Raw genomic sequence first — 71,224 nt, 5'->3', positions numbered from 1 at the left:
GGATCATGCATGATTTCTAACTAGTTCTCTGTTTTGGCTCGGAGTACACTGTGAGTGTTTACGCTTTAGCATACTGCATGTGTGCAAGTGTTGCCATGTTAGCATGCTTGCCATGAAGCTAACTGCTTAAGTGTTTAACTGCTTGAATGCCTGTGGGTGAAGGTTGGATTGTTTGAATTGGAACAATTCATCAAAATCCTTGATTTAGCCTACTTGCGAGTAGCATCCTCTAAATCATTTTCACAAACAAACATGCAATGTTTTGTTCTAACTTAGGCAATCTAGTCTATACTTGTATGCTATGTGCATCACATAGTAATTCTAGGTTAATAATCGGAACAAGAACGCATGTGTTTTCAAAAAAACAACATATCATGTTAGTAAAGGCCGATCCTTGATCGGGCGAGCGGGGGTACTCCTTGCATGACCTTTCCCTCTCGTACCCAAGTTCCCGAGCCGAGACAACTTTGGTGATGACGGACATGTGGCCTTAGGCACGAGTCAGGGTTTCCTAAATTTCCCCAAAATAAAACATTTAGGTGGCGACCCTATATCTGGCAAAGCAGTCCATGTTTGACACTTCTTTAAAAAAATCAGTTTTCCAAAACGATTTGTCGGATTTGGACTCTTTGGTGATTTATCAGTCTAACATTGCACTTTGTGAGATTAGATTCAAAACTGTGACATTGAGTCCGAACTTGTAGTAGCTAAGAACAAACGAATTCGAGCCCTCGCGCGCGGAGCCGGGAGTTCTCGAGCGGTCTACAGTTAGGTATAGAAGATATCTACGCACCAACTTAAGAGGGAGTGTTGGCGTGAGTCAAGATCCTTACATAGCATAATATTGTTACCTTCTTTATGTATACCATACTTAGAATATATGGTGTATCATTCCTTATTGATTGATTGTATCTCTTCCTTATTGAGCACACCTCCTCCTATATAAAGGTGTGCTCTGTTCTTATAAGAAATATATAAGAATTCAATTCTTCTAGTAAATTTACCAATGAGCAAATGGATTAGAGTTCAATTATAGTATTAGCATCAACATTATAGGTTGAACTTGAAGATGAGCTTGACTCCAAAGTACTTAATTAAGAGTCAACAAGAGAAGATCAATAAAACTTACATTAAAAAATGAACAATACAAATAAAAATGAAGATAAATAATTCTCATATTACCCGAGTCATATTGCTCAAATTCCTCTGCATCATCTATCGTCTTTCGAAGAGAAATTGGAAGGTTGCTTCGAAGCCAATTTTGAGTACATACAAGAGCTTCAACCATAGAAGGCGAGAGTGAACTACGAAATGGGTCAAGAATACGCTCCCCCGATACTAAAAGCTGACTCCGACGCAATGGTAGAAATAGGCATGGCCAACACATCCCTTGCAAGTTGCGATAGCACTCTATATCTGGTTGCATTCACCTTCCAATAAGCCAAAATCTCAAATGTTTGATTCTTTGCAAAATGTTCAACCTCGGACAAATATTGTTCCAATTCCGACTTAGATCCACTAGTGCATCGCCCCTCCAAATAGGAATTAAATTGGGAGTTAACCAAAGAATAAAGATCATTATCATCATCTTCCACCATATTCACAACTTCACTCACACTTGGAAGTTTCTTATTTGAAGGATAAAGTGTGACATAATGGCTATACAAACGACTTACACAACCCTTAACCTTGTCTACCATATCTTCCACCTTCTTATTATCTCCAAGAAATAAATTTGAAAAGCAAAACTACAAGTATGCCATTTTTTTGGTAAGATCAAAAACAACCGCAACATACAATAACAAATTGATCTTACTTCCATCCCCTCAATACTTGCTAAACTTTTGTTTCATAATCTTTGCCATTGTGCTCAAAGTATCATCCTTCTCCAAAATTAATTGGTTAATTTTGCTTTCAATAACAAATATTTCTTTGTAAAAAGCATTGGAAGTAATAAAGAGAGACCCCAAAAACTTCTTAGTTGTAAGATAAAATAATTTTACAAACCTCAAAAACAATCTATATTTTTTCCAATCCAACTCATTAGGACTTCTCCTTATGCCACCATCAACACCCTTGAAATAAGGTTCAAAATTGGAATCCACAAACTTCAAGCGGTTAAAAGCCTTCTCATACTTTTCAGCAGCCTCCAACATCAAATAGGTAGAGTTCCACCTAGTTAGTACATCTAGGCATATAAGAGCTTTTGAATCAAGTTTGAGTGTGGCTGTAAACTTCTTAAACGCATCATGCCTATGAGAAGAAGACCTCACATATCTCACCGCAAGTCTAATGTTGGCAATAGAATCGTCCATTTCTTTCAACCCATCACTCACAACGAGATTAAAAATATATGCACAACAACGTATGTGAATAAAATCGTGTTGCAAAATAGTCCCATTCTAATCTTTGGTCATTGCTTTCAAATATTGAATGGTAAGATTATTAGAACTAGCATTATTAACTGTTAAGGTGAATATGCTATCAATGTTCCACTCAATCAAACACGACTCAATTTTCCTACCCAATGTTTCTCCTTTGTGATCTTCAACTTATTGAAAATTTATGATTCTGTGGACGCGTCCCGCGGGCTTCATGCTACAACAGTTCGGACTCATTAGTCACGGTTCTTAATCTGATCTTGCAATGTGCAATGCAAGACTGATAAATCATTAAAGAGTCCAAATCCGGCAAATCGTTTTGGAAAACAGATTTTTAAGAAAGAAGTGCCAAACATGGACTGCTTTGCCAGATACAGAGTCGCCACCTAAATATTTATTTTGGGGGAATTTAGGAAACCCTGACTCGTTGCCTAAGGCCACGTGTCCGTCATCACCAAAGTTGCCTCGACTCGAGAACTTGGATACGATTGGGGAAGGTCATCTATGAGCACCCCCACTCGCCCAATCCGAAGATCGGCCTCTACTAACCATGATATCGAGTTTTGAAAACATATGTGCTCTTATTCCGATTAATTAGCTGATCTTACTATGTGATGCGCACAACACATAAGTATAGACTAGGTCGCCTAATTTGGAACAAAACATCGCATATCCGTTTGTTTAGAAAATGGTTTGAGGTTTGCTACTCGCGAGTAGGCTAAAACACGGATTTCAATGAATTGTTCCAATTCAAGCAATCCAACCTTCACCCACAGGCATTCAGGCAGTTTTATCACATAAGCAATTAGTCTCATGGTAAGCATGCTTTCATGTCAACACTTATACACATGCAAGATGCTAAAGCATAAATACTCAGAGTGTACTCCGAGCCAAAACAAAAGCATGTTAGTAATCAAATGTATGATCCAAGTCTATGTTAAGATGGCTAATGCATCGCAGGCAAAATGCAACTAGAATAGGCTCGGCTAATCTAAAGTGGCATATGAGATGCGACAATTTGATACACGTATTCAAATTGGAATTGAAATACTATGCAATTAGTATGATGCGCCCAGCCCGGTGCATGCGATACAGATGAATGATGCAAACATGCATAGCATAAAGATGCTAATTGAAACGTGCCCTAGAACTAACCATCGTAAGCGGTTAAGTAAAAGGGAGAAAGACGTGGGGTTGGAAAACATTCACACACACACGCACGTTTATTACACAATTGCGCCCTCTCGAGGGAGGGACCGAATAAATAATACAAATCAACTAACTAATCAACTAACAAGCTAATTAATTAATTACACAATACTTAGCTAATTAAGTAAATTAATTAAACTAAGAAAGCAGTAAAGAGGCCTCGGGAAGAGGGATGAATGCGTGCACGCTTGGCTTCGCTCAAAAATCCATCACCATACTCTTGCTGCCTCTATTTACACTGCTTTGCACCTCTGAAAAACTTTGCAAGTATCAATGATGCTTCTCAATCACCTCTTGAGCATTGTGGGATGTCACCGGCTAAAATTCAAGGCCACCGGCCAAGAGGAACTGGTCACCGACCATTTGTGGGGACCTCGGCTAAAAATTAATGGCCGGCCGGCATTGAAGATGGTCGACCGACCATCTATTCCTACAGAATCCTGTTTTGCTGCAGCAGAGGACAGACAGAACATGGCAATGCATTTTCAAAGCAATGTTTGCACCACCCCCCTCCTTATCATGTTTGAGACTCAAAGGAGTATGGTTCTCAACCCTCGGGCCATCAATCACGCATTTCAATGCATGGTGGCCCAAAGTGCCAAGTGTGCATTTTAATGTCAAATGAAATGCACACAAAACACATAAAGGACCCTAACCTCTATCATTTTAATGCATGGTAGCCCAAGGTGCCAAGTGTGCATTTTAATGTCAAATGAAATGTACACAAAACACATAAAGGACCCTAACCTCTATCATGGTTTATCAAGAGGCAAGGGAATGCACACTCAATGCGATGCAACTTAAGCATGCAAGCAAGCACGCAAAGAAACCAAGCATGCAACAACATGTGAGGCAAGCATGCAACTAATATGCAACAGGCATACAACCTAAACATGTAAACTAGTATGACATGCAACAAAATGCAATGGGCTTAGCATGCAACAACATGTAATATACTAAGTATGCAACAAGCATGTTATGGGCCAAGTACACAACAAGGCACAATTGAACTAGCATGCTACAAAATGCGATTCATCAAGTATGCAACAAGTATGTGACAACATACAAGGCAAGCATGCAACAACATGCGGGGATGGACTTAAACCAAAATGGACAGCTCTGGAATAGGTCCAAATCAGTGGCCAAAATGCTAAGGGATAAGGGACAAAATCACATACAAACATGCATGCTAATGGCCCATCACTTTAAGCACAAAAGGGCAACCTTTAAGCACACTTAACATGAATGAAAAGTATGCAAATGTGATGACATTACATGCTCTTAAATGAAGCTAGGAGTGATGCCAAATCACATAAACAAGTCAAACATGGCATGCTCAAGATTGAAGCCTAAGACTAGTCAAGGGACTTGAACCAAAACTACACAAAACAAAGAGCATTTGGCAAGTATGACCCAAAACAGTCCTAAATCATGGCAAAGTAAGTCTAAAACATGCAATGACCAAAGCCGAAACAAGCTAAAACAAAGGGGCAAAATCATAAGGCATGCAAGGCAATCAAAGAGGTGTTACACTACACCTAATACAACCAAACATGGCACGATTTAAGTAACCCAAACCAGAGTTAGGACATGTTAAAATGAGCCCAAAAACCCACTTAGATGGCATCCCAATGACCTAAGCATGATGGCATACACAATGACACATTCATGAGGCATAAAACACAAACTCTTTAAGACATTAAAAGAGTGATAAGTGTAAGCTTATAAGCATGAAATATGGGCTGAAATAACATTCTAAGTGATGTCAAACCACTGAAATGATCCATATAGAGCATGCTAGCAACTTGGACACTCAAAGCTAACAAGCTAGATTGCATAGTAGCTATACAAAACAATGCAAGCATAACCAAAACAATGAAGAACAGAGCTTAAGCATGCTACAACAAGGCTAAAAGCTTCATGGAGTTGAGCCAAAATCATGCTAAAAACACATGTTACAACATGATGCATGTTAAGGCCAAAACATGGGATTATAAGACAAGTGTATGAAGCATACATGGCATGTCTAAACCAACTCAAAACAGAGGTGTATTATGGCAAAACAAAGCCTAATACATGCTGAAATAAAGCTAAAACAAACTAAACACACATGCTACCACATAAACCATTTATGCAAGCATTAAAGACAACAAGGAGAGGGGATGACCCACTCCTTTTTAGGACCTCAAAACCACCTCTCTACCACTGAAATCCATGCAAAGACCAAAACAATGGCCAAAATGTATGGCCTAAAACAAGGCCTAACAAGGCCTTGGAGGGGGGAAACAGCCCCAAACCTCAAAGTGACCTTAAACAAAGTTCTAAAACACACAAAATCAGAACTTTTATCAGTTATAGTCAAAGCTTAAAACAATAAGCAAGATAGGCTAAAAGCTTGTGCAAAAATGGGGAATAAAGAAGGTAGGTTCTCACCTTTGAAGAACCTCTTCAAGAACACCACTCCAGCACCTTCCTTGGATCAAAACCAGCCCAAGAACCCTAACAACAACTCCTTAGAGCCTTAATAAGCCAAGGATGGTGTAACACTAGGTGTCTTAGTGCAAAACTAAGAACAAACACCCCTTTTGGGCATAAAATAGGATCAAACAAGGGAGTATAGATACAAAACTATATCTCACTCTGTAATCCTAATTTTTCTGAACCCTAGAGGAAGGAGGAGGGGCTCCCTCTTTATAGAGGCTCAAATCCTCAAGCTTCCAAGAGAAGCTAAACAAAAGGCAAATCCCTCCACACACGTGTATGGAGGGGAATAATTATGCGTGCCAGCTGTGCACTAAATATCTGCATAAAGCAAATGAACAGGGGTCGGCCAGCAGAAATGGCCGATTGACCAACACAAATGGCTGGCCGACCAAAAACATTGCCGACCGACCAAACAAGTTGGCCGGTAATAATAAAACAGGGCCGGTGGCCTCAAGCCAAGGCCGATGAGGTGTGGGGATGGCCAACAAGCCATTCCCTGCCCTCAGAAGCAAAAACACAAGTGTTTGGTGTACAACTAAGCACAAAACAAACAAGTCAATAAGTCTTAAGGCAAGGCGCGCGACCAAACCCTCTGAGAACTCAAGACAAACACGAACATGGACACCAAGTGTTCAAACGACGACGTCCAAGTCTTGAGGACGGTCAAAAATGGGGTGTCTACAGATTCTTTTTTGAAATTTCCAGTTATCATCAATGAAATGAGCAGTCAAACACATGTAACACAAATTCTGAATAGATGTCCAAGTGTCCGTAGTAAAGCAAATTCTACAACCCTCATTGCCTTCTTTAACTTATCTCTTTCATTCTTGAATATGTTAAGCACTTCTCTAGATATGGTATGACGAGAGAGGATTGGTGTGAATTTAGATTGTATGACATTACAAAATCTTCTAAACCCAACTCCCTCCACAAATCTAAATGACAACTCATCAATGACAACCATTTTCTGTAAAAGACCTTTTACAAGCATCAAAATTAAAAGTTGTTGCTACAACCTCAACACCCTTTTCATTTTGTTTCGGTTTAAGATTTAATGTTTGTTGACCATCTCTATCCCTATTTGGATATTCTTTATAATTGGGTGTATGACTCCTCAAATTGCTAGTCCCATGAAGTCTAAAGTTAGCCAAATACTCTTTCTTGCAATATTTGCATATGGCTCTACACTTCCCATCGGTCCCTATAACCTTATCAAAATGATCCCAAACTGTGGATGGTGCTCTCCTCCCTCCACCCTCACTGTTTCTCTTTGGGGGTCTAGGAGGCTTAGGTTCAGGTTCAAATTCAGCTAAGGGGGATTCATTTGAGAATTATAGGATTCTGGATGTAAAAGATTGATTACGGGAGATTGAACACTATCATTCTTTAAACTGGATTACAAAAATTACAAATTTAATTTCAATAACATAACAGATTACAGATTCAATTTCAATAACATAATTATAGATTTAATAACAGATTCAATAACATATTCAATTTAATAACAGATTCAATTTAATAACGGATTTAATTTAATAACAGATTTAATCACAGATTCAATAACATATTCAATTTAAAATTACAGTAACATATTTAATTTCCACTTCTAACGAAGATTCAATCACAGATTTAATTCCAATAACACAGATTCAATCACAGATTGAATAACAAATTTAATTCCAAACAGAAATGAACAGATAAACTCCAATCAGAAATGAACAGATTTATTTCCAATCACCATTGAAACAAAATCTTAGTCACACAAACAGAAATGAACAAAGAAACTCAAAGATCTGTTGCTACAAAAAAAAAAAAAACAGATTTGATTGCATAAACAGATTTGATTGCCTAACAAATAACAGATATGATTGCATAAAAATAACAGATCTGTTTTCATAAACAAATAACAGATCTGATTGCATAAACAAATAACATATCTGATGCATAAAAAAAAAATTCACAGACCGAGAAAAGAGAGAGAGAGATAGACAGATCTGATTACCTAAAACAAAATTCAAAGATCGGAGAGACAAAGACAGAACCAGAGGCTTACCTATGAGGTTGATTGGTGCGATGAGAGAGTGAGGTTGATCGATCGATCTTGCGAGGTCGATCGGTGCAGATGAAAAATGAATGAGTGAAAGACTGATGAGATAGAAGGAAAGAAAGAGAGACAGAGACAGAGACATAGCTTACCTGTGAGGTCGATCAGTGCGATGAAAGAGTGAGGTCGATCGGTCGATCTTGTGATGAGAAAGAGTCGATCTTGCGAAGTCGATCGGTCAACGAGGTCGATTGGTGCAGATGAAAAACGAGAAAGTGAGAGACTGATGTGATGTAATGAGATGAGATGAGAGGAAATAAAGAGCTGCGTTGAGTTTGAGAGATTAGATTAGGATTTTTTTAGTTTTGTTTCTTATAGATAAAGTGAAGATGTACGGTCTAGATTTGAAAAAAAAAAAAAAAGGTTCATGCAGGCGGGTTTTGCTAGTGCGGTTCAAACCCGCAATCTGCCCGCAACGCAAAAATCAGCCAAAATCCAAACCGCACCCGACCCTAATGTTTTTGCGAAACCATCCATACGTGTGCAGGTCGGATCGAGTATGGTAGTTTGGGCAGGTCGGATAACCCTATGCCCAGCCCTACTTACCATCACATTTGAAACGGAAAAAGTCAAAAAAAAATTATATTTTGACCCTAAATTTCAAAATAAAGATGCAAACTCACCTGGGACCTTGAATGGAATAACGGCACTTCCTATGTCTACACCTTGGATGATTCGGACCCAGAATGTCAAGTGTTGCATGTCGAGGATGGAATCCATATACCCAACTGGATCGACGACACCGGCTACCTCGGCCAACATTATATGGATGGGTTTCTTTGCAATGTTTGAAAGAAAGTTAAGTTTGTTTGGGGAAAAGAAAGTAAGAGCTTCTCTCTCTAGATTCTAGAGAGAGAAACCTCCCCTTGGAGTAACATGGTGGATGGTTAGTTTCTCTGCACATTTGCAGTGAGATAGAGTAAAACATCTACTGTTATGCCCCAAAATTTGAACAATTAAATATTAAATTAGGACTAAACCCCAATCAATATTCCATCATCCAAATCCTAAGGGTAAAACAAAATCTAAATGTTCTTGTCTCCATAAGGTTTAAGTAAATTTCCATGCTCAAAAAATTACAAGGGATAAAAAAAAAAACTAATAAAATGCCAACCAAACCATCTATCATAATTTCATAACTACTCAATACCTCCAACATTAAAGTAGCAACAAATAGTCAAAACAACTTAAATAATGTAAAGTCACAAAATAACCCACCATACCAAATTATCAAAATATTAAGGTCATAAAAAAAATAATAAATACATAAACTAATATCAACCTTAAGCTCAAGAAAACAAAAGAAGTCCAAGAGACATGTCCAACAACTATAGTTATTTATCGTCACCATTGTAGTCCCAACTAATCCTGCAAAGAAAGCTCAACTGTGCTCAAACAGAACGCACCCGAGATGTCAAGAGACAAAACGGGTCAGTATACAAGTATACTGGTATGAGTACAAGATTTGACCACACGTGTCTACCAGATACAAACAAAAGTACGTTTAATTCTTGTTATGGGACAAGGCAAGTAGTTCCACCCGCACCGAGATGAATGGGTAGTTTCCCGAGATACGGTGACATTTAGTTTCGTACTCGTACACAACTAAATATAAATTGAGTATATAAAAAAAATGCTGGAAATAAAAATAAATATGGTGGGTCTACCCTGCATAAAAAGTTAGTAAGATCTACCATTCTGCAAAAAATAAAGTTAGTATAATTTAATCATAAGTAAACTACTGAAGGAGTATAAAAAAAATAAAAAATAAAAATAAATAAATAAATAAATAATTGTTTCATGCTTAAATCATTCGAATTGACCAAAAGTCAAAGAATAAAAGTTGTGCAGAATCAAATTTCTTAAAAGGCCACGTGAACGAATTTAGTAGAAATTGAACAGGTTGAGAGAAAAACTAGATAGAAGAACCTATACCTAATTCGACTGAAAAATCTGAAGCTGAAAATGAAAAGAAACTGTCCTAAGATAATTTTTTTCGGAAAAGTTCAAAACATGAAAAGTGTTCAAAATAATGTTTTATTTCAGTTTGCACGAAATCAATAAAAATGAGCTCGTTTCGTGGGTTAAAACAACATCCAAAACCTGCATTGCTAAAATGAATAAAAACTGTTGTAACCAAGATCATCCGATTATAAGTTCTAATCGATCTTTTTAGCAAAAATTTAAAATACAAAAAGTTGTTTAAAATTATGTAGACATGCCTCTGCCCAAATTTCATAATTTATCAAGGTAGCTACTATTTTTCAATATGTACAAATCAATACAATTCAAACTATACCAATAAGCTCATATTTAATTCTTTGTACCTTAATCCTACCACTTCGGCCCTTCACTTCCGGCTTACACATATATCCCATGTGCCTCTCGTATACCTAACATCGCTCCGAAACCAAACTTGCACGGGGATATCGTCCCGTGTTTGACCCACACTCCCCGGACAGTTAGCATATACGTACGCGCGTAAATCAAAGCACTCGTCTACTTTAGAGAACGAGACAACAATATATATATACACAACACCTCATCTACTCATAAGAACAAACATTACAATACCGAACCTAAGGCATTCAAATAAATCTCATAATCCTCACTTCTTCTTCTTTTTTTTAGCACTCAAATAAAACTACAATCCATGGAGTCATAGTGGAGTATTAGGAATTTATCTATGGATTCCAAGTTTTTTTTAATTTCATATATCCATGAGTGTGATTACAACCATAAAATAAATACATATAAATACCCTAAACCTTACATACACAACTAATCAAAATAATTAAAATCAATCCATCATCTTCATGTAAATACAATATCAAATCAACATCAAATAAATAAAAACAACGAATTAAACATAAATCAAGGAAAGTAGATTTTGCACTCATAATTATTTTTCGAAGATCAAAGAGTTGCTTGAAGAATTAATGAAGCCACCAAAATAAAACCCCAACCCTTCTGTTTTTCTCTCTACCTCACCTATCTCTCTTTGCCCCTCTCTCTCTCTCTGTCCCCCCTCTCTCGGCTTTCTCAGATTGATCACAAAGTCTCTCTCTCTTTCTCTCTCTCGGCTTGCTGCTTCTTTTTTTTTTTTGAGTGAGCCTCTAAGGCTTATAACCTAATTAACATATTATATTATATTATACAAATACAACATATATAAATATAAATATCCCATATAAGATCAATATAAATAACTTTTTTATATATACATAATCAAATTAATTATATATAATAAATAACACATTAAATTAATTAAATATCACATTAAATTCTTATGTAGCCACGTAATTAATGAAGTCCAAAAATAAAATAAGGTAATAATAATAATAATAAATAAATAATGACTTAAGGAAAATTAGGGTCGCTACATCTATGTATTTTGGTTAGTTATTGTGATTGTTTATCTGGGTGTCCTTGTTTATCTTTCTAACTAGTTGTGTGGCTCTATAGAGTGATAGAAAGCTTGGTGGTTTCTATAGATATGTTGCGTAGGTGGATACTGGATGAAAAACTCCATTGAGGGGTGGATGTTTCAATGGGTCTTCTTGAGAGAAGAAGTCATGCTTTTTAGAATGGTTCTGTTTCTTGGAGTGGGTTTCATGTGGTCTAGTCCGGTGGGTCTTTGTTACCGGCGAGGCTGTGTGGAGTTATTGTAGATTCGTTTGTGGTGCCGATGGTGCTTGGTGGACGTCCAATCGGTTGACCCAAAGGTCATCTTGCCGATTGACCGGCTCCGGTGTTTGGTGTGTTGATATTGGTTGTTGTTTACTGGTGTTTCCCATTTCTGGGGTGTGCTATACTCTCATTAGATTGTTGCATCAATAGAGAGTTAGAAGGCAACGTACTAGTCTTAAGCCTGGTCACCACCGACGCTGGTACGTTCAAGTTCAAATGTAACTCAATTCTCAATTTTCCATAACCATAGCTTATGAGTTGAAGGCATGATTTTGGGAGTTTTCATGGCAAATGAGTTGAATGTTATATGAAAATACAACCTAGTTCTCAATTTTAAAGGGCTTCTTGGTGATAGTAGTAGTGGTAGTGGTGGTGATAGGGAAGATGACCACGAAGGAGTGAGGAGGAGGGTGGCGAAAGGATTTGGGTAATTCAGGGAATGATGAGAGAGAAGAAGAGATGGTGAGGTTGCATATTATTTTGAAATTTGGGGTCAAAATGTAATTTTTTTAACTTTTTCCGTTTCAAATGTGACAGTAGAGGCAAAATTGATACGATTTCAAAAACTTTGGGGGTAAAATTGAAATTATTCAAAGTCTGGGGGTGTACTTGAAAATTGCGTAAAAGTATACGGGTAAAAATAAAATTTGCTCTTCAATTTAAGGGAGCGTTTATTCTTTTAAATAATTTTGTTAAATAAAAAATTCTAATGGAGATATTTATAATTTTCCAAACTATAGGGTCAATTCGTATTTTAAGCAAATCTTAAGGGGTGTATTTGTAATCTATCGATTGTTTAATATTTTAAGCAAACCTCCAAGTTAGTCATTCAATTTAAGGGAGCGTTTGAGGAAATATCATTTTTCTCCCCAAACTATCACGCGTTTTTCAATTTCACCCCCATACTTCGATTTATTTCAAATTAGTACTTGAACTTTCAACAAATTGATCAATTTAACCCTTGCCCTCACATTCCGTTTACAATTAGACGAAATGTGCTGACGTGACATTAAAGTTCATTTGAGTTATTTTAACCCCTAAACTATACCTTAAAAATCAATTTGTCCCCCAAATATAAAAAAATTAAATTTAAATATTTAATAATTTTTTTTAATCTCAATAATGAAAAAATTAAATTTTAAATAATATATACTTTGCAAAAAAATAATAAAAAAATATAAAAGTCCTCATTTAGAATTATCTTTAGACTATGAAGTATGGATACTTCGACAAACATATCGTACCCGTACCGGTTACTTACTGAATTTTGAAAATATTTTCCCACTCAATTTTGAAATTACTATTAGTCGATCAATTTTATTGAAATTAATTTGGATAATAAATTAGTTACAATTGCACGTGAACACACACATAGAGTAGTCAAGAAATTTTCGGCTCAATATGTTTCTCTAGGATCAACTCGAGACAATTTGAGACCTATGAATTACAAGTATGGGTATGAGTACTAGTATTGGTATGATATGAGTACATTGACATGGTAAAATCTTTAAAAAGTAGGGTACGAGTACGGATATGGTTCAATACGTTTGTAAAAAAATATTTATTTTTAATTTGAAATAATACAAAAATTGATTAAATGGTTTAATTTGTTAAATCCAACATACAATTGACATTTAATGCCAAAAGCATAGGTATAAGATAAAATTAAATATTATTATATTAAATAACTTATAAACCATAACTTAATTTTAAAACCATGCTAAGCACAAAACTAAAAATGAAAAAGAAGTTTAGTATAAAGAATTTTATCTTTGTAGTAAAAGAAAAATATTATTTTCGACTGAGGTACGGCACAGCTTGGATATATATTAGATACGTCTGGATAGGCCAAAAATTAAGAAAGAAAAATTTGAGTACATATTTTGTGTACCCAGTACATATGCAAAAATATTATACGTTGGTAATGTCACAACCCAAACTCGCCCCTATATGTTTAATGTCGTAACCGGCTAGTAATCCTTAGATTACCAAAGGCCTCTTGACAGAACAACATATAATAAGGGGATTGCGGAAGCAAAAATAGAGAATATACGATGTCCATAGAGTTGTGTTAACATATATGAGATAGAAATCTTCAAAACAAACTTGTACATATATATATATATATATATAATGTCATAATTACATTATTCATATGTCGTTCATTCATAAACATGAAACCAAATGGGGACTTAGCCCAGTACAGATATACAGAACAAAATCAACTAAAGCTTGACATGGTCCTCTCAAAAGGAACCTCCTCCGGAGGCACGGTAGTTGGCTGACGAAATAGAATCTTAGGCCATCAATTCTAGGCCTGGTCACGTACCTGCTCACCTACATACATAATATAAATAGTGAACTGGAGCCCAGTGAATAATAACGGAGTAAATGATTTAAATAAATGATGTCCATAACAGGTACCAAAATTAGAGTTCATATTAGAAACAGATATATTTATGTTCTTGTTCAACTACATACATAATTAGAGTTCATGCTTCGTTATACATGGTACATCCATTAGCATTAACTTGCTTGGTAGTTCCATTGGAAACCTCCGGTACCGGGAAACTTGTAACTTGCTTGAACCACGGTATTGTTACCCCCGGGTAAGGGCCATGAGACCACGGTATTATTACCCCCGGGCAAGGGCCTTGCTTATAAAGGCATGGTATTGTTACCCCCGGGTAAGGGCCTTGTGCTAAGGATGCCACGAATATATTTCAAAAACTTGGACAATCATTCATTGCACAGAATTTAACATTTCATAAAACAGATCTTAATTTATATCATTCAGAAAGTAATTACATTAAACATAGCTTTACTAAGTTATAACTCACAGATGGCTCCACTTGTAGAACATGCAAATCAAATAACTTGTGGCACGTGACCTACACACATATAACAGAACACATAATGAAACACACATTCGGTTGGTACTTAACTTCTTTCGTTTCATTCTTAGTGTGTTTCTAAGTCTTAATCTCTTATTGAGTCTTAATCATGGCCTAAGAGTGCCTAGGATGTAATAAGGATACTAAAATGCACTTGAACACATTTAACAAAACTTGAAAAAAAATAAGGGTCCCGCTTGAGCGCAACTTCCCTCGCTCGAGCGGACATGCAACATGTAAGGGTACGCTCAAGCGCAACTTCCCTCGCTCGAGCGGTCTGTAAACTTTGAAAAAAGTACTGGTTATGTGAAATCTCTGCTCAATGGCCGCTCGACTCTCGCTCGAGCATGAGACTCATGCCCTCGCTCGAGCGGAACTTTTGTCGCTCGAGCGGTCTGTAAAACACGCAAACTTCTGGGAGCATGCATTTTATGCTAGAGCGGACTTCAGATCACTCGAGTAGAAGTGTAAGATCACAGAGTGGTCGCTCGAGCGTAGATTTTGACGCTCGAGCGGAGAGTAAAATTCTGGGATTTCCATATTGCTCTTCTTAGCTCAAAACTCAAATTCAAAGTTGTAAAACAAGGTCTTTTGGGCCAAAAACTTAAGGAAACAATAGGAAACAATTGTAAATGGTGAAACCATGGTGAATTCAAAATCATTTCACAAGATCAAGGCCTAGAAGCTTGCCAATTGTTCAAGACAAAACCTAAATCTTTGAAAACATAACAATATATATATTATGCATGTAAAGGTGCAAGTTCCAAGCTTTCAAAACATGATCCAATGAGGTGTCTAACTCAAAAATTTGTTGAATTCTTAGACCAAGGTCATAATAAGGACATGCAAGAGGGAATTCTTTGAAAACAACTTCAAATTATGATGAAATGAGCATGCATGCATGATATGATTTATTTCTCTTTTATTCTAACTTAATTCTTGTATCAACCTACTTAATTAGTTCATGTACTACACATAATAATTGTACAATTCAAGGGTTGAATTCTTACCTAAGCTTCCCAAGATGTGTGCTAGAGGCTTAATTCTTGAGTTTCCAAGTCTAATGTCTTCAATTCTTAGCAACTCTTCCTTCCCCTAGCTTTGATTCCAAATTCCTTCATTCTCTCACTCTTTTTCACGTTTCTCTCTCTAAAGTGGGGTAATAGGAGAGTGTATAGTGAACTAAAGAGTTCACACGGGTCTTATATAGGCTTAAATAAAGAACTTAATTAAGTTTGACTTAATTAAACAAATTTGCACTATTTTGTTCTAATTATTTCGTTCTGAACCGAATTTGAATTAAACCTACCATAAAATTCTAAAATCTCAAATAACACATAAATCAAGTCAATTTCTGAATCGGATGCCGATAAGACCTTCAATTCGCAAACCGAAATGGAAACATGAACAGATCTTTCTATGTTAAACAGATATAAACACCAATAAGGTAACATATGATGCGAAATTTCGCTTAAATTACTCATTAGGCATAATTAAGCATGGATTAACGTTAATCATGGATTGAAGTTGTTACAGGTAAGTACCCAGTACGGGTACGACATGTTTGTTGAATTATCCATGCTTCATGGTCTCAAAATAATTCAAAATGAGAATTTTTATATTTTTTATTATTATTTTTGCAAAGTATATATTATTTAAAATTTAATTTTTTTATATTTGGGGGGTAAATTGATTTTTAAGATATAGTTTGGGGTAAAATGAAATTTCAAATGAATTTTGGTGCCACGTCAGCACATTCCGTCCAATTGTAGACGAAATGTAACGGTAGGGGTTAAATTGATCAATTTTTTGAAAGTTCAGGTACTAAATTGAAGTAAATCGAAGTATGAGAGTCAAATTGAAAAACGCGTGATAGTTTGGGGGATAAAATGATATTTCCTTGGAGCGTTTGGGTTTAGTGGGCCTATTTTGAGACCGATCTTGATATTATGAAACATTCATTTTTTAGAACTCGTTAAGTATAATATAAATGTAAAAAATAAGATAATCAGACATTGAATGTATGTTTAAATCACATTTATTTTAAAAAATAGATGACAAATATAATTTAAGAATACCTATCTATTTTTTGTAATATAAATGTGATTTAAATATATAGTTATCAATATCCAATCATATTGATTTTTTTCATGAATATTCTACTCAATGAATTTTGAAAATTAAATGGTTAAGATCACCGAGGTCGGTTCCAAAATAGGCCCATTAAGCTTAAACAGTCTTTCAAGTTAAGATGGCCAACTTGAGAGAATTCAAATTCAAAAAATTAGGTTTAACTTATTTTTCAAAAATTTGAATATTTTATTTTTCGTGTTTTTTTAAGGATAAATTACAAATACACCCCTCGATATTTGCTTAAAATACGAATTGCTTTCTATGATTTTAGAAATTACATCATGTCCCTTCAAGTTTCTAATTTTATAACAAATAGCCTATTTTATTAATAAATCATCAAATTAATTAACAATTTTTAATGATGTCAGAAATTTATTTCAATTAATAATTCAAATAATGTTATTATTGTATAAGGGAGCAGTTAGAAATTTTATTTTTTCAGTTAATTCTGTTAAATAAAAAATTCTCAAAGAACCTCTGAAGTTTGGATTTACTGCTTGAGTTACTTTTTCAATTGCTGAACAGTAAATGTTTCTATGTTTTGACATCATATTATAGATGATTAATCACTTCACACATTGAGATATATCTATCGGTTGAATGTTTTCATTTATTTTTTTTCTTTTTGGGTTTATACATTATTATGAGATTCTTTCTTGATTAGTTTGTTGAATTTCTTTTATTATATAGTCGATATTTTAATTTAATTAAGAGTGTTCATTTACAATCTTATAATTTAACATATATCATATAAAATCATTATATGATAGTCCAATTACAACATATTTATATTTAATTTTTTCAATAAATTTTATATAATTTATATTTCTACACGTTTTTATTCCAAATGAATATAAAATAAATAAATAAATAATTAGAATTACTTTTAATTTTATATTACTAATTTTTCTTCTAATTTAACTATGGGTAAATTACACTTTACATCCCTGCACTTTACACTAAATCTCATTTTGGCCCTTACACATAAAATCATGACAGTCAACTCCCTGCATTTCTGGTCAAATCTCACTTTAGTCCCTACACATGAAATTATGACAGTCAACCCCTGTTCTTTTGGTTAAATCTCACTTTGGTCCCTATACAAGTGTCAATATCCTTTTTATGTTACTCAATTGTTTAAATATTTAACAGAATCTAGTCATATGATAATAATGTGATTACGACATAAGGGTAAGAAAGGAAAATCATCTACATTTTCCAACAACACATACTTTATCCCAAAATTTATATCAAAATATGACTATATTAGGTTTTACAAAACATAGATTGTAAACAATTAAGAAGATGAACAAGGGTTTTGCATAAATTGGAATCATAAAACTCTGTCTTTCACGGTAATACATTCTTCTATCTATTCATTTTTTCATCTTTTTGATTTCTTTGTCGCATTTTTTTTTAATTTCAAAAGTTCTACTTTCTTACCTTTTCGTCCCAATTTTTACCCCGCCACACGCACGCGCGCACGCGCGCACACACACACACATATATATATATATTGTATTATATAGCTCTCATGAATAGATAAACGATATCCGATTAACTTGATTTTTTGCAGGCTTGTTCTAATTGATGTATTCTAAAATATAAACAATTCGGATTATCTAAATGAGCTCCGAAATAGGCCCATTTTGTTGTAAGCAGTTGCTGCTGCACAGCCCGCGCAGCAGCATCCCCAATTCCCATTTGGTATCACTTATAAATCAATTTATTACTTAAAAAAAAAAGTTGATTGGTGGTACGGTGGTACTACATGCATTAATTAATGTACACATTAGTGTACCAATTAGTATTATATCATTATTACTATCTCCATTTATTATACAAATTATAGGAGCTGTTGTAATGTGCAAGGCTTGAAACTTGCATACCATATGCAAGTTATTTCTCAGCCATTAAATTTGATTAAATTAATCTAAACCCTTCAATATTTTATACAGCCTATACCATTTTCCTGCTAAACCGGTTGAAACTTTCCCGGCCATTCTCCCTATTTTCATCAGTCACCTCTCTCTGGTTTGGCTAAACAGGACTCCTCTCTCTCTCTTCTCTGGTCGTCTTCCACGAATGGAGATCGAAGTCGCAGGCTGTGCAAGGATTGAAGAGGTAAAATTTTCTCCCCCTTGCTCCGAATCTATGGTTTCTCTCCCTCAATCTCTCTCTCTGATTTCTCTTGCTCGTTATCATCTCTCACTCTCGTCTCTTGCTTTCGGAGGCTTCTTGAGGATCTCTATCCTCTCCAGTAGCTTATTGGTTCAAAAGAGTTCTCATTGAAGAGGTATGGTTTGAAATTCCTAAAGCCCTATTTCTCGATAAATAGGTAATTTCACGAATCAAACAGTATCTCGCACAACTTGATTATAAGATATATTGGGTGAAATTTGTTGGTAGAATTTGATAGATTATTAGTTAATAATGGATTCTTTGCCTAGTTGGTTACTGTCTTACTTGTTCTTTTTTTAATTTTTGTTTTCTATATTTTATCTCGACTCTTGCCTATTCACAGTTTGAATGTAATATTTGTTTCATGGCCTCATGGGTTTCAATTGAAAAATTAGGGATTGAAAAAATTAGGTTTGGGGTTGGGATTATTCCTATATCCATTGTAGTTAACTTATTATATTTTATTTGATTAAATTGTCTGTGTAATTTGATTTTGATTTTCATTTAGTTGGTAAATAGGATAAATTATTCAATGCTCGTGGAGCAATGGTAAATAGGAAATTCAATTTAAATTTTTATGAATTTTTATTAGCCCAGATGAAAGGTAAAATTGAATTCATAAATTAAACTGTATCTAGCACAACTTGATAGTTTCTAGCATTGATTGTGCCCTATGATGAGGTTCAGGTTGTTCACTTAGTAAGATGACACTGCCTTAATGAAATTCAATTTTATTTAATTTTGTGATAAGTACATCTATTAGGATAGATAAATAGTGGCTATGTGTTTCCTTGGTAGAGGCCCGACCTGCATGTTCTTTGCTTTTCAAACTAAACCCTGGGGAAATTGAGCTGGATAGCAACTTGAGTTTAGTACTGTCCTCTATCTCCATTCTCTTCTTGCTTCATTTTTTTCTTTTTTCTTTTTTTATAAATGTTTTGATAGTATTTTCTTTTGTAAGGTAGGGAGACTCAAACTTTAGTCTGTTTATTAAGGTAATGTGACCTACGCAGCTGGGGTATCATTTTTTGCTTATTATTAGATTTTTTTTATAGTTTTTTTCTTTTTTACATTGGAAACTTAGTCCAATTGTTTGTTAACTAGATTATTATTCAACAAATCCATTCATGTGTGCATGTGGTGCAATTGATGAATGTATTGTACAACCTAGGTGTCGTAGGATATTTTCAATTCTCACATTAAGTATATATGTCAACTGATGAATGTACTATAACCTTTAAGATTTTTGTTTGTTGGTTTTTTCCCTAGTCAAAGATATTAGAAGTTTATTTTTCTTGTCTTTCTTCACAAGGAATTCTGATTGAAGCCTAATGGATTAGTTACATGTGGTTTAAGATTCATGAGAATCGTCTTAATAATTCTATTTTTCAGGAGCCATGTTAACCTTGTCGTGGTGATATATTCCCACTCTTTTTAGTTGTGCGTGTCCTTTAATTATTAAAAAGAGAAATCATTCTTATTCCAATTTGAATTATGAATTTTTTGTTTTATAAATAATTTCTAGTAGTCGCGAGATATATTGAGGGCTATGACATTCTGATTCTTTTTCTATTTAATTATGTGGTTGTTAATTGTGAGTTTTTACCTGTATCTTCCAAGTGTATACATGGTGGATGTGTTGGTGTTAATGGGTTAGATGTCTTGCTTGGGATTGATGTGAAAATGTTCTGCTCATCTTCAATTTATTCTTATGGATTAACATCATATAAAATTTTTAATTTGTTAGAAAGAAACTTGAATTTTGTTTTCATATTTATAGGTTTTCTTGTTTTGAGAAATTAGATTTGATTGAATGGTCGAATGACATAGAAGGGAGTTTTTTTCTTGGTCTTAAATGCGTGGGTTTACTCTGTTTTGAAAATTACTATATTTAAGTGAGAACAGATGATTTTGGGTTTACCCTTGTATTAAAATTTGTAAATAATATGAACAAGTATGGAAACAGTGAAACAAATTTGGAGATTGAATTGATTTGCAGTTGTATCCTATACGTTATCTTACTGAAACTAAAAAGTTTGGTCATATGTCTAAAAATTTACTTACAAAGCACTTTTTTTTTTTTTTTTTTTTTTTTGAATAGCAAGAAAACAATATTATTGAACTAAAAGGTGAAAACAAGGGGTGGACAAGATGCCCTTGTACAAAGTTGAGAGATCTACGCAAAAACCTAAGAAGCGTTAACTAAAACATAAAACAAACCACCTAAGTATAACAAACAGCAGCCCAATCCGTAGTAATCGAAATTCAGGGGTATGTCCTTGAAAAAGGGAGACACACAGGCCCAAAGTGATGTGAGATGCCTCACCTTATCCAACAGAGCATCAACTTTAAATTCCTTTTCATTAAAAATTCTATCATTTCTTTCCAACGAAATGGTCCAAAAGATAGCAAAGATAATGCAGGACTACAATGTTTCGGCCTTCTTATTGCTTCCAAATCTGCCATAGGAAACCAGCAGGAAAGCACATTTTCTTTATTTATTTATGCTGATTTCAAATTGAGGCTGCATATACTCTGGAAAGATTGACGGGTTGATATGGACTATAGGAAATCCAATAGGAATTTGCATTTGGGCTTTTAGAAAAGGTAATAGGCAATGATTTAATGAATGGTATGGGCACATTAAGCTAAACTGTCAAAAGAGTTTGTGTAGTTGGCCAACAAGTAAATTACTCTTTTGGTTGGTGCAGTGCTTGTCTAGTTGCATGTGTGTAGAAATTTATAGGACACATGTTATATAAATATGTGAGTGCATTTCGCTGTATTACAATACTGCTATTTTCATTTGATTATTTGAACTTGTCTTTTTAAACTATTAGCCTTGTTCTTCATTTTATAGTGTTTATCATGCTACTTGATTTTTATATCAAAATATAGGCATAGTTTAATTAAGACCATACCTACTGCTTCTGGGAAGAAGATAAACAAGAGTATTTTGGTTGGTCTCTATTATCAGTTGGGTTTTTTTTTTCATATGAAGAGCTTCTTTCCTTTATGACCGTTACCTATCTTTCAATTTGTTTGTTGAGTTGTGTAGAGTTGGGTTAACAAACCAACTAGGCAATGCAAGTGTGCATGTGTATGTTTTGAATTATTAAAGCACACCACATATTCTACAATTAACTTGGAAAATGAAACTATGACTACAAGGAGCAAAAATAGAATTGATTTTAGAAGTGTGAAAAAGATGGAGAAATTGATCAATCATGAAAAAAACATAAAGCCGGTGCATGCCAAAAATCGATTAAGAGAGAAACAGATTGGCTTCTCATAAATCGATTTGAGAGAGAGAGAGATGGGGGGTTATTGTTGCAGATGGAGGGATTTTGAGTTTTGGAAGTGGTAGAGGGGTTGGAATTAGAATGAATGAGGCTTTGGTAGAGGGAAATCATTGAAGTGAAGAGGGCAGAGAGAGAGAGAGAGGTCCTTATATACCTGATATCTATCTGGTTGGAGAGAACACCTTCACTTCAACAATGGAAGCCAATAGAGGCTTTAGTCCCGTTGTGGCTGGAACTCAACAGAGGATACTAGTTATTGCAGGAAATTAAGAATTACACAAAGATAGTGAGAGCAGCAGAGGAGGAAGAGAATGAGTGAGAGACGAAAAAAGAGAAAAAGAAGCATAATCCTTGTGGATGTGGGGGAGTGAGAGGAAAATAAGAGGAGAGAGAGTTAACCGGTTGCTCAAGTTTCCCATTTTCTACCATTAAACAATTCACTGGTCTTGATTAATTGTTTGTAATCTAAGGGCAGATAATTGGGTTGCACATAATGGGTTGCACACCTAAACGACTCTCATAAGAAATTTACATAAAAAAATTCTAAGATTTGACATCACCAATGTGATGACCGGGTACGTAACCCGTCTTACTTTTCTTTTGTGCGCGTGGGTTTAACACCTTTGAAATCTATTTCTCAAAATTTTCGTCTCTACTAATTTTAATTCTGAGTTCCACTTGTTTCAGGAGGCTTGAAGTTGAGTCCGGGGTTTACACTTGAGCTGGAGAATTTTCTGGGCTAAGGGCTAAGCTGCACGTGTGGGGGCCTTGGGCCACATGTGCGGGGTTGGGGCCACACGTGCAGAAGATGAGGCCGCACGTATGGAAAATAGGGGAGGTTCTGGGTTGGTCACTGCAATATATGCAGGTGCGGGAGTGGAAGTATATATGAATTTGTTGTGGGAGTTTGTAGAAAGAGGCGTCTTTTGATATTGTGATTATTGAGGAGAATTAAAATGATGACTCGAAATCCTAATTTCTCTTCCATTTAAATTTGATGCCGGAGTTTTTAGTATTAGGCATTGGTTGTTATTGTAATTAGAATTAAAATGATGAGTCGAAATTCAAACAAAATTTTCTTCTTTTTTTTTTTTTTTTCTTTCAAAAAACCCTTTTTGACATATAAATTTGTGTTTGATAGGTAAATAAGACCTCAATCATAGTAGATGCATCCAAGTATATAGAGGAGCTGAAGGGAAAAGTAGAGAGGCTAAGCCAAGATGTTGCAAGTTCACAAAGTTCAAATGGACAAAACTCATTGCCAATGGTACATATTTTTAAAAACAACTGTGCTATCCTTTCTTTAATATCATGTATAAAATCATGAAAATTAGTAACTTATTTTTTTTTTTTCATTTATTATATTTCAGCAAGTTACTGTGGAAACCTTAGAAAAGGGTTTCCTAATTAATGTGTTTTCAGAAAAAAAAAAATGTCCTGGGTTGCTTGTCACCATACTGAAAGCCTTTGAAGAGCTGGGCCTTGACGTGCTTGATGCTAATGTTTCTTGTTCAGACAATTTCCGTTTAGAAGCTGTTGGAGGAGAAGTAAGGAATTATCTTCTTTTTCTTGTGTGTGTTGTTTTTTTATGATTTATTTTGATTCATCGTAGCTTAGATCATGATTTTGAATATCGGCAGATACATATACTGGTCGATACAAAATGTTTGTTATGCTTAATAGTTTTAGTGTGATCTATATTTGTATGAATTATGCCCTTTGCTCAAGTAGTTTTTTTGTTCGGTAAAAGACGTGAAGTTTCTTGTCACGGATGTTACAAAAATGGCAACTTTGTTGATTCTCATGGAACCTTGCAGAATTTTTTTTTCAATAACTTATTTTTTCTTTCAACTGTCATTCGTATTCCTTTTTAATTATTCTTCATCTTGATGAGTTTGATCCAATATTTTTTTTTAAGGCTAGAAATAGTTGGAATTGGTTATTGACCTCCTAGATGGAACCTTTTCTCTCTCACATATTGTACTCACTTTCTCCAAGTTTGTTGAGAAGGCACATATTAATTTGTACATGATAGATATTACTAGGTGTGCATTTAATTGTTGATTTTTTTTCATTGTTGAATGTAGAACAAGTCCTTTTACTAAATTCTCTGGCTTTTTATGAACCAACAATCAATTGCTAAATGAATTATTTATATTTTCTATTTTATTTTTGTGGTTTTGATATACTAATTGGGGTTTGTGAAAAATATTATAAGGTTTTGAGGGTCGTTGAATTCGGTGGCTAGTGTTAATGCACCTAAATGAGTTGTCTCTTTAGAGTGTCAATGGTTTCTTTATTGAGTTACAATATGTTTTCTTTATTGAGTGTCAATGGTTTCTTTATAGAGTGCCTATACATTTTCTCAATTAATTTATAATCTTCATGGTTACTTGATAATGAGTTTCAATTTTTTTTTTCTTCTCAATTATGCTACGTAAGGTCCCAAATTTCATAGTGGGTTTTTCTATTTTTGTTCTCGTTCTTAATTGTAGTGTTCACTGCGTTTGCAACTCAGAGCTTTGTCTTACGACCTCTACCCGTAGACACTTTGTAGACACTTCTCTCAAAGCAAATATAATGGTTTGTGGTTTGGCTCCTTTTCTCTTTCATTTCCTCTCTAAATCCAATATTTGAGAATTTGATTCAGCATATTTTGTTTATTTGGGCATAATCATTTTTTTTTTTAGGGTTATGTGCGTGTCTATATATGTAATATGTATACTTTGTATTCTATAAAATGCTTCACCTAACGCAATACATGTTGTTCCCCCTATAATTGCTGGAATTTATAAGGTTCTCTAGAAGTATATTCTTTTTTTGTTTTCTCTTTTGAATATGTTCTATTTTGTCTATTTTTGTTAACTATGGTGATATTTTATGCTTATTTAAATTCCTTTTCATTATTTAGAGACAATACTTTAGACTTGTTGAGTAGAATATTCATGCAAAAATCAAGATGATTGGACATTGGTAGCTATATGTTCGAATCATATTTGTTTTAAAATAATGGACGACAAATATAATTTCAATAATAATCATCCATTTTTTGTAATACAATTTCATATTTTTACTTCGTTAAGGTTGGCTTATACAATAAAATACGCCTATGGAGACAGACGACAGGTAATTAGGACATGTAGGTTGAAAGTTAGTAAAATACTCCTTAAACTTTGTCGAAAAGGGCGTTCTAGGGTGAAAATGTGAAACAACCCCTAAACCACTCTGGGGATGTCATGAGAAGATTGATCGTGACAAATACGACCTGTGGGAACAAAATACATGTAATTAGGACACGTAGGTTGGAAGTTAGAGTAAAAAACGCCATAAACTTTGTGAAAAAAGGGCGTCCGATGGGCAAAAAGGAGAAACAGCGTGCGAACCACTCTGGGGATGTCACAGGAAGCTTGCTTGTGATAAATACGACCTGTGGGGATAGACAACATGTAATTAGGACACATAGGTTGGAGATTAGAGTTCAAAATGCTTTAAACTTAGTTGACAAAAGGCATTAAGAGGGGGCAAAAATACGAAACAGTGCGTAAACCACTCTAGGGATGCCACCGGCAGCTTGCTCGTGACAAGTACGACCTATTGGGACATACACTACTAGAAAAGGGAGTATTGGACACGGAACCTTTTGCGATGGTGTGAAAATCGTCGCAAAAATCATGTTTTTGCCACGACAAACGAAGCCGTCGTCAATTTAATTTTTTTTGTGACGGAAAATCTAAGACCATTGCAAAAAATAGTATTATATGCGACAATTTGTTACCTGTTTTTTTTTTTTCTTTTTGCAATTGTTTTAATCTTTTTGCGACTCCTTTTATTCCTCCGTCGCAAAATGTTCTATTTTTGCCTTCCCTCTTTTCCCACTCTTCCCTACACCCTCTTCCCTATCCTTTCAGTTCTTAGATCAAAAAGGAAAAAAAAGGGAAAAAAAAAAAACCATCCATCTTCTCTTAGTCATCACTGTTACTCTCTCTCGCTCCCAGTCGTCTCTCTCTCTCGCATCCCCAACACCTCTGGTGTGGGAAGAGTTCCAGGTAACCCTCCTCTCGTCTCCTCTCTTCTTCTTTCTTCTCATACTCGCTCACACAGACCCTAACAATCTCTCTCTCTCTCTCTCTCTTGCTTTCGCATTACCCTCACGGACTGGTTGTAGCAGCAGCGGCAGCGATTTCCCACTTCGGACACGGCCCACATATATTTTATAGTTCTCTGTTATCCAGGCATAATAATGCCATGTAAAGTATTTCCAGTTCTATGCGAAAAAATTACCCATATGGTTCTCATATCTGACTTATATGACTGTCCATTATCATTACCGTTAGTGTAAGAGGAAATTGCTTTGTTATATCTTTCAATGACCTTATTTTGTATTTACCCATGCTTAACTATCATATGCTTAACTATAAGCTTTGTCATTAGTGTCCTTGGTGGCGCAAGTTCAAGTTACGGAAACCTCCTCTCTAGAAATGAGGGTAAGGCTGTGTTTTTCTTGCCCACCCTAGACCTCGCTATAGTGGGAAACTTGTGCATTGGGTCACCCTTTTGTACCTGAATTTTATGCATATTGTGAGGATAGCAAATCCATAGCTGGACAGGCCATAGGTTTCGTTGCCATTTTTGTTGTTACTTCTTTCTGTTTATTTTCTTTTTATTTTCTCCTGCATGGATTGGTGAGAAAATCATTTTTTCAATTGACTGATGTCTGATCTTCTGCAATCATATTTAATGCTTGACAGTACTTTCATGGTTCATCTTTAGAAGAGAAAATACTTGTTTAATTGCAAGGAAATCCATTTTCCTCTTACTATGTTACTCACAAGTCACAATATTCAGTTTTCTTCCTCAGTAGCGAGTTTCCACATCTGAAATTGAGAGCAAGTAGCCTTGTTGTTTCTTGAGAAGAGATGGAAACCTACTGTCACTTGGTGAATATTGGCCAAGAACCTTTGTATTTGGGAAATTTTTGTTTTAAATGCTACTTCTTTTCCCACAGAAGCAGGTATCAAGATCCATCGTTTCTTGACTTGTGTAATTGATGAAGAAAACCTAAGCAATTGGGAAGATACATTGTTAACTGACTGCTTTCCTTCAATTGAGTTCTTTACAAAGCAGAGATTATTAGTTGTCTCTGAAATTCCATGCAGTTGGGTCAATATAATTGCTCTTTGATGGATAGAATGATGTATATTCTTAAGTTAGTTTAGGCACTCTATGGAATTAATGGCTTCCTATATTCATGGTCGCAAATGGGTCTTGTGATGAAAATTGGAGCCATCACTATATCTGATAATTACATGAAAATTTTTAGTTCCTCTTGAATTTGAATGGCAGTTTTTTCTTTGGAGTCAACTCTGTTTTTTTCATTTCTCTCTGATCTTTATTCAATTGTCTATTGAGCTGCTTAGATTTGCTACGAAATCAACCGAATAGCTCCAGCGCATGATATACATCTAATCCAGCATCACTGTTTGTGAGATGGCAGCCAATTTGTTCATGGGCCCCAATATAGGTGATGATTATACATCTAGTGCACATTTGCTTGTGGGAATCAAGGTTGGGAATTGGCATCCTGTTGAATTTCCCAAAGGACTGGGCCACATTTGTTGTGTATAAAGATGGTAAATCCTTTTCTTAGGGAATAGGATAGAAAAACATTCAAGGAATTTCTATCCCAACCAGTTTTTTCTTTGTTTTTTTTTTTTTTTTTTTTTTTTTGAGGGGGGGGGGGGGGGGGGGAGCATGGCATGGGGTTATTATCATTTCACTATCCATGGGAATTATAGCTTAAGCAGGAAAGGAGTTCTTATGGCCATGATTATTGAGCCAATTAGTTTATTAATAATAAATTAAAGTACTCGGAATTATTTTCCTGATAAGTGAAGTCTCAGAAATATTAATCGTATTAAAATAATTTTAAAAAAAATACATTATGGAGATTGCTAGAATAGTGAATGATCAGGCTGCGAAGTTTGAGAACATGAGTTCAAGTCTAAAGAGCAGATGTGTTGTGTAAATATAGCTTTGTAATATTATAATCTTGGTAATGATGACATCCTTATCTAGTAGCACAAACCCATTTCTTTACTGACTTTGTCACGAATGAAAATTATGTTTTTTTTATTAGTTCCAATTTACAAAATTTAATTTGGTTGTCTTGTTGACAGTTACTTTGCGCCTGATAAGCTTTGGGTATGACTACCATTGGGCATCTCGTAATTCTTCTTTTGATCAGAAAGCTCAAAAGAAAGAGCATTGACCCACAACTTTAAGCCATCACTCTCTCCATAAAGAGCAGAGTTAGCAACCATGTCAGAATTACAGGTAGTAACTTAACCATGCCCATCACTCCCATCCTTGGTCATTTGGTTAAGGACGATCTAGGTTCTGTTATACAATTTTCTCACTTCATTAGATAATTTAGATTTAGCAGTAGTGTTTCAAGAGGTTAGGTTGGATTTTTTAGAATCGAAAAAAGAAAGAGTATATTGAGCAACTGTAAATTGGCCAAATTAGTAATGAATCGCCATAAAACAGACAAAGGACAGAAGACTCATTCCTCTAAGTACATCTTAAGTCAAATAGTATAGCTTGTAGAATTATAGTTTTTATTAAAGATCGATTGTGATTGGTGATCTAATTGTTACGGTGAGACCCACATTTTTTTTGGTGATGCAAAGAAGAAAAACAATTTGAATTTTCTTTTTCCTTACCTTTCCCATCAATTTAACCCAACCTACTTGTCCTGGATAAAATACACCTCTATCTTCATCTGAAAAAATTGTTCCGCTTTTTAGTTTGAAATTCATGTTGAAATTTTCTGCTAAGTATCTAAATTGAATTTATTCTGATGCGAAGGAATTTCTGAATTGTGATATCTGATTGGCCAAGGAAAGGGGATTAAAACTTATACCTCTGCTTCATGTTGTCTTCTAAGCATAAAACACGGATGTTCATCTACAAAATGTTAAAAAAGGAGCCACAAATTTTAGTTCTTTTGTAAAGCACACTTATGAAAAAGGGTTTATTGTATGAGGTTTGAATTCCATTTAAACTGTTTTGAGTGTTCATTAGTGACTAATTATGTACGATACTTCTCTATTTGTTTTTTTTAAGCCGTTACACATTGCCTTAGATAAAGGTTTATGTGTAGTTTCTTGTTCAGTAATTTGTATGCCTCCATTTTGCAGGTCTACGGGCATATAGTTTGACAGTTGATCATTATCAAGGTTGGCAACTCTTGCTTCTCACATGAAAGGCATGCATAAAGAAGATTCTACTTAGTAACTGTCTCCAAGAACTAATGGAACTACACCAGGTTATATGCTTGCAATTATTCCCAACTCACTAACCATCTGCAATAGGAAGATATTATATTTTTATTTAGGCTGTTTCTACTGTCTTTGGTAAATTTGTTAATCTTTAACTTTGAAAGTGTTCTCTCTATTACTTTGCGGGAATTTGTTAATCTTTAATTTCAAAAGTGTTGTTCTCTCTGTAACTTTGCGGGATTACCATGAAGTGATTTGTTATAGACCTATAAAGGATGATCATTTCCATATATTATTCCCTACCTTGCCGTGGTTCCATTGGTGGTAATAGTTCCACATTAGACTCTTAGATTGCTGCTATTGTGAGTTGAGAAAAGTTCACATCTATGTATGAGATTTATCTTGCAAGGCTAATCCATTTAATAGAATTTCTGGATGTGTTTGTTGCTGATCTAGTTCATTTTTGTCTACTTGCAATCTTTATTCACTTTCAATTGTTTGATAGACATTAGATTTTGTTCCTTTGCTATGTAGTGACTTATTTCTTTTGACTTTGATTATTTTTCTGGTCAATTTTCTTAACAGATTTGATGATATTTTCTAGCATGAAAATAAGCATTAAGTGCATGCATTTCATTTTTGTCCTTTGCTTTATATAGAATTTTATAGTTTCTGTCTTGATGAAACGATGAAAATTTAGATTTCTAAATGTTTGCTGCAATGCTGTGCCTGCAAGACTGTCTGCAAACAGTTATTGCTGTCATTGGCTGTCTTCATTGACTTTTTTTATTTTTCCAATTACCCTGTTTTTCACATCTGATATACTTTTCCTGAGCAGGCTGGACAGAGTGATACTAAACCCAGATGGTACTCAGAGTTAATCACTGGGAGATGTAGCACTAAAGGATCTATGGAGTCATTGAACCTGAGAAATAGGCTGTTTCAAGGCAACAGATATGAGTCAACTACTGCAGCATCTGTCAGAGACTCCAGCTGAGAAATATGAATGCCAAGCTGAGGTGCATTGTTGGAATAGTAGAGCTGATTGAGTTGTTATGGCTTGTGATTGAAATAGCTGATAGCATTTTCTGCTTTTTGACAGGTTAGTCGATTCATGGACCTCATTGTTAACAGCTTATATAGCAATAAGCAGGTGTTTCTTCGGGAGCTCATTAGGCATGTTTTGATTTGTTAGTCAACCTTATTTCTTGCTACTTTTACCATGTGTTAATGATGCATGCCCTTCATCAGTATGCAATATTAGTTTTGCATTGAGCATCAAAGGACACTTATTTTTTTGCCATTTCTGCGTCGATCAACGATCACTGACACCTGTGAAGAAAAATAACTGGCTGAACTGTATCAAGGTTGTATAGAGTTTGGAGATGAAGGGATAGTAATTATGCTCTAAGCCCATCCAAATGTGCTGATCTCGGAATTATACATAGTTGTTCGTGCTAATTAAAGCAAGCCTAGGATAAACAGAGAGAATAATTGGGTGAAAAAAATGTACCAGTACGTTAGAAAAACTAGACATGATTGAAAATTATATTTTAATATGGAGGAGGGTTTTATTGCTTTGATGGAGGTCTTGTCATTCAATGTTTTGATTTAATTGTATGACTATTGGTTTTGCGATTGCAGTGAGTGTCCTCCACAAGTGTTGCCAATAGATAGTTTGTTTCTTGTATTGGTTTTAAGCCGAGTTAAATCAAAAAGCAAACTAGAATTACAAGTTTGTCTCAAGTTCCAAGTGAATTAAATGATGCTATTGCTAATGTGCTCCAAATTATGATTTTTAAACCTCACCAAAGCGAGCGATGCTTTGGACAAGCTGCGATTTCTCAGTGTTACAGACCCCAATCTTTTGAAGGGTGGAGTCGATCTTGATATCTGTATCCAGACTGACAAAGATAATGGGATTATTACAATTATGTAAGCTTTTTGAACACTAAAAATTATTGCAGTTAATGTTTCCATTGCAGTATCAAAACTTTATGTGCTCTGTGCAGGGATTCTAGCATTGGGATGACTCGTCAAGAACTTATTGACTGTCTTGGAACTATTGCACAAAGTGGAACTGCAAAGTTCTTAAAGGCATTGAAAGTGCACCAATATTTGGCTTAATTGTATTGTATACTTTGATCAAAGACCTTGTGCTAAGTTTTATTTATTTGCCTAGATTGAGTATAATTTTAGCATAATCTTATTTATTTGCCTAGCCGAAAATACAAAACAATCTCGAACCACTCTGGAGATTGCGCGGACAGCTTCCTCGTGCTTAATAGAACATATGGGGACATAGGTTGGGACATACGGCCTATGAGTAAGACACATAGGTTGGGAGTTAGAGCTGAAAATGCCGTAAACTTAACTGAAAAATTGCATTTTGGGAGGGGGAAACCTGGGAGAAACTTGTTTGGACATGCAACATATGATTACGACTATAATTATACAATTTTGAAAAGATAATATACATTCGAGTTTTATATAATTTTCTTTTATAATTTGAAATTATGACGTTATTCAATCAATAGTAATGGTTAATTTTATTTTTACAGATGGTTTTTGGCGTAGAAAAGTGGATATTCTTTATTTTTGTGCGGAGGACATTGTTTTTTTTATAATCCGTTATTATGTTGTCCTTTGTTTTTTTTTTTTGATTACTATTGTTCATACAGATAACTATTGGCATTGTACAAATTGCTTTTGGCATAGAACATATTACTTTTGACATGGTATAGATTATCATTTGACATGGTATTGTGGAATTTTTTTATTTTTTTATTTTTGTACGGCAGACGTGATTTTTGTATAATCCTTTGTTTTGTATAAAATTATTATTTTAGGTTGGACTATGCTTGATTCGTATGGAATTTCTATTATATTTCGAATTTGATGCTAAAAGTTAAATTTTCTTGGATCGTTGTTATTTTCTTTATATACAAGGTACAGATTGCACAGAATAAATACAGGTCGTGGCGAAATAAATATGTGTGTAAAAATAAAAATAAAAAAACTAAATAAAGTTTTTGACAAATAAACATTTAGTAGCTAAAAAGAAGTGAAGTTGTTGGCGATTAACCAATCTGTAGCCAAAAAGAAATAAAGGCTTTTTCGCAATTAGTAGCCAAAAGAAAGAAAATATTTTTGGTGTCTAAATAATTTGTAATAAAAAAAAATTAAGATGAAAATTAAATTTTATTTGGTGACTAAATATTTAGTAGCCCAAAAAATTTGAAGTTTTTGCCTATTAAAAATTTAGTCATCAAAAAAATTGTTGATATTTTTTACGACTAAATATTTAGTCACCAAAAAAACTACAATCTTTTGCCTACAAAAAAGCTTGGTTGCTAGCTAAAGGAGTCAATTAGATGTTTGGCTACAAAATTAATTTGTTGCTGATAATATTTTAAAAATAATTAGCAACTATATATTTTAATTACTAAATAAAACATAGTAGCGATAAAATTTATCTACGACTAAAAATTTAGTCGATAAAAGTTCAAATTAAATTTATAAAAAAAATTATGGCGACTACATTATTAGTCGACGAATGGTATTCTTTGGCTACTAAAATAATTTCAGTCACCAATATTTTTCCCGACAATCAGTCAACGACCAATTGAGTGACTAAATACTTTAATTGGGAATTACATTTGTCGTCTAATAATGATTTTTAACAATTAAAAATTTATTTTTTCAAATGTGCAATTTCTTATAGTGTGCAACTAGTTTGAAGATAATTCATAGTATCAAGAAAATTGTAAATGATCATTTTTATATTTTTTTGCAAAGTATATTATTTGAAATTTATTATCATAATTTTGCGGTGTTGGTGTAAGAGGCGGTACTCTTTGTCCAATACATTTGAATCTAATTATAATTGAGTTTGTAGGATAAAAGTCATTTAAATTTTGACGAATTTCTCACATAAAATTACATAATTATTTAATGCTAATTGAATTTGTAAATATTTATACACAAGCATCAACATACATCATTATAACCTCACAATTGCTACAATCATCACTAATATTGCTGCAACCATCATCGCCGTCACTATCTCTGTTAGCACCACCACCACCACCATTATGAAGCCACCATTGTTTTTTTTTTTTTTTTTTTTTGATTCATAAGAAAAGGAGACAACAGACAAAACAGAGAAATAGGCAAAGCTGCCTTACACAGCAGAAGGAGAAGAAGAAGGCCCAATGATGTCTGCAACAAGCAGATTTGCAATCTTAGTGAGGGGATCATTAAGAAACACAAAAGGGGCTTGGTGATTTACCCCCACATTTGCCAAACCATCCGCACTCTTGTTTCCCTCTCTACGTATATGAGCTATTGTGCAGTTGCATCTTTGCATTAGAAACTTAGCATCTTCAAGTAGAGCCTTGTACTGAAAGTGCTGAGATGGTGAATCCTTGATGAGTTTAACAACTTGTTATGAGTTTGTCTCAATGCATATGTCCTTCATTCCCTTCTCAAGCATTATGGTGAAGCCTCGGTAAACTGCCCAGAGCTCAGCCTCCATGCTAGTTGCTTCCTCTAATTTTCCATGATATCCATGAAGCCAAGCTCCTTTTTCATCCCTAAAAAGGCCTCCATATCCAGCTGGCCCCAGATTGCCTTTTGAACAACCGTCAGCGTTGAGTTTCATTTTTCCTGCAAAAGGCAAAACCCAATTAGTCCTGTGATTTAGAGCTTGGCCTGTAAAGTGATCAGTTTGGAATGCCTCATATGTCTCTGTGGCTTGGTGTTGAATGGATCTAATAATTTCGTGGACATTTCCATACTCTTGTTTGAAGACCACATTGTTTCTATCTTTCCAGATTGCCCAAATAGTGTATAAGAACACAATGCTCCAAGGTATGTGGTAGGTCTTCATTTCCTGATTCTTCAAATTTAGTTGTAGCCATTAAGCCACCATTGTTATTACCACCATCTTTATAATACTTGTCATCGTTATCATAAAACATACCATCATTTCAAGTAGTGAAATTTCATTATCTTTAAATAGTGAAATTGAACCTTAATATTTAGATGAAATTATTAAAAAAGTAAAATTTCTACTAAAGAAATAAAAATTACAAAATTAAAGGCAAAGATGAACTAGCGAGTAAATGGAAAACTCATGAGTTAAAGAGAGATGTCATCAATGGATTCGTTGGAAAACAAGTGATTGTCACTATCATTTAACTATAATTTAATTTTCTTAATTTAATTTGTTGTCTAATTAATCCTATAATGTGTGTAATTACCAAAATTTTACGTTAATTTGAAATTCCCTCTCAAAATTTAGGTCCCTCCAAGTTTTGCCCCTAAGCCCTCCTACGTTTCTCGTGTCTCTTTCTCTTCTTCTCTCTCACACGACTACTTCTCATTCTTCATCCTTCACGGACGATTTTGTTGCTCCCATTCCACCGTTGTACCGCCCGAAATCCAAAGTCCACACTGCCGATTCACGAACTTAGAGTATTTCATTCTGACCAGGTAAGTTGATTTCTGTTTCTTTCTCTATATCTTATTCTTTGCCCTAATTTCTCACAAATCGACTCCCTCTCTTAGCAATCTATACCTCACACACCTTTATCGCCCCTGTAATCACTACGGCACCATGCTACCGTTGGCACCGTCTCTCTGAATACAGCGAAACCCCCTCCATCGCCATAGTCCCCACATTCACACGACCCATCTCTTCCTCACCACACATCTACTCTACCACATTCACCACTGCTGCAAATGTCATTCCACTACCACCGCTACTACCACTGTTGCCACTCCACCTCTACGACTACCATTACTACCACCATCACCACCACTCCACTACCACCACTACCACTACTGCCACTGCTACCATTACCTCTCCTCCACCACTGCTACTCCATCTCTTCTACCACTACCACAACTTCACTACTAATTTCCTTCGTCATCCCCTCTTATCCACCACCTTCACCACTACTACCGCACCCTCTCCTCTACTACAAAAAATTAGTTCATGATTTATAGTAAAAAAAAAAAAAATGGGCCGCAAAATTTTTTATTGTGGACTTCTCCCATTACTAAAAGTTAGAGAGGGATGTTAGACCAATTTTTCCTATAAAAAAATCTATGAATACAAAAAATAAAAAAAAAATTTATTTTTTTATATTTTTATATTTAGCGTAATTTTAATTTTTTAATGAGATTTATACTTTTAAATGTATCTAAATTTTATACTTTTGCCCCCTCAAACTGAGAACTCAAATAAAATAAAAATTATAAACAATGAATAATAATTTAAAAATATTAATTTAACAAGCATAATATATTTTGAATAGCTACCCAAAAAAAAAAAAAAAATTAGGAACAAATTTTTTCACAAAATTTTATATTAGTTTAAAATTCCCTCTCAAAATTTTGCCCCCAATCCCTCTCCTACGTTTCTCATGTCACTCTCTCCTGCTGTCTCATACAACTACTTCCTCTCATTCCTCCTCCCTTACGGACGATTTTGTTGCACCGTTGTACCGCCTGAATCGAAAGTCGATACCGCCGATTCCCGAACTTAGACTATTTCATTCTGACCAGATAAGTTGATTTCTTTTTCTCTCTCTGGATCTTATTCTCTGCCCTAATTGCTCACAAATCGACTCCCTCTCTTAGCAATCTCTACCTCACACACTTTCACCGCCCTGTAATCACTATCGCAGCACGCCACCGTTGGCACCGTCTCTCTGCATACAGCGGAACCCCCACATTCGCATGACCCATCGCTCTCGCCAGCCAATCCCACCGGTAAGCCCGCCTTCCATTGCTTTTGTTGTCCGTCTACATCCTCTCTTGCTTCCTGCCATCGTGCCCTAATCTCTCTCTCTCTCTTTTAGCCACCATATTTCATTCTGGGTATATGTTAATTTCAAGATTTGGTAATTCAAGGAGTGTTTTGTGTTGGTAGTTCACAGTTGTGTTTCTTTGATCAATTGCAAATTCAGTTAAACACACAATATATTTATGTTGGATGTATACATGAATTATTGGAAGAAAAAACCTAATGTGATGTGAACTAAGAATTTGGGTATTGTGCTGTTGTCTATTTAATCAATTTATTGACTTGCAATGCAATAATGTGTGTAATTTCTTATGTATGATTGATTTTGTATATTATTTTAACAAGAGGAAAAAGACTAACAAGGCACCTCACAACAGAAAAAATGTATGCAATTAGTCCACCAAAACAAACATTAATCATCCTAAAACCTCTTGATTAGTGTTTAAGGTTGAAGGGGTAGTAGTTCAATTCAGGTTTTCAGTTTTATTTATTATTATTATTTTTTGTTTTGGTTTGGTATGATGCTTCGGATTGAATCCTCCAAATATCTTTATAAGAAGTGGGTTTACAATTCATTGATTTAAAAGTTCATAGTTTGGGGAAGGTTTATAGCTTAATTTAGGTGGAGTAGTTTAATTCACAATGAACAAATTCTTGCAAGTGTTTGGACTATTCAAAGTAATTTTGGCTGATAACATCATCTTTCTTCATTTTACATCTCTACATGTAAAGGCATTGCATTTTGCTTTCCTCTTTTCTCTTTTTGTATTTATTTATTTTTTTAAGGTTTTTACAATTAGAATTGTTTGCCATTTTGTGATTTTTGATTTACAGGCGTGGTGTGAGCACTTTGAGGTTGATGAATGAGTTAAATGTGTAATCTTGGCTCCTATGTGTTTCATCATGCAAGCTTATGAGGCATCCATAAATGTGCAGCTAATTGACAGCCGAAGTTAGTCATTTGCCTAAGACGTTGAGAGTAATTTTTTAGTATGAAAATATCTGCCATGGAAGAGCATTCATGTGTATTTGGTTCTAAAAGCAAATAAAGCTGAACTTGGGCTTTAAAGTGAAGTAAGTCCTAGTGAATACAGTTCGTCGAGGAAAAAAATATTTTTCTCCATCTAAATCTTGTTCATGATTTACAATGTTACTTCCTTCAATCTTTTTTCCGCGCTTACAATTCAAAACATTACAACGCCAAGTAAGATTCAGTTAGCCATCCTCATGGACATTTACATTTACATTTGAGACATAGTTTGCATTCTCAAGATGATTTTACATGCCTGATGCAATGTGTAGCTCCAAATGGGGGTTTGTGGGAGGAAGGGTCAGGGAATCTTGATTCTGAAGTTTCAAAATTTGTGGTGGCTGACTTTCTCTGCATTAATCTTAAGCATTCAAGAAACAAGAACATAGTATTGTGAAGTAGTGATATGATAGGCTGGTTTAAATCTTTAGAGACGAGAGAGTCACTAAATAGCATTTTGGACTTGCATTTACCTCAGTTAAAGGGCACTCCATTGCTGGCTTTTCTTCTATCATGATCTTCTAAACGTGATTAGGTATTGCCCCCCAATGGCATTGCATATAGATTGCATGTTCTTCCCAGTTGTGTACTGTACATCTCATGCATCTATCTTTTATGAAAATTCCATACTCTTCTTTTGTGTAAAAAGATGTTTTTAGGGATTAAAGTATTGGATGGAATGCTTCATTTCACATATAAATTGAATTTGAGGCTCACAAGGATTTAGGAGTGTGATGCTATTGCTGAAGGAGAGTTATTATGATTAGAATGAGAGGAAAAGGAATTATGCTCTTTGATATTGGTTTTGGACAATTTAAAGACATTGGTTGTTAGATATCTAAATTTATTTTGCGATAACTTTATATCTATTATCCTTTTTTTATGCTTCTCTTTTTCCCTTGTATGGGATCTTGGCTGTTACTGATTGACATTTGCCTTTGGTCATTGTGGTGCCTTAGTTTCTAATTTCTGCTATTTTGGTAAAGACAGACTAAAGCTGATCTACAATGTCTTGGCAGCCATGAATAAGCCGAACATTTTTTTTTTTCTTTTTTCCCTTCTGTTTTCAAATTTTCTGTGCTCAATTTCAAAATGACAAACTGACTGTAGAAATTATTCTTAGATCAGATGATCACTTCATTCTCACACTTACCAAAGAGACAGAAAGAGTAAAAGTAAAAGTCACAACTTTGAAATAAGAAGCACTTTATTATTATTATTATTATTATTATTATTATTATTATTATTATTGTTTTTAAGGGCTGCTTAGCCTAACAGTAAGGCTTGTCATTAGTACCCCCTATATGAAGCACATGTACTTAAAAAAATGCCATACCCGTACCACATCACATTGGATACACGAGACGAAACATGTATCTTTTTTTTTTTTTTGCTTCGTGAGTGTTCAACTTGGGTATGTAATGGGTACCTCTGGAGCATAACAGGTTCCAACTACAATCATGTTTTGAAGTATATGAGTACCAAAACAGGGTGTTCTTTTATTTAGAGATGAAGTTTGCTTGATAGGACTTCCTTTAATGCTTTGCATGCTTTTAAAATTAAGTTTTGGTTTGTAGGTTTTCTAATGTAATGATATTAAAATTTGGTTTGCACTTTGCTTTTGGCATTAAAAGGTGTCGTGAGTTTGAGTCATCGAAATAGTTTAGAAATGGGAGTAAGGCTGTGGACGCCTTATCCTTCCCAAACCTTGTTGTAGCAAGAGTTTCATGCACTAGGTCACCTTTTTTATTGTTGTTATTAATATCATTTATTTTATTTGTTTTCTCATTAATGAATTGCAATGTTAGTTGGAATGTCTATCCTAGTTTTTTTTTTTTTTTTATATTTTTAATGGCATGCAGATTATAAATTGTTTAGGCGATGTGATGGTTTAATGCAACTTTATTTGTAAAATAATGTCTTATCTCTTACAGATGGTTTCATTGATCATTGTGGCTCTTGCTTGGTGCTCCATGTTGGTTATGCTTGGAATAGAAACTGGAATCTACATCAGAGAGTTCCGGTGGTATGTTCGGTTTGGAGCTGCATATGTGTTGGTGGGGGATGCTGTGATGCTCAATCTCATTCTTTCAGTGACAGATTTCTACACAGGGTCAGTATACTTTTAATAAATTTGTAATCCTTTGTTGTTGGTACCTATGTATTGTGCTTGAAATTCATTTACTGATTGAAAAACTACTCCTAGATTGCTCACTTGTTCTATTTTGTGCGTTTCCAAAACTTATTTTGTGCATTTCCAAAACTCCTAGTATTATCTTCCCTCCTCCTCCCCCCTTTTCTTTTTGGTTTTGTGAATCATAAAATTTGCATGATATAGTTATGCCCCGAAAAGCCAAATCAATTAAATGAGTAAGGAGACCAACAGAGACAATAGTAAGGAGATGAAATACAGTTAAGGTAGATGGAAATGCTAGGGGAAGGGGTAGATCTAGATTGACGTGGGATAGTGTAGTAAATAGAAATATGAACCTCCTTAATTTGACTAATCAAATAACCCTTGATAGAGCCGAATGGATAAGAAGGATTCATGTAGCCGACCCCATTTGATGGAACTTAAAGCTTGGTTTGGTTTGGTTTTCTGTTTTCCTCCAGTTTTGTCTCATTTACACTTGCTATATTTGTCTTTGTATATCAGAAAGATACAGTAAATGTGCCACCGTATAGAAGGCTGAAACTAGCATTTTTAAGTTGCTGACATTGGTCATACATTTATGAGTATATGTTTTCTTTTGATGGTCTTTTTGCTTGTGAATTTGATGTTTTATAGTATTTGTCTCTCAGAAGGAAAATGTTTGACCCGCCTTGTTTCACAACCTTGACTTAGTTGCTCCTTTTGAGGTTTTGAGGTTGAGGCATTTAGATGATTTATTAGCTAAATCTACTCAGAAGTCGTTTATAAAAATATGGTTAACAATGCTAGAAATTTTGTCCTTTTAAATGCATTAGTCGTTATGTGATAAACGTTTTCAAAAGGAGAGAAAAAAGAGGTGGACGTCGATGTATACTTCAGAAAGTGGATGGAGCAACCTTGTTGACTTCATAAGTTCTGATGCTTTAAAATTGGAATTTACAAGTTATTAATTTTTTCCATTAGCATGCTCCACAATGAAACCCTAATTTGGGCACCTAAATGAGATGTTTCCTCGGTTGGATATACAGGTTTCTCTTGGCCTTGTTGTTGCTTTGAATTACCACAACCCTTTCTTGAATCCTTATGAGGAATTCCAGGTATTTTTTATTGTTATTTTTGCAATGTTTATTTATATATTATATATGGACCTACCTTCACATAAGTCAAGATTGCACATTTTCTTTTTCATATGTGAGTCTCTCTCTCTCTCTCTCTCTCTCTCTCTCTCTCCTTTTTTATAAAATGAAAATCTGTTACTGTTTATAATATAAAATGTTACCAAAAGTCTATAAACAGTTTTCTTTCTCTGTATATTCTTCTCATACATTGATGTAGGAAACAGCAGGAACTTGGAATGTTGCCACTTGCAGTTAGCTTAATGGGGGTGGGAGTCACATTATGCTTGTTGGTTAGGATTTAATAAACTGGAAGAAAGGTTGTAGGGCTTTCCAATTGTAAAGAGTTAGAACTTAGTTTTTAAAGTGAAAAGGTTGTTGGATTTTCAGTGAATAGTTTGTCAGTAGTTATTGACAGCAAGTATTTTAAGGTTTCAGTGCTCAATTCAATGCCAAAAAGTAGTGGAAAGAGTTAGTGTTGATTTTGGATGGACAGGATAAATGAGGGACTGAATAGGCACTACCTGTGAACAGTAAAATCTGACTAGTGTCTAAGAAGAATAAAAGTGAAAGAAGCAAGAGAAGAAGAACCTGGGAATTCCTTGGGAATCACCTTTTGTGGTTAGATTGCATCAAGCATCATACAAATCTAGAAAAGGTTTCCCTCCATAGGGATAATGATCTGCTGAGTTTATTCAACAAATAGGATGATTGGATCAATTGTAACCATCATATTTGTCTCATATCAATTGTACGGTTAGAAGTATATGGCAAACAAACTTGAATGACAATATTGTGAGTGGGTTTGGTAGGTGATGTTTATTGTTCAACCCATAAAAAAATGTGCAAAACCCAGCTCATTTAAAAAAAAAAGAAAAAAAAGAAAAGAGTCAACTGAAGCTAATGCAATAGGCTGTCCTGCTTTTAAAGAATATATAAACTTTTTTTTTCTCATAGCTATTGACTTGTATTGGTTCCAAGTCTTTCAATGTTTGTTTGAGCGATTCTTTTATCACCTAAGTTTACTTTCTTGGAGAATCCCTTAACAGCTTTTTATTATTTTGAAGTCAGTAATCCTATCAGCATTTTTTTCCTTGGATAGAGTGTATCTCTTTACCTTTTAGGTATTTATCTACAATGTGCAAGCATAAGGTCTTACTCGGTCTCTTGTGTATTAATTCCTTTGTGTAGAAACTTAAACATCATCCGGCCATCAAACCTCTTCTTGAAGGTGCTACTGTCCTCCAATATGGTGCCCGTACATTGAATGAAGGCGGGTTTCAGGTGCGCGATATGTTATTTTGTGTGTCCGGCGACCAATAGGAAATTCACATTAAGATAGTAGAAGTATCAAAGGCTTCTTGAATCTACCACATGCATGCCTGATGTAGTATTGTAAATCAGTGCTAAAAGGCAGATGCAAGTGCCTGAAAATAATTTTCATTTGCAAAATTATTGGTGGCTGTTTACACAAAAGATTTGCACATGTTGTGTGCCAGAAATATTAGAGCTAAAATTATAATATTTATAGCCGATTAGACTGCAAATGCAGAGTGGCAACTCGTTTTTCCCGTTTTTTATCTACAGCTCAAAAGGCATGGTACCTTATTAACAATATTACTAATTGTTTGTTAGATGTTATGCAAATATAAATATGATGCTAGTTAAATTTCAGTCTATTCCATATCCAGTATTCCCGGGTGGAGCAATTATTGGATGCTCAGCTGGCTTCTTAAATGTACCAAAAATAAAGGGCACACATACTGCCACGAAATCAGGTATAACTCACATTATCTCAAGCAGTGCTTTATCTTTAATGTGAAAACCATACGATATGTCTAGTTGGTATCTAGTTGATATAAAACAATGTTATTTTATGATTGTTTGGTGTTGTAAATTGCTAAATTCTAGGATAAAGTCATTCAAGATTTAGTTACTATGAGATTAAGTATGCCAGATGATTTTTTGTTGCAGCAGTAAATTGTTATATATCTGAGGTAAATTGGCCCCCCCCCCCCCCAAAAAAAAAAAAAAAAAAAACAAATTAAACCTTTTTTTTTCAAAAAAACTTCTTAAACCCTAAACTTCTCGGTACTATGCCATCTGTCCATCTTTGTAACAGAGAAGGATAATTTTGTCAATTTACCCCTCTTTCTTGGATAATTTTGTGAACATACCTCTTCTTCCACTGTCTTCCTCCCTCCTAGAAGCCACCACCACCAGTGGCAACCCCTCTACAACTCACCCATCCTCTTGTTGAAAAAAATGCGTACACATATACCTACACTGATACATACTCCATAACCAAATAACTTATATCTCAGATGGGTGTGAGAGCAACAGAGAGTTAGAATCACCCTCCCCTGCCCCTCCCCACCCTCCCCTGCCACACCCAACTCCTCCACAGTCCACCTCCGCTACATGCAATCCACCAAATAAACTATTAGAAAAAATGAAATAACGTATAGAATGGTTGGAATTTGTGATCAAGCTATTAGAAAATAAAGGAGTACTTCTAAAGCTTATTTTCTTACAGGAATGCTAGTAGCAGAAGCTGCATTTAGTGTACTTCATGCAGGCTTAAATATGGAAACATACTGGAACAACTTAAAAAATTCATGGATATGGGAAGAACTTTACAGAGCTTGGAACTATCGACCAATACGTATTGAAATTTATCCTTTCTAACTTTCTGAATGATCTTTCCTCTGATTCCCATTTCATATTTTGATCTACTTCACACTTTGGTTTTCTCAGAGGCGCTAATTGATGGTCCATTTCAACAATTTATTGTCTAAATAAACCACCTCTTGAATGAATTATATTTTTACGATATCCAAATCTATTTTTGTGTTTTCTTGTTTCTCTGTGATGTGGTACACATGCCAGAAATTGTATTTCCAGAGTTTTTAACTATATTTACTCTGTATTTTGTGTGTTTTCAGGCTTGCGATATCAAAGACCCAAAGTAGAATATTGAATGGACTGTGCCGGAAGGTGGTGGCGGCCCAGGCTACTCCATCATGTAGACCTTTTGCTTGGATTAACTGCACGCAAAATAAAAATGTATCCCAATGTATACAATTACAAATAAAAGTCAATCTAATTGGAAAAAAAATTTAACCTGTGCTGAGGTTTCTCTGCAGAACTCCATATCCTGTAGTTAATATAAATTGTAATTCCTTCTTGTTCCCATTTAGATCATTTGATTGAGTAGTCGTTGCATTGTGAATTCATGTCAAGAGATTCCTCAACAAAATGCACACAAACCTTTATTATCTAGAGTTCATGTTCCCAGATTATGAGCTACTCACAACCCAAGTTGCCGTGAATGGAAAGTAGGACTACACAGATCAAATACAAATCAAAATCCAAATATAACTTCAAAGCTTTTACACTAGGAGAAATTTGTGAAATGGGAATGGTAAATGAACGATTTTTTTTTTTTTTTCCTTCTCTAAAAAACGTAGTTTTTTACAAACTAGCATAGTATAATCTTAAAAAGTTCGCTAGAAGCCTTCACAAAATTTCCAAGAGTTTTGCCAAGTGTGCCACATCATCCCACTGTTTTGGCAAATTAAGAGTACATCCCAAAATTGCCCCTAAGCAAGATGTCGAGGATTTGGCTTTCTTGCAGATTCCAGATATCTTTAGTTCAATGCATAAAATTGTAATACATTAAAATCTAAAATCAGGAGTCTACAAATGGCCAAATCAATTTAAGTTGAAGATCTCACTGTTTTGGGTTTTAAATAAAGATTTGGTGATGCAAGTCCTTTTACAATCAATTAATCACCTACTTTCATGAAAGAGTGTCCTATTCCTCATATGGAGAGACCAGATGCTAAGAGTCAACATTCTTCCTATAAGCAGAACATATTAAAGGGCTCTTGTGTTCAAAAAAAATATTAAAGGGCTCTTCTAATGAATTGCTTTCTAAAAACAGTTCCTGCAAAAGCAATTTCAAATACTAACAGTACGAGTAATCATACACAAGCACTTTCAACATTCCAAAAACACAACCAACAATAGAGAGAGAGAGAGAGAGAGCATTTTGAAAATTTTAAATACAAGACTACCACCAATATATTCGCCAAAACATGTGCTACATGACTAAAATAAATGAATGAAATCACCCCCACAATTCAACCACGAACTAAATCCAACATAATACTCCTACAAATAGATCAACCGCCACATCTCAAATCCTGAACATAAATCCAAATATAAACTGCCTACAAAATAGTTACACAGACGCATCTAGTCACACACACAACAGAGAGAAAATGGACATATCTGACACCATAATCGGAACACCAAAGATTTGGACAATAACTGACCCTTCAAGCTCCAAAGATCCGCCCATTTCCACATCCGCCCATTTCTATTCCGCAATTAATCCTTTGATGAAGGGTTGACATCTGAACTGTTCTCTTTCTGGCTTGGAGAATGCATTGAAGCACGCAATTGTTGTGAGTGCTGCTCCTGCTGCTGTTGCTGCTGCTGAAGTTTTATTTGAATTTTATTTGAATTCTGAACACAAGCTTCGCGGAGGGATGGTCGACCCTCAAGCCCCAAAAAAACTTGCATAGAACTCCCGAGCTTTCACCCGTTACAAAACTACCATCATAGACTAAGAAGCACGACCACTTATAAGGTGTCATGTCTATGTCGAACACTGACAACACGTGTCGCGCACACGTCCAATACTGTCATTTTTTTTAAACCCGAACACAGTTAAGACACTGACAAACACATTACAAGTTTGAAGAAAATAACTTGAAAACAAAAACGTAGATTTATACCTACTAATTCTTCCTTTTTTAGAGTTTAGGAATTAATGTGATATTTTTTTATCATCATTAGATGAAATATTCATATATATATATATATATATAAACATACATTAAATATAAAAAAACCCCCATATTTAGTGCGTGTCACCCATTTGTCATGTCAAGCATTTGTTTCCTAAATTGTTGTGTCAGCATGTCCAAATTGTGCAGCGTGTCCATGTCTGTGCTTCTTAGATTGTCCAAATTGTGCAGCGTGTCCAAGTCTGTGCTTCTTAGATTGTAGCTAAGTCACAAAAGGAAAACTGCGCTCTTTATTTCATCCATTGAGGAAGACATACAAGAGAATACTGGAAATGATTTTATTTGAATATTGAAAATAAGATTCAAGGACAGGTGATTGAACCTCTAGCCCAAATACAGTATATATAACACTCCACAGCTCTCACTCCTGTTCTCTGACAAGACCTATGTTACATGGACTCTATCACTTCTACTATACCATATCCACCAGACATTACAAGCATAAGGATTGGGGATATGTGTCCAACACCATAGTATCCAATTTCACTACTTGGATCAACTAATTTTATATGATGTTTGAAGAATATACTTACATTTGCTAGTACAGAAACATTTCTAACTTCTCACACGAATGAGAGACATAGGGCTTGTTTGGTTTGAATTTGAGAGATGAGTTTTAGAGAAAAAAAATTTCAAAAATTGTTTGGTTTGACATTTTTCTCAAAAAAATTTCAAAACCACTCTCTCTTACACATCAATCAATTACTTTTTCTCTCCTCTCTCCTTCTCAATCACTTTTTCTCTCACACACATCTACTAAATTCTTCCAAAATATCAAATCATCCCAAACTTTTACAAAAAATTTATCTCTCAAAATATACAACCAAACAAACCAAATTTTTTTTTAAAACAACTCTCCCAATTTTTTTTCAAAAACAACTCTCCCAAAACAAACCAAACAAGCCCATAAATTCCATATTTTTCCTAAATCTCATTTAATTTGAAATACATTTCCAAATAAATTGGGTTTAAAAATATTAAACAATATGATTTATCAAAAATATATATATATTAAACAATATGCAATATATACACGTTTAAGACGTGTCCCTGTATCCATACCTACCTTTTAAATGCATATCCTAATATCCTACGATTTAGTTTAAGAAGATCTGACGCTTGGACACACAATGAGTCCATGTAACATAGCACAAGAGCCAAGACTACTAATTGAACTCTTTATTACACAAGGACAAAGTCAACTATTCACAATTGTCTCCATTCCCGTAGGTCTTCCAAGTCTTTTACATATTTATTTTCAATGAAAATTTTATTACCTACATACACCTGCACCAACAGAAAAGAACCTATTGATGTCTCTAATTGGGGTATAGTATAAGGGTATTGTTGAATTAATTACGTTACGTCTCCCATTGTTAGATAATATACAAGGCCAACATGTCCATTTTATGCAAAATCTATAGGTTCTTGACAAAGCATATATTATCAAACTATGGCTAAATGGCCATGATATTTTACATTTTTTTTTTTGACAAGTCTGAATGACCATGATTCTGCCTCTTCATAAAAACTACAATTTAGGATAAAAGCAAATATATGAAAGAAAAGTAATTACAACAAAAGAAACTCCTAGCAGGAGTTTAGGAAAAGTACCCTTACCATCTTGCAAGTGAACCTGTTGCTCCATTGTTTGCAAACGCAGCTTAAGTTCACTATTTTCTGCAGTCAGGCCATTTGTATCTCTGTTCATAGCAAACCCACAAGAAAATAGTGATATCCATGCCATAATCCATAATATGTTATATACTAGAATTTTTCAAATACTCTCTCTAAAGAAATTGAAAAAAAAAAAGGTTTTTTTGTTTTTTTTTTTGTTTTTATAAGCAACAGGGAGAATTGTATTAAAGAATGTGCTGAGGGAACACACCCCTATACAAACAACAAAAGGAAAATAAGAGAAGAAATATAAAAGATTTACCCAACACCCTACTGCAAAACAATAACACAAAAACAAGTCCCACCAACTACAATGCTTCAATATAGTGCCAACTCCACAAAAGGTTCTTTGTTGGCTTACAACATTGATTCCATTTGGTTCCACCACCTTTACCAATTAGCAAATGAGAACTGATATCCAGATGCTCTCTTGGAATTTTCTCTAAAAATGTCCATAAAGGCAAATATAAATAAATAAAAGCACTAACAGGCTTCTTCCCTAATATACTATCCTCGACTAAACAACCATCCTTGGACTTTACGATTCTATGGCCCACTATATGGTCTCTCATCTTGTGATCATCATAATTCACTGATCATTGAATCCTCAAAAGTTCTCTTTCCTTCCTAGAGGACACTTTACCCTCTTTCTTCAAAACCTTCTTAACCTTCTCCCTCACAGGTTTAATTTCCATGGCAACAGTGACCATTACACTAGTCGATACAGTAATTTAAAACCATGCTTCTGATACCTCACTGGGGCCTTCACATTTTGCCCAATGGTCTTCAGATCCCTTCCTTCCACCCCCATACAGGATGAAATCCAGAAGCATCTCTGCCACACCTATGTACCCATCACCATACTTAAAGACTCTGGAAGGCAAACCCTGCTCTCTCCTCAGACTCTAGACGGCAAATCCCGCTCTCTCCTCTGCCTCTGGGAAGCCCTAATCTCCACAAATCTCTCCCCTTTGTTTTGGCGACTCGACTCCAACAATCTAGCTTCCTACAACCACTCTCAAACTCCCCAAGAAACCCAATCTTCTCTGCCCCTGACAAGCCACATCCAATTTTTGCCAAGCCAATTAATCTTGAACCCCAACAGAATTAGTGATCTCAGAAAACCCTGCCCCATTTCTGCCACCACCACCCTACTCCCATCATTCCTATCTCCGACTGAACAAACAATTTTAACCCTAGCTACAAAATCCTCCTCGTGGTTAGAAACTCAAATTTGTTTTGCAATCCAACAAGAAAATAAATAAGCTAGATCATGTACTCAACAAAATGACTTGCTATAAGTCATACAACCTGTCACTAAGACCAAACATTTAGACATATTATGTGGCATGGCAGAATCTACCTGCAACAGGGTCAATTGAGCAGACAATGAGGTTGCTTCAGTTTGCAGGGTTTGAACTTTTCCTTCAAGCTCAGCTATGTACCTTTTCTATCTTTCCTTTGACCTAGCAGCTGACTGCCGATTTGCCCAAATCCTATCATAGTAAGAAAATAAATTTGAGAATGATGTAAACCAGTCACACGATCCATGGGTTAGGCAGAAGCAATAAAAACAAAAACACATAAATAAAAAAGGATAACACGAGTTACACAGAATACGTGTTCATTTATAGCAATAATACAATATAAAAAGAGTTCTGTAATAGAACTAAATTGCATGCAAGTAAGAATTGGCATTGACCATCTACAAGAAGCACAGTCAAGGAATAATGGAAGAACAAAAATAAGGATGTATTAACAAAGATATTAAGAGCAAAAATAAGGATGTATTGACGGATATATTGTAAGAAATAATGTATAGAGAAAGAGAGAGAATAAATTGTATGTATTATTATTGATTGATATATTGATATCTATTACAATGATTCATGATTCCTATATATAGAAGAGGGTGAGTGTGTAGTAGGTAAGGAGTAGGTGAAGTGGAGGTGGTAGTGGTGTAGTGGGTTAGGTGAGGTGGTAGTGGTGTAGTGGGTTAGGTTTAGTGGAGTAGGTGAGGTGGTAGTGGTGTAGTGGGTTAGGTTTAGTGGAGTAGGTTTAAGTGGGTGAAGTAGGTGGAGAGTAGGTGGATTTTAACAGCCCCCCGCAAACTCAAGGGGGATAGGAACTAACCAACTTGAGTTTGGAGAGAGTAACAAAACAAGAAAATACATAAAAATAAAAGAGGATAGGTGACACTGTATGGTCGTGTCAGACCATTGGTGAAGACACTGGATGGTGGTGTCATAACGTTGTAGAGGACACGGTATGGGGGTGTCATAACGTTGTACAGGACACTGTATGGGGGTGTCAGACCGATGTAGAAGACAGTTTATGGGGTCATGTCGGACCGTTGTAGCTGACAATGTTGTGACAGTTGTTGTGACAGTTTACAGAGTCTTGATGGACCCTTGTAGAAACTAACCGGAATCAATGTCGGGACAGTTTACAGAGTCTTGTCGGACCCATAAAGGAGCTAACCGGAATCAATGTCGGGACAGTTTACAGAGTCTTGTCGGACCCATAAAGGAGCTAACCGGAATCAATGTCGGGACAGTTTACAGAGTCTTGTCGGACCCCTAAAAAGGAGCTAACCGGAATCAATGTCGGGACAGTTTACAGAGTCTTGTCGGACCCCTAAAAAGGCGCACCCTCAAAAGGTGTGCCCAATCTTTCAAAAGGCGTGCCATCAAAAGGCGTGCCCAAGTCATAAAAAGATGTGCCGGACATGATGGCGAGGCACGTGAGTGCCTTGGCTGGCGCGCCCGTTTGTCGTCTGGCGTCAAGTGGCGCGCGATACGCGTGGCTGCCCCGTCCATTTAACCAAGGTTGATGCTGAGGCTGAGGCAGACAAAAAACTTCTGAAAATCCTCTGAAAAAACTCTTCCTTTACTGAGAGAGAAACTCTGTAATACTCTGTAATACTCTGTAACCAACCCGTCTCTGAAACACTCAGCAACATGGCCTCTTCTTCCCGTCCAGCTACCCAGAACATGGCCTCATCTTCCCGTTCAGCTACCCAGAATATGGCCTCTTCGTCCCGTGGTCTGCTCACTCTCTTTCCCGACCTCAACGAGTCAACAAGAGAGATAGCTGGTGCGGTGGCACTGGAACCTCAACCAAGCGCCCCGGAGGTTGCTCCGTTGAACTTTCCTATGCGGTCTGTGGAGCAAAGAATGGCAGTGCAATCGGATGTGGAGGCCAATCAGTATACATTGAAGTCATGTGTGGAAACCATGACTGCGGTTACAAATTTGTCGAACCGGCTGCAGAGTAGGACAAATGAGGTGCAGCAGTTAAACGCCCAACTGGCTCTGCTCCAACGCATGTATAAGGATGCGCGAGCAGAGATAAGTGTGCTAAAGGCGGAAAACAAGGAGCTGAAGCGGAAGGCCAGTTTTATGTTCCGATTTGGAGGGCCGCCATATGCTGCAGTGGAGGAGCAGGGAGTAGTGATCATGCCCAGTGGAGTGGGAAACACGGAGGCAACACCGGCAAGGGCCGCCCAAGACGGTGGCAAGAAGAAAAGACCGGCAGAATAGGCGAGAAGAAAAATCCCACTGTTCCGATTTGTGTTGGTTGTGTTTTGTTTTGTTTTGTGTTTTGTGTTTTTTTTATTTTTATTTTTTTTATTTTTTATTTTTTTTTTATGGTGTAAAATGCTGATCGGGGTTGATCCCCGGCATGAAGAAATGACAAGTTTGTAAAATGTTGTTGTTTTTTTTTTTTTTTTTTTTTTTTGGGAGTGTTTTGTTGAAAAAATAAAAATAAAATGAAAGAAAACAAGGGAGAAAGAAAATAGATAAAAAAATATTTATAGATGGATTATATGAAAAACATCAGTGCGATTGTTTCAAAATAAAGTGGGGTATTTAAAAAAGAGGAAAAGTGACTTGGAAAAAATAAATAAAAATAAGTGATTTTTGAAATCAAATGGAGGAGAGAGAGGGACAAACCCATGTGATAAAGTGGAGAGAGAGTCGGTGAGTGGGGTGCAAAAGGTGAAGGAGAAATGATGGATTGAAAATGGTTTGGGTCAAAAGTGGACACTGTTAGTGGGGAACATGAGTGCATTGATTATTTGATATAATAATAATAATAATAAAAATAAAAAGTTAGAACAGTTGGAGAGAATGAGTGGAGTATGGTAAGGGTTTCATCCAAAGCCAAAATTCCTGCAGCGAATCACTTCGCAAATCCTAGCATGAGCTTTTTCTCTTTCCAGGCTTATTCATGAATTTCCTGGTGATTTCAAGAGCCTCTGGTGGCATTGTGGCAGAGAACACCCCAACCTGGATTTTGGGTGGCAGCAACTGAGAACACCCCAACCTGGATTTTAGGTGGCAGCAACTGGAAAATATCATAGATCTGATTTTTAAAAACCTCGTGACAGCATTTCATCAGCTTCATCCAAGATAAACATTTTGATGTAAACAGGGCGAAGTGATTGTCTCCGCAACATGTCAAACACACGACCAGGAGTACCAACAACAACATGAACCCCACTGGAGAGAATGCGCTGATCTTCGCGCACACTAGTCCCTCCAACACAAGCATGAACCTTCACACTTTGCTGGGCAAGTTCAAGAGTGGGTGGAAGAACCAAAGCTTGGCACTCAACCAAGCTATAATCTAGCTGCTGCAGAATTCCAGAGCAGAATGTTGCAGTGTTTCCAGTTCCAGACTGTCTCGTCATATGAGGTGAAGAATTCTTCTCCATCAGCCTCACACATGACTACAGTTGCACAAATCTTTGTTGATTTTATCAACGGAATAGGTTGAGGTCCGGCGGGCGGCTAAGGTGAGGTTGCCGCCCGCCGGGGAAGCGAAAATACTAGGTTTTAAACCAGCTCTGATACCATGTAAGAAATAATGTATAGAGAAAGAGAGAGAATAAATTGTATGTATTATTATTGATTGATATATTGATATCTATTACAATGATTCATGATTCCTATATATAGAAGAGGGTGAGTGTGTAGTAGGTAAGGAGTAGGTGAAGTGGAGGTGGTAGTGGTGTAGTGGGTTAGGTTTAGTGGAGTAGGTGAGGTGGTAGTGGTGTAGTGGGTTAGGTTTAGTGGAGTAGGTTTAAGTGGGTGAAGTAGGTGGAGAGTAGGTGGATTTTAACATATATCACAATCATGTATCAAATATAGCAAAACATGGAAACTTTAAATTAAGTTTATGAACGTATTAACAAAGGTATTAATGCATAATTTGATGGAGAATATTGCAAATAAAACATTTTTCAGATGACATTGCTATGCATATATATAAAAACAAAGCGTCCATTGCGCTGTGCATTCAGATGACATTGCTATGCATATATATATATACACACATATATACACGCATAAGTACAACAACCATTACACGTTCGTCAGAAAAATATAAGGAAAAGGGGAGAAAGATACTCCTATGACAACAGTTATAATATTAAAAACCACATGACCAAAACACACGAATGCATAAAATCTAGTAGTTTTTCATTTCAAGGAAACCTAAAATGACCATGTAACAAGAAATATGCTGGAAATCTTTTTCTTTTTCCTTCCTTTTTTTTTTTTTTTGGCTCCCTACAAAGTGATGGATGTCTACATTAAAATGCAACATATATTCTCAATGAGACCATTCAAATTCCAGGAAATGCCGAACAGGTCCTAGTTGGGCTCAATGTTACAACATTCTAAGACATTATTGACAACAATTTCACTTGTGGATGAACTTAAAGAATTTAGATTTTGTTAAATTAGAAATATGCCAATTAATGGGTTAGCACCCAACTCAACTGCTAAAACAATCTATTTTTAAACTAAACAAGGGAGAACACGACAATCTTGAGTAATCAAACAAAAAAATTCGCCTTTAGATTGTAATTTTGCAAACTTCTCTTATTATGGTTTTCTACAAATAGGTCACACATGTTGAACATACAAGTCAATCAGAATAAAAACTTGTTGTGCCTTTATTTCTCAACTGCAGAAAGTTATTCCTGGTGCAACTCGATCAAAAAAAATCAAACAATTTGAGCATGCATCACATGTGACATATAAATGCAAGTCTCTAATAGAGATTGAACTACAAATTACACATACCATATCCATTATAGTTATGGACAGAATTATTACAGCCAGTATGCAGCATATTCAAGATACTCAACAAGTAATTTAGGCAAGAATCCGAGTGTCCTTGCCATGTAATTCTCAACCAACAAATAGACTGGCTGCATAAATGTGTTCAGCTATACTAGTGGGTGTCCTTACCAACAAGTTTGATGTCAGTGTTCTCCACCAACCACTGTGTCCCATCTTTCGTGAATCCCACATAGCTTGTGTCAAACTCCTTTTTCCACATAAGTCATCTGTAAGTAATACATAATTTAGCTCATTAGTGCAGCAAAACTTCTGCCCTTGAATTGGAGTTTACAAAAAGGGTGACCAAACATTGAAGTAGTAACAAATAAGGTGGTCAACAATTCTGCAGAGCAGAAAGTACAGTACAAGAAACAACCATCTGTTTAACATCGGTTGTATTTTACGCAGACTTTCTTTTTTAACTTCTTTTGTTTTTTTTTTTTTGTCAGTTGTTAGTTGTTAAATTAGCACCCTGGGTGAGTTGAACCCCCAACCTCACCCTTGCAAGCACCTAAGAGTTGCACCCATGTCACTAGGCCACAAGGCCATCAGCGCTTGATTTTAACTATTAATACTGACGTATACCTTACTATTTAACCAGGATTCTAGGAATAAAAACATCACCCAACAGGCTGTGGCATACCTCATGAACCATATATTCCCTTTCGGATTCTTAAATTTGAGCCTAAAAAGGCTATCTCTACCAATATCTCCTATAATTTCATAGAGTTCAATAAGTTTTTCTGGGTGTCTACTATGTCCATATACACTTGAATTGGAGCAGACTAGCACTAGTAAGACTGTTGAAAGCCGCAACACATCTGTAGCCACACAGGCTCAGCTGAAACAAACTTTTAGAATGTCACTAGCATTAGGCTTTCAACCAAATATGGAACTTCAATAAAGACTATTGTCCATGCGACTCGCCCTATTTTTCTATATTAAATTCTTACATGAATTGTAATAAAGCATTCTCAGTTAACCTCATATAGTAAAAAATGATAACACGGACCAATTGAATTAACTTCCACAGCAACTTTTAGTGGTATTATATGTCCAACTGAAACAATTTCATTCCAAATCAACATAGTTGACAAGTAGTAAATACCCCAGAACTCAAGACTTCCTTGAAGAGCATAACCGAAACATGGTCCACACATACAATCATTCTGCAAAACTAAATGTCATGTATTTACCTGTCAGTGTTTAATGTTCTGAAAAGCACACGACGTACTCCCATGGGAATATGTAAGGATTTCATAACTTCAGCTGAGAGAGAGAGAGAGAGAGAGAGAGTCATAATTTAATCACCCAATTTTAGAAAAACATGGAGAACATTAAATACATAATAGCTACTCTATAAAGTAAACCTGGATAAGCACTTATCAGAATGCCCCTTATTGTTAAGTGAGTATTTATATGAGATGGTGAGTAAATTTACAATTATATATATAGGCATTATATCATTCAGCAAGCATTTGTTTAAATGAGGGACCTTCTATGTGAAACTTTTTGACTGTTAACTTTCACAATAAATTCCTATCAGTAAAGGGCTATGGCCAAAATCCCCTTTGTATTATTGTTGTCCAACATTATTGCTTTCAATCTCTTTGCGAAGAACCCCAAAATCTTACCAATTAATGTGTATTATTCAACTAATAGAGCAAGCAACAACGAGGTGGAAAAAAAGCATGTTTCCAATCATATGCAAAGAAAAATACTGCAAATGGCTACCAGTTATGCTCTTGTCTCTTAGAAACATCAACAAATTATAGAGAAGGAAACAAGGAAAGTAAAAAAGAAAAAATAAAAATTGTTTTCTATCAAATGTAAAGCAATGTACTGTAAATGGATACTAATTATATTCTCATCCCTTGGAACATCAACTAACAAAGCTAGACCTGTTAAAGCAAACAAATTTAAACATCAAATAACAAATAAATAAGCATACATGTAAGTACTATACTGCAAGAAGAGGAAGAAATATTAGAATAAAAAGTTTGTAAGAACAATTATCTTTTCATGATATTCTTTAACTTCAATTAAAGACCTCCAGAGCTTTCAAAGGGTTGCCAATTATTTACTCTTCCCAGTGGACCTCATAACATAATGTCAAGTGGTGTTACTTGTTAACTGAGTGCAACATAAAGTCACCAACCACAAAGAGATCAAAAACAGGAAAGTTGAGGAAAAGGTAGGACTCAAAATAAAGCTTTTAAGTTTTCCCCATAAAAAAAGAAATACATAAGACACTACTTAACAATTCCTCTGAAAGATTAAAAAGCACCTCTCTAGAAACAACCAACCCTAAGACTCAGTTGTCAGGATCTTATCTAAACACTGCACCCAAAATAGTAAAATCATCCAAAGTATAAAATAATAGGAATGGATTAATTAAAAAATAATAATTTTCTTCACTTTCCTTACCAAACCAAAGCACAATCCTATGCGCATTAATGGATTTCAACCTAACCAAAAAAATAAATAAATAAAATTATATCAATCTTTACCTCCCAATGGCACAATTTTCTCAATAAGAAGAGTAATTCCAAAAAATCTCCAACCCATCCTAGTGACTATAATTTACAAGAAAAGCATTCAAAATTTTAGCTCCTCTAGTGCTTTTTCCCATGTAATTGCACCTTCAAGGATCATTCCCATACCCTTAAGGTGAGCATAAAAACTTCCATTGCCACCCCTCCACTAGCATTTTCCATGAAGTCTTACACATTTTTCATACTTTAGTTTCTAGACCCACCTCTCAAATTTCAAGAGTTGTTGAGAAAATCAAGTGTTCCAAAAAATGATGAACTTTAGTAAGAGCATATTTAGTAGACTCGTATTAGTTGCGGAATTACTAAAAAACAGGCCAAGTTGATTTGATGTTCAAAATATACAATGGCCATCTAAGAGTAGTTACTTACTAACATATCCACAGGACCCTGACCATCAAAGTCATAAGACTTCTTAAAAACATAAATTCAAAAAACAAATTGCTTTACAAAATTTACATAATAAATTAATCAAGCTAATAAAATAATTGGCCAAACAATGACAAAAGAGCACTGTTGACCAATTTAATACCATTGAGTACTTCACTGTCAAGAATATCCCATCAAACAAATGTCCCAGTGCATCAACACGAATACCATACAAACAGGTCATTTCATGATAGATAAGTTACTATATGAACCATTCTTCATGCTCATAGAAAGTGAGAGAAACTGTCCAAACCCCTCAAAGCCCCCCAAAAATGTTTTAGGACTGAACCTATGCGTAATCTAAAAAATTCTTCAATTGCCATAAACTTCCCTTCTCAAAGGAACCAATTTCCCACCCATTACACTCCAACACCATACCCAGATGGATAAGCATCATTAGTTGATCTCACAGTGCCAGAGAGAACATGACAATTGTCATACTCAAGAATGCATGTATAGATGTATGTACAAATTGCTCAAATTAAAGATCAAAATTTAACAATCATGATACACAAACAATTTTCATGTTCCACTCAAAAGTAGACCTTTAAATTCAAACTCAAGCTCAAGAATTTCATCAACAACTTCAAATTAGGTGAAGCTTAATGATTCAACAAAATTATAGAAACCTAACTTAAGATCAAGCAAGATCAAATAGATGAGCTCTAATTTCTTCAAAATTTGGAGACTTCTTCTTGTTAGGGTTTTTAATTTAATTAACTACCCTAGCTTTCAAGCTTCGCATTTGACAGAGACGGAGAGACGGAGATAGACGGATTGACAGAGAGATCAGCAGAGAGAGAGACCGAGATCGACGGAGATCGACAGAGAGAGACCAAGATCGACGGAGATCGACAGAGAAGAGACAGATCGACAGAGAGAGACCAAGATCGACAGAGAGAGAGAAAAAAAAACCTGCAACAGCGGCGGTGGCGATTTGAGGCGGTGGCGTGCGACGGTGGCCAGCGATGGTTGGGTGGTGAGCGGGGGTGAGGTTTGGTGGTAACTGTTCTGTGTGTGTGTGTGTGTGTGTGTGTGTGTGTGTGTGTGTGTGTGTGTGGGTGAGAGACAGAACAGAGAAACCGTTGGGGGTAACTGTTCAGTGAATCTCCCAATTTGTTAATGAACATTTCGAATGGTAACTCCTTTTGTGATATGAACACTTTGAAATGAATATTTTGAAATGTTATTCTTTTTGTGTTTATGAACGTTTTGAAATGTTATTTCACCCTTATACTTTTTTTTTGAACTTATATTTTTTGTAAAAGTCTAATTTAAATATTTTTTGAAAGTTACTTATACCTTTTGTGAAAAAATAAATTCATCAAATTTACATATTTTATTTACGCTTACACCTTTTCGTGAAAATACTTACACCATTTTTGAATTTCGGCTTTCACAAAAGGTGTAAGTTCGAAGAAAAAGTATAAATGTTATGTCAAAAATTCTTACACAAAAGGAGTAACTTTTCAAAAAAAATACAAGCATTTCCACGAAAAGGTGTAAACTTAAGCAAAATGTGTAAATTTGATGAATTTATTTTTTCACAAAAGGTATAAGTGACTTCCGAAAAAACTTTAAGTTGGGCTTCCACAAAAGGTGTAAGTTCGAAGAAAAAGTATAAATGTTATGTCAAAAATTCTTACACAAAAGGAGTAACTTTTCAGAAAAAATATAAGCACTTCCATGAAAAAGGTATAAGCTTAAGCAGAAGGTGTAAATTTGATGAATTTATTTTTTCACAAAAGGTATAAGTGACTTCCGAAAAAGCTTTAAGTTGGACTTCCACAAAAAGTGTAAGTTCGAAGAAAAAGTATAAATGTTATGCCAAAAATTCTTACACAAAATGAGTAACTTTTCAAAAATGGTGTAAGTATTTTCACGAAAAAGTGTAAGCTTAAGCAAAATGTGTAAGTTTTCGTTTGTTTACACCTTTGGTAAGTCAACTCACAAAAGGAGTAAGTGTTCATAAAAGGTATAAATGATTTCACAGAAGGCGTAAGTTTTCAAAAAAAAGTGTAAGTTTTCAGAAAATGTGTAAGTTTTTACAAAAGGAGTAAGCTTTCACAAAACGCGTAAGTTTTCAGAAATCAGTTACGCCTTTTTCTGAAATTGCTTACGCCTTTCGTGAAAATATATGCCTTTTGTGAAAACTTATACATTTTTTGTGACTATTTACACCTTTAGTCATATAATATATTATTTTATTAATTTACCTGGAAAGTGACCTGCTTAGCAGGTAACCAATGTGTAAGTTTTCAAATATTTTGATATAACCCAATACATACAAATGTGTAAATGCAAAATAAAAGGGTGTTAGTGCAAAATAGAAGGGTGTAAGTGCCTTGCATACCATATGCTGCAAGGCACACTTAAGAAAAGTCCTACAAGTTACAAATACCTAAAACCTCTAAAATTATGTCACATCATCTATTAGTATACTAATTAGTACATGAATTGATACATATAGCATTATTCTTGATTTAAACTTTAAATTCTTTATATGTTTTGAATTACTGAAGTTAGCAAAGTTTATGTTGATATCACATATAAATTAATTTATTTTTTTTTTAAAAAGTTAGGGTGTGAGCTTACTCGATGAGTGTGTTTAAAATATAAATTTTAATTTTAAATTGATAACATATTTTCTATATTATTTAAGAGATGAAAGTGTTCATTAGTAGAGTAAGTGAATGGTCTTGGGTTCAAATCTTGTGTCCATGACAATTATTTTTTATTTTTTTCCTTTTCGATGGGAGAAATTGACACTTGGCGCAAGAAGAGAATGCCAAATGAGGAAAGGAAGTTCATGGACACCAAGGCGTGATTTGGAAACCCAAATAAAAGTTGCGTTTTGCAGTTTCAAAAACGCAGCATGAGGCAGCTAAAAACATTAGAACAGTATTTCGAAAGTTAGCAAAACGCAAGATGTGAAATTACATGAATTACCCTCCATGTTTACAACTTGAGGGCTACGGCAAATCATAATTTGGAGATATTTTGGTCATTTTATTATGATGTAACATCATAAATAAATATTAACCCAAAAAATAAAAAAACAATTTTTTATCAACTTTTCAAAAAAGCCAAAAAACTTGGTTAAAAGTTAAAAGTCAATTTTTAACCATATTCTCAAAACACCCACAAGTAAGATGTTTACTTTTAATAATAGTATAAGCTGTAACTCTTTTTAGTTTATTTGAAAGTCTTAAATACATATGGCAAAAAAAAAATCACATACTATTTGTCATAATAATAACTTTTGTGTTATAGTTATTTGTATAACAAAAAAAGTTATGGTACAACTTATTTAGCCAAATAGATTCAATTTCTTTTCACAAATTATAAAAGTTGACCAAACAAATTCATACCAAAGGAACCTACTAAAAAACGATATATGCATATTTCCGTGCAAACAATGTACCTATCACTAATATACAGGTATAGATAATATATATGGTGCCTCTCTTGCCTATAAAGAACATATATATGTATATTGAAACAAATAAAACAAATATAACAGTAAAGAAATTTTTAAAAGAAGACTAGCCAAATATATGCACACACCAAACCCAAATGAAGAAGAATGCAGACAAGCAATCTAGAATAGTGAATCTAATAGACATAAACCTCCAATAAACATATATCTCCCCAAAACATGATCATATACTTTAGACCTAACGGAACAAAATCCTAACTATATATTATTTAACAATTTCAAAGTACCAACAAACAATATATATCTAGTATTCAGTTCTACACTTTTCATCAATCTCTCCATAGCTCTGGCTCATGAGATTTCTTCCTCACCATCATAAACCTGATATAATCAAACAATGAAAAATTAAAATTCAAAATTATAGAGTTAAATAGAATATAAAATTATAAATTCTCACCCCCGTGTTTCACCCGTTTCTTTGTCGATTTGGTTCATGGCATCCCAAACCGTCCTCCGCGGCAACCAATGAAAAGGGTATTTGTAGCGAGCAACATCCAATATCAAAAGCATGTCACTGCCCTTGTGATATGCAGCCATTGGTGAAAAATGACCATCACCCGTCTAAATTTCAAAAAATAATAATAATAAATTTAATTTACTATAGTATAACAAAAATCATAATATCATAAAAATAATTAAATCCATATTCAAATCTAAAACAAAATAAATCAGTAAATTACCTGATTGACCTTCTTCCTAGAGTATGACAGAATCATGTGCAAATCTTCCACTGAAGTCGTTTTGATCACAGAGTCTGTAAATTGCTCTAACGAGCTATGTTGAGCCTTAAATGCTTTAATGTCGACATGTTTCCTAGCAAGTTCAGCAAAATTATCAAATGTGATTCCTTTTTTCTGGATATTCCCCATGATCTCCGAATCCCCGACCATGTGATCCTCGAACCAGCGCCACGGACCTACAACAAAAACATAAAATAAAATAATAAAAAACAAGTGCGTGCTCGTTTGGTCTTCTTCTTGGGCCAAAAAATCACAAAAGGATAAGAAAAAGTTAAAAAATTACAAAAGGACAAAAATACAAAAAATTAAAAAAATTGCCATTCCAAAGCCAAATAAGAAAATCAAACAAACAAAAGAAGTCCCAAACTAAAAAGATCAAAAAAGTTAAAAAATCAACTAAAAAAGTCATTATCAAACAACTCCTAAATAACAGGAAAGCAATAAATCAGAATATAAAGTTATATGTTTCCCTTCATTATATATATGTATATATATACCAGCAAACAAATATCGATGTATATGCGGCAAACATATGTGCACATTCATCAACAAATCATTGGATATTGGATTAACGAAATAGCAGATATATCTATATCCATATATATATATATATACCTTTCCAAGCTCGTTTTGGATCAACACGAAGGGCGTTAAGCACAGTGCACAAACTTGCCGGACCACAGAAGTTCAAATCCCTTTGCATTCCATAGTTTGCGAGTAGCTTTAGTGACCCTTCAGCTGTTCCTTCTGCCATGGCTTCACTCAACATAGCCTGAAAAATTTCATACAAATATCATGAAACTGAAACAGCTAATTTCATTGTTAAAAAAAAAAGAAAAAAGAAAAACCCACTCCTCCTTCTTTAGTCTCAAATGAAATAGCAGGAGGATTCAATGGCTTCGTGTATGTCGTTGTCTGTGTTGAGAAACCACGAAGCTTGATTCCCTTTCCCTATTGAAAACAAAAAATAGAGAAACATTAATCTCAAGCAAATAAAGGGTGATGTGATGGAAAATGGCAGCAGCCAATTAAAGTCTATAAAAGGCGTGGATCCAACAGTTCTAAGGCCCAAGCCTTAATTTGGCATATGCTAGATGATGTGGGGCCTACTTGGGAGATTAACTAGACTTGGGATTTATTTAAAAGTGTCTTTTGAGTTTCTCAAGTCAAATGTCTTTAAATTTCTAGTCAAGGTCTTTGGGTTATTTAGTTGGTCAAAGAGTCTTCTAGAGTCTTTCACATGATTAATGCATTAAAGAGTCCTAGGGAGTCTAAGTTAGTCATGTCATTTAATTTGGAAAGTTTTAGAATCAAGATGAAGTGAGTATAAATTATATTGCAAGTCTTGTGGCAAATTATGAATGGAATGAATGAAAATTAAGCTTATGCTTCTATGATTGTGCTGATGCAATCTTTCTTTAGTGTGATGCTAAAGAGCCCATTGGTGTGATGCCTTGGGTTTTCTAGGTGTGATATCTAGATCTATCCTTCTTTAACCCTTCCTCTACTTCCTACAAATCACTGTTCACGTCTATTGTTCATATTTACTGTTCACAACCCCAAAAACAGCCCTGTTATTTGTGTTTTTGCTCATACTTAGGCCTATTTCGAATCTGTCCTGCATCAACTTGGTATCAGAGCGAGAGTAGCATCATGTCTACACGATCCGGAAAGCCATTTAGGGGAAGATTAACTGATTACCAGCGTGACGAGATTCTGCTAAAGCTTGTGGAGCAGATCGATAATTTTAGTCTGCGCATCAATACTTTGGAAGGCCAAACCACTCAACCTAACGATGATGAACAAGGCGAAAACTCTGGGAATAACAATACTAATGAAAATGGCGAAAATCAAGGCGAGCGCATGGAAGAGCAGCGTGTAGATCCGCTACGAAGGCAGCAATTAAGGGCTGGCCAAAATCAGGGAAGGCAGCAAAATTCCATGTCTGATTGGGCCCATGATTTATTGCAAAGGAACCAATATGAGACCTATGATTCAGCCGGAGATATCACTAAGAAGATTAAAATGGAGGTTCCAGATTTTGAAGGTAAGGTCAATCCTACTTTGTTTCATGATTGGCTTGCTTCTATTGAAGAGTACTTTGACTGGTACGATATGGCTGACGATCGGCGAGTGAGATTTGCTAAAATGAAGCTTATTGGATTAGCAAAAATCTGGTGGATGGGTGTGGAAGGTGATATTCAAAGGTTGGGGCAGCCACCAATTGGTACTTGGCAGGAGATGAAAGCCAAGTTGAAGGAGAAATACATGCCATCAAATTACCATGAGAAGTTGTGTGAACAACTGATTGAATTAAAGCAAAACCGCATGACAGTGGCTGAACATATGCAGAAATTTGATGAGCTAAAGATGAGGAGTCAAATTACGGAAGATTCAAGTCAAGCTCTTGCTCGGTTTAAGGCTGGTTTGAGGCCCGACATAAGAAGGGAGTTGCTTCGCCAACCCTTGTACAGTCTCGAACATGCCTTCCAAGTTGCTTTGGATATGGAGGAGTATTTGAACTACCCAATTTCTAAAAAGTTTGTGTCTCAAGTTGGGGAAACCATAACTAAGGGATACAATGATGCAAATCGTTTCCGGTCCAATGTTTCAAAGCAAACTTCTGTCAATACGACTGACCCAAAAGGGAAGAATTATGCAGCTAACAAAGGAAACAGGAAGGAAACCAAGTGCTTTAAGTGTGGTGAATCTGGTCACATGGCATTTCAATGTCCAAAGAGGAGTTTACATATGGCAGTGGAGCAAGAAGCTGAATTCAATCAACAAAACAATGATGATAATGATGATTCCTTTGACGTTGGGGTACTAAATACAGATGACTTAGAAGATGAAGAGGTGGACAATTCTCTGATTTCTGTTGTCAGGCGTATCCTTGCAGCGCCAAAAACTGAAAAGGAAGACTGGAGGCGTACTTCTATTTTTCAAATGCTGGTTCGCTATGGAAACCAAGCTAGGAAGCTTATCATCGATGGTGGTAGTTCCATGAATGTTGTATCTGCAACCACGGTGGAGCGTCTTAAGCTTCCTGTTCAACCACATCCTCATCCATATAAGGTAGCTTGGATCGATAACACGTCCATTCCGGTAACTCAGCGCTGCCTAGTCTCTTTTTCATATGGTTTTTATAATGATTCTATCTGGTGTGATGTAATTCCCATGAATGTCACACATATCCTTCTTGGAAGACCATGGCTTTATGATAGAGATGTGCAGCATTCTGGAAAAGAGAATACATATGCTTTCTCATTCAAGAACAAGGAGATTGTTTTGAAGCCAATGACTACAGCTGAAATGGGAAAATTCAAGGAAAAGAAGCCAAGGGATGTCACTGAAAATAAGCCAAAATCTCTCCATATTCTCACCAAGAAGTGTTTTCAAGCTGAGAGTATGGAACTGGGAGTTATATATGCCGTGGTGGTGAAAGAAATGTCAGATTTAGCTGCTGAATCTGTCTCTGAATTGCCGATAGAAGTAGCCAAGTTGCTGTCCCATTTTTCTGATGTTGCCCCCAAAGAACTCCCAGATGAATTACCTCCCATGCGCAATGTCCAGCACGCAATAGATCTCATTCCTGGATCACAATTGCCTAATCTTCCAGCCTATCGCATGAATCCAAGGGAGCACGCAGAGCTTAAAAGGCAAGTAGATGAGCTACTATCTAAGGGGTTCATTCGTGAAAGTTTAAGTCCCTGTGCTGTTCCAGCTTTGCTTACACCCAAGAAGGATGGTAGTTGGCGCATGTGCATAGATAGTCGTGCTATAAACAAGATTACAATCAAATATCGATTCCCTATCCCGAGGCTTGATGATATGTTGGACATGTTGGCTGGGTCTTGTCTATTCTCAAAGATTGATTTGAAAAGTGGCTACCATCAGTTACGTATAAGGCCAGGAGATGAATGGAAGACAGCTTTCAAGACCAAGGATGGCCTCTACAAGTGGCTAGTCATGCCATTTGGTCTAACAAATGCCCCAAGTACATTCATGCGCTTTATGACACAGGTATTACAGCCTTTCATTGGTCACTTCCTGGTTGTTTATTTTGACGATATTCTAATCTATAGCAAGACCAAGGAGGAACATATCTTTCATCTTCAACAAGTTTTGAGGGTCCTCCGTCAAGAGAAGCTCTACATTAACGTAAAGAAGTGTTCTTTTATGAGTCCAATGGTTGTATTTTGGGGTTTCATTGTGTCGTCTAAAGGAGTGGAAGCCGATCCAAGTAAAGTGAAAGCTATCCTAGAGTGGCCAATTCCAACCTCCTTGCATGAAGTTCGCAGCTTTCATGGGCTGGCGGCTTTTTATCGTCGGTTTATCAAGAATTTCAGCACGGTAATGGCACCTATCACTAACTATATGAAACTGGAAAAAAAATTCAAATATTCTTAGTTTCACACTTCTATGATATAACAATCGCGTAAATTTGAGTATTTTGTTGATTTGTAGGGATGAGCTAATCTGCCATGAATCGTAGGCTGCGTTTACTAGAAAAAGTGGTGTTTCAATTTGCTGAGCCATATTTTGGGGGAAAAAACACTGCAACATAGTTGAGATGTATTGGTACAATTGACAAGAAATTAGGGAATAAGGAACAATACGATTGAGATAACAAACAACTCTTACCAAACCAGGTCCCATTTTTGAAGTGCACGATATGGGTAAATTTTTCGCTGATCCCTGAGTAGCGGAGTCAAATGAAAGTTAGAATCTGAACTCACATCAGCAAAATGAAAACCACAAAAATTGTAATGGAAACATCATGTGAGAGAGAGATTGAGAGAGGGTACATGTGTGGTGACTAGGTCGTTGTAGAAGGCTTCAATGTGTTGTGTTCCGGAAACATCCTTCCTGTTTACAGTACCATGGTGTTTTTAGTTACAGAATAAAATGAAAAATTTTCAATTCTTGCATAATTCAGAAATATGATTGTGATTGTAAGTCGTATAGAAGAGCTTACGTATTTATAAAATAGCCAGCGTCCGAAAGGCATTTTACTTTAGTACCGATGGGTAGGAGAGCTCGGAAGCTATCACAATGCAATATGGATGTTAAACCACCAGCTGAACCGCCTGAGATGATAACCTGTTCGAACAGAGTTTTAGGAGTAATTAAGAACAATGATAATTATGATGAAGAGGGAGAAAGAGAGTATGCAACATAGATATGAACCACACGTACATTTGCAGCATTCTTCATTCCTTTTGCTAATAGATCCTCAATAACAGCGGCAAAAATCCTTGCACCTCTGAAGTGAAGATTAGTAGCCTGATGAAAGTAAAAATGCAATCATAAATCCAACAAAATGCAAATTTACAAGCGATGTAGGTACTAATCTCCTAATTTTGTTGTAATTGCTACTATTATAACTCACGGGATTGACTGCTTCGACATCGCCTGTAAATGATGACCCATCGCAGTACATAACCTTGATCCTATTCCAATTATAGAAGTCTGTGTATTGAAATAGAGTTAATTTTCTTAATTAGGAAAGAAGCTCGAAAACCTGTGAAAGTTCAAAGGGAAAGAAATGAAATCCAGATCAATTGGGCATACCTGGATTAAACTTTCGCAGGTTGCCCACAGGCCTAGAGAAAGCAAGCTGATTTGCCATTTGCTTAGATGAACCTAGACGAGTGTTCTTACGGGCAAGGCAAGTTGCAACATTGTTACACCATCCTCCTCCCTGAAAATACACAGTAGATAATGTTCATTTTTTTTTTTTTTTTTTTTTCCCGGGTAGGATGTTCTCTATAAAATCCATTAGAGATCTTGCAATGAAACTCTCAAAGCAATCAGTAAAACCAAAAGACTAATACATCAAATGGGTTTTATAGAAAAGCGTCAAATGCCTAACTTACTCACTCACAATGAACTGCCAAGGATAGTTATCTTAGCAATCAGGTGGGGTGGGGGCAGGGAGCGAGAGCATATAGAAGTTTCTAAGATTATGAGCATGTATATATTTTATATATTAAATATCCTCAAAAATTACTTTCTTCTGTTCAATTGTAATATGTGTTTAAATATGAATTATTATTGAAGTTTGATGTCAACAAATTGTTTTCATGAAGTATAAATAATATAATATAAACACAAAGTATTATAATAAGTTTGAGTTATTTTTCTTTTGTTTATTTAACATTTGTATGTTTCACAGCTTGTATCTTTGTTGAGAGAGATTTTCTTCTCGATGGGAGTTAGTTTCTTACTTGGGAGGACAAAATTATGTTTCTAAGTAAGAAACGTCACTCAAGTAAGAGTTTCCTACTACAAAACATCAAAGCACTCAATTATACATCATTGCAATTATCCAATTAGCATTTCAAAAAAATCAAAATCAGTTCTCAATTCAATTTCCAATAAAACTGCAGAAAATTCGGTATCTTATATGATTTCACAATTCTTATTTTTCTTTTCAATCATCTTCTTAACAACAAACAAATCATTTTTGTATTGTAAAACAAAATGGTAAATGAAGGACCAACCTCAAAATGAACCAACCAATTGTTAATTCCTGCTCCAAACCCCTTATCAAGATGGTAAGCCGGGGGAGACCCATCCAAACAAACTGCACAATATCAGAATCCCAAACACATTATAGTCAAGATTGTAAAAAAAAATTAAATTGGCTTATTATGAAGAAGATTTTAACCTGCTCCTTTTGCAACAGCATTCTGAACATAAGCTATGCCAACATAGAAGCCTTCTGTTTTGAGCAATATCAGTACACAAACTAGCATTTGCAACCATTGTCCTAATCTCCCATTGGCCATGATGCACCTCTGTTAAACATACCACCATACCATTGAAATTCTAAGAATTATATGTAAGTAACAGAGAAACCCAAAAATAAATGGTTAGTTTCACCTTTTAAAATGGTTAGTTTCACCTTTTTTGTGTCACATCCTAAAAGGATGCTTGTGATTGGAACATTGCATTGAAGAGAAAATTAAGGAGAAAACCAAAAAGAATGAGATTCTACCATGTAAAGGGTGATACAAATGAAGAACGAGAAAAAAAGAAAAAAGAAAAAAAAGCAGTGCTCAACAGAAAAAGAGGGGAGGAAAGAAAGTGCTGTCCGTTCTCTCGCAACCTAGTTTATCTACTCAATGAAAACTGGGATTACTATCCCATGTTACAGAAATTAATGTAGCATTGCATATGCCAATATATCTTCACAAAAGAATCTATGCATCCATATCACATAAAAAATACTTAGCCACCCACAGATGAATGTCTTCAAGTTTTTATTTTAATAAAGCAAGATAACAAAGATAAAAGATGAATTATGCAGAGAGCACATTCACCAAAAATTACAGGAGACTCAAGTGCAAATTTAACTAAGCCAAATATAAATTATGACAATAAATCTGTACTTCAGCAAACAAAATTGTAACTTCCAAATAGGTTTACCTCGTAATTTTCCAATGCAAACCGACTATCAGGTGGGATGGTTCCAGAGTAATATTTTCCAGTCAAAACTCCTGATGCAAGTGGACTCCAAGTGGTAAGACCTAGACCATAGTTAGTGTACAGAGGGAGGTACTCAGATTCAACCTGCAGTATGGCAAAAATATGTCAGAATTATAGCCAAGTAATATGTATAAACAACCAAATCAAAATCCTCAAATTTAGAGGCAAAATATGCAGCTGTAACTGCGAAAAGGGAATATTATAGTGAGTCAAAAGCACCAATGACCAGAAGGACTACATCATGCAATAACAGAGGAACAAATGAAAAAATGAGAAGCAGAAACAAATGTCCCTATTCAAGCTATAGAAACTCAGAAAACTTATGGTCAGTAACTTGTAAAGGGACATGTGACAAAGAATTATCAATGCATCTTCATGAACTTACAATATCCAATTGTTTGTCTGTGAGCTTGTGAACTATAAAACCTTAATGGGTTTACACAGTAACATTAAAATATCCATTCGTTTCTCAATACATCCAAACCACTTTAATTTTGTTTCTCATAGGAAAATCAAGCCACCACGAGTAATTGTTAGACAAATAAACAGATTTCAATAAGCAAATAAAAAATTAGTCTCATATCAGTTACATGGTTACAAAATTCAATTACCCACACATCAGATTTCACACAAGCCAAATTTCAAGTGTATATATATATATATATATATGGAATCAACACAACTAACAAACATAAAAAACCTAAACCTATTCAAATCATATTTTCCTAATTTTATAAACCAACCCAGTGAGTTCACAAAGGTGAAATGGGCAGTTCCGAAGAAGGGGATTTCGGTCTAGGGTTTCATAGAATGGAGATGGAGAAAGGGAGAGAAAGAAGTAGCAGAGCGAGAAAGAGAGACATACATTGAGGCATGTAGCTTGCTAAAACGAGGAGGAAAAGAAATAAACTCACTCTTCGGTGTTTGGCGAGAAGGAGCGCTGGCGAGATCCTATAGAGATCTTTGTCAACAGCTTTGGGAGCTTTTCTCCGTGGTAGAGGATGCGGCGGCGAAAAAGGTCTCGGCCGTGGCAATGGCAGAGAGAGAGAGAGAGAGAGAGAGAGTAGTCTTTGAAGACGTTTGGCATGAAGAAAGAAAGGGTCTGAGGGATTTGCCAAGAGAGGAGGGAATTTTGATTTTCACAAAATTTGGAAATTTGGATGTTTGTTTCAAATTTTTGGGCGAAATTATTTGGGGGAAATTATGTTATAATCATAATAAAAAAAATTAAAATAATTAGAGTCTTATAATAAAATAAATTATTAATTTATAATTTTATCAATTTATAATACTCAAATTTTTTTTGTTTATTTTTAATATAAATTCTCATATATTTTTATTAAGTAAAATTAATAAAAAAAAATATTTTACTTATCAATTACAAAATGTATAATCACACCATAAATTGGCGTAAACATAATAGACAAAATTTTAGAAACTATAAGGCAGTGTTTGGTAATATTTACGTTTTTTGTTTATACTTACAAAAATTTTATAAATTGGTTTTTGTTTATTTTTAGAAAAACATAAATTACAAACGCGTTTGGTTTGAACAAATGTTTACAAAATTTTAAAAATATAAACTAAAAAATATGTTTATTCAGGTCTAAAATATTTATATTTATTTTTATTATTTATACCAATGGAATCACACACATTATAATTGAAAAAAGTTAATTAAAAAAATAATTGAAAAAATATATATTTGAAAAAAATTAATTGAAAAAAAATTAATTGAAAAAAAGATTAATTGGAAAAAATTTATTTGAAAAAAATAATTAATTGAAAAAATAATTGAAAAAAAAATTATTTGAAAAAAAAAAGTTAATTGAAAAAAAAAATTATTTGAAAAAAAATTATTTCAAAAAAAATCATTTGAAAAAATTTTAATTGAAAAAAAAAATTGAAAACTGAAAACGTAAACTCATTTTTTGAGTTTACGTTTTTTCTTCAAATTTATAAACTGAGACAATCATTTATAAAACCAAAAAAAATTATCAAACAAGTTTTTACGACAGTTTTTAAAAATTTTATAAATATAAACTGAAAACTAAAAACGGAATAGTTACCAAACAGACCATAATATTGTAATCAAATCACAGAGTTTTGTGATATAAAATAGAAAATACATAACTGCATCACTAATTGGCGTAACGAAATTGTTTAAAATTATAGAAAATCACAAATGTCGTAACTAATTTCCAAAATTTCATAACATTAACCAAAAATTATGTAACTATCCACTAATTGGTGTAACAAAGACATCTAAAATTTTTAAATAATTTAATCACCAATCGGGATCTCTAATGATACAGATAAACACAAAATGTAATGACAATAATTAAATAATTTAATCCATGACTTATAGCCATGGAACAGGAAATGAGAGTTAGAGAAAATTAACCAATAAAGCGAAAGGAAAGGGAATATGAGTAAGAGAGACTGAACGGACTTGTCGTCTGTGAAAATAATGTCAAAGATAGTGTTGTTTCCGATAAGGAACATCGGAGATATCTACAGCGACAGTAAGGAATGAGCGAGATGTTTGATAGATGAAGAGAGCTGAGATAGCAAAACAGTACAACAAAATCGTAATATTCATTTTCAACAGTTCTATAACATATGTACAAATTGATAAAATCATAACTACGGCCAAAGATTTGTATATGTATGAGAGTTTAGAGAGAATGAGAGTTTGAGAGACAAATTTGTTGTGAGAAATAAAATGTGAGAGAGGTGGTATTTATAGGACTTGGGAGGGAGGAGTTAATTTATATATATATAAATAAAAAAAAATAAAAAAATTGATTATTGGTGGAATTAACAGTTATATGACTCTTTCAAATTGTTTTGATTTAAATTTTTGACCATTGCACTGACAATGGGAGCAGGGAGCCATTGGGGTCAGGTCAAGCCAGATGGGAAAGAAAATTTCGGGGCGATCTCACGGGATGGGTCACACTCCATAACACACCAGAGTCGGGTTGGGCTCTAGAACTCATAGCTCAGGGTCTTAGGTTGCGTTTAGGCTCAAGCCTAGTTAGACCTACCCA

General features: G+C 35.0%; 6 protein-coding genes and 1 pseudogene across 23 annotated transcripts; 3 read left to right on the top strand and 4 right to left on the bottom strand.

Moving 5' to 3' along the window:
• Nucleotides 1–1,826: 1,826 nt before the first annotated feature.
• On the bottom strand, nt 1,827–2,315 carry LOC145806818 (zinc finger BED domain-containing protein RICESLEEPER 2-like). Its single transcript, XM_082904642.1, has one exon. The coding sequence runs from the start codon at nt 2,313–2,315 to the stop codon at nt 1,827–1,829; it is 489 nt and encodes a 162-aa protein (XP_082760768.1).
• Nucleotides 2,316–18,746: 16,431 nt separating this feature from the next.
• LOC114280142 (uncharacterized) lies at nt 18,747–31,879 on the top strand. 15 transcript variants are annotated; one of them, XM_082906951.1, is made up of 11 exons: nt 18,878–19,019; nt 19,129–19,191; nt 23,066–23,246; nt 23,520–23,645; nt 23,749–23,925; nt 24,874–24,961; nt 28,555–28,711; nt 29,578–29,705; nt 30,497–30,677; nt 30,761–31,593; nt 31,671–31,879. In XM_082906951.1, the coding sequence occupies exons 3-6, from the start codon at nt 23,187–23,189 to the stop codon at nt 24,922–24,924; spliced, it is 414 nt and encodes a 137-aa protein (XP_082763077.1). In that variant the 5' UTR covers nt 18,878–19,019; nt 19,129–19,191; nt 23,066–23,186; the 3' UTR covers nt 24,925–24,961; nt 28,555–28,711; nt 29,578–29,705; nt 30,497–30,677; nt 30,761–31,593; nt 31,671–31,879. The 15 variants fall into 15 exon arrangements, 9 of the variants coding, with proteins under 9 accessions (XP_082763080.1, XP_082763075.1, XP_082763083.1 ...); XR_014351353.1 differs by having other exon boundaries at nt 18,747–19,191; nt 23,801–23,925; XM_082906954.1 differs by having other exon boundaries at nt 18,747–19,191; nt 31,303–31,593.
• A 4,200-nt stretch (nt 31,880–36,079) lies between these two features.
• On the top strand, nt 36,080–44,049 carry LOC145807920 (electron transfer flavoprotein-ubiquinone oxidoreductase, mitochondrial-like). Of its 3 annotated transcripts, none has more exons than XM_082906948.1 (7): nt 36,080–36,438; nt 37,307–37,424; nt 39,437–39,615; nt 40,683–40,751; nt 41,961–42,053; nt 42,461–42,547; nt 43,715–44,049. In XM_082906948.1, the coding sequence occupies exons 2-6, from the start codon at nt 37,364–37,366 to the stop codon at nt 42,503–42,505; spliced, it is 447 nt and encodes a 148-aa protein (XP_082763074.1). In that variant the 5' UTR covers nt 36,080–36,438; nt 37,307–37,363; the 3' UTR covers nt 42,506–42,547; nt 43,715–44,049. The 3 variants fall into 3 exon arrangements, with proteins under 3 accessions (XP_082763074.1, XP_082763073.1, XP_082763072.1); XM_082906947.1 differs by having other exon boundaries at nt 42,445–42,547; XM_082906946.1 differs by lacking the exon at nt 43,715–44,049 and adding an exon at nt 43,306–43,662 and having other exon boundaries at nt 42,445–42,547.
• Nucleotides 44,050–44,821: 772 nt separating this feature from the next.
• Nucleotides 44,822–59,394, bottom strand: LOC145789277 (cyclase-like protein 2; annotated as a pseudogene). The gene is made up of 8 exons (XR_014350259.1): nt 59,388–59,394; nt 57,354–57,533; nt 55,314–55,358; nt 54,654–54,726; nt 53,587–53,684; nt 48,687–48,819; nt 47,267–47,349; nt 44,822–45,478 (listed from the first exon to the last, which is right to left on the bottom strand). The product of XR_014350259.1 is annotated as a cyclase-like protein 2 (transcript).
• A 599-nt stretch (nt 59,395–59,993) lies between these two features.
• LOC145807919 (glutathione gamma-glutamylcysteinyltransferase 3-like) lies at nt 59,994–61,649 on the bottom strand. Its single transcript, XM_082906945.1, has 5 exons — nt 61,530–61,649; nt 61,293–61,449; nt 60,618–60,853; nt 60,335–60,498; nt 59,994–60,258 (listed from the first exon to the last, which is right to left on the bottom strand). The coding sequence occupies exons 2-5, from the start codon at nt 61,444–61,446 to the stop codon at nt 60,207–60,209; spliced, it is 606 nt and encodes a 201-aa protein (XP_082763071.1). The 5' UTR covers nt 61,447–61,449; nt 61,530–61,649; the 3' UTR covers nt 59,994–60,206.
• A 681-nt stretch (nt 61,650–62,330) lies between these two features.
• Nucleotides 62,331–64,837, top strand: LOC114260987 (uncharacterized). The gene is made up of 2 exons (XM_082904641.1): nt 62,331–64,700; nt 64,763–64,837. Exons 1-2 carry the CDS (start codon nt 62,331–62,333, stop codon nt 64,835–64,837), a joined length of 2,445 nt encoding a protein of 814 aa, XP_082760767.1.
• Nucleotides 64,838–64,922: 85 nt separating this feature from the next.
• On the bottom strand, nt 64,923–67,480 carry LOC114260971 (pectin acetylesterase 8-like). Its single transcript, XM_082906944.1, has 9 exons — nt 67,351–67,480; nt 67,184–67,266; nt 66,252–66,381; nt 66,070–66,149; nt 65,877–65,963; nt 65,656–65,780; nt 65,486–65,546; nt 65,322–65,375; nt 64,923–65,234 (listed from the first exon to the last, which is right to left on the bottom strand). The coding sequence occupies exons 1-9, from the start codon at nt 67,469–67,471 to the stop codon at nt 64,938–64,940; spliced, it is 1,038 nt and encodes a 345-aa protein (XP_082763070.1). The 5' UTR covers nt 67,472–67,480; the 3' UTR covers nt 64,923–64,937.
• Between the last annotated feature and the right edge of the window lie 3,744 nt (nt 67,481–71,224).

This window comes from Camellia sinensis, chromosome 14, assembly GCF_055761805.1.
Source record: "Camellia sinensis isolate YWXY chromosome 14, ASM5576180v1, whole genome shotgun sequence".
Lineage (NCBI taxonomy): Eukaryota > Viridiplantae > Streptophyta > Magnoliopsida > Ericales > Theaceae > Camellia > Camellia sinensis.
The sequence above is the reverse complement of the archived record's forward strand: the minus strand, read 5'-3'. Positions and strand labels throughout refer to the sequence as shown.

Bases quoted from the DNA above. Each gene is read 5' to 3' on its own strand.
- LOC114260987 (XM_082904641.1), top strand. From the start codon at position 62,331: ATGTCTACACGATCCGGAAAGCCATTTAGGGGAAGATTAACTGATTAC. The intron at 64,701-64,762 runs GTATTACAGCCT...TCTAATCTATAG, and splicing joins TCATGCGCTTTATGACACAG to CAAGACCAAGGAGGAACATA.
- LOC145807919 (XM_082906945.1), bottom strand. From the start codon at position 61,446: ATGTTGAGTGAAGCCATGGCAGAAGGAACAGCTGAAGGGTCACTAAAG. The intron at 60,499-60,617 runs GTAATTTACTGA...TTTGAAATTTAG, and splicing joins CTAGGAAGAAGGTCAATCAG to ACGGGTGATGGTCATTTTTC. The intron at 60,259-60,334 runs GTGAGAATTTAT...TGATTATATCAG, and splicing joins GAAACGGGTGAAACACGGGG to GTTTATGATGGTGAGGAAGA.
- LOC145806818 (XM_082904642.1), bottom strand. From the start codon at position 2,315: ATGGACGATTCTATTGCCAACATTAGACTTGCGGTGAGATATGTGAGG.
- LOC145807920 (XM_082906946.1), top strand. From the start codon at position 37,364: ATGTGTTTCATCATGCAAGCTTATGAGGCATCCATAAATGTGCAGCTA. The intron at 37,425-39,436 runs GTTAGTCATTTG...TATCTCTTACAG, and splicing joins GCAGCTAATTGACAGCCGAA to ATGGTTTCATTGATCATTGT. The intron at 42,054-42,444 runs GTGCGCGATATG...GTTAAATTTCAG, and splicing joins TGAATGAAGGCGGGTTTCAG to TCTATTCCATATCCAGTATT.
- LOC114280142 (XM_082906953.1), top strand. From the start codon at position 23,187: ATGAGGCCGCACGTATGGAAAATAGGGGAGGTTCTGGGTTGGTCACTG. The intron at 23,646-23,748 runs GTACATATTTTT...ATTATATTTCAG, and splicing joins GACAAAACTCATTGCCAATG to CAAGTTACTGTGGAAACCTT. The intron at 23,926-24,873 runs GTAAGGAATTAT...TCTTAATTGTAG, and splicing joins TAGAAGCTGTTGGAGGAGAA to TGTTCACTGCGTTTGCAACT.
- LOC114260971 (XM_082906944.1), bottom strand. From the start codon at position 67,471: ATGGCCAATGGGAGATTAGGACAATGGTTGCAAATGCTAGTTTGTGTA. The intron at 66,382-67,183 runs GTTGGTCCTTCA...GTGTATTTTCAG, and splicing joins ATTGGTTGGTTCATTTTGAG to GGAGGAGGATGGTGTAACAA. The intron at 66,150-66,251 runs GTATGCCCAATT...TTCAATACACAG, and splicing joins CCTGCGAAAGTTTAATCCAG to ACTTCTATAATTGGAATAGG.